Source organism: Coptis chinensis, chromosome 8, assembly GCF_015680905.1.
Source record: "Coptis chinensis isolate HL-2020 chromosome 8, ASM1568090v1, whole genome shotgun sequence".
NCBI lineage: Eukaryota > Viridiplantae > Streptophyta > Magnoliopsida > Ranunculales > Ranunculaceae > Coptis > Coptis chinensis.
In genome coordinates, this window is record NC_141463.1 from 65,089,929 (window position 1) to 65,162,017 (window position 72,089).

A 72,089-nucleotide genomic window follows, 5' to 3' on the forward strand; every position below is an offset into this window, starting at 1 on the left:
AATGTCTACTTATCCTTTCAATACATACCCCCTGATGATTCCACATAAGAAGGAACTCAGGAATGTGGGTGAAGAAGCCACCACAAATAAATGAAAAAGATGAAAGAAAAGATACCCAAGTCACAAAACTACATCTACCTTAAACACCTCCAAGACGCAACGAGGTATACATACGACTTTGCAATAACAATGCCATCAAAGCAATATAGCTAGCCACATTTTTATCAGGAAACATCTTAACCATTCTCAAACAACAACCAAAATCCCCACACTAATACTTTATTCACAAATAAGTGGCTACATAAAAACCATTTCACTCCCCAGTTTAAGACCAAACCAAGTTTGATAACCTCATAACCCAATAGAATTTGGTCTAAACCTACCCATAAAAACAATTTTAAACTCCATTAATACTTTGTTAAAATGCCCATTTTGAGACACTAACTTGGTTTGGTCTCAAAAGAAATATTGTCTTAAACCTACCCATAAAAACAATATTGTCTTAATTAACACTAACAAACACTAACTTGGTTTACTCTCAAAAGAAACTATTTGGTCTCAAAAGAAATATTGTCTTAATTAACACTAACAGAATTTGGTCTAAACCTACCCATAAAAACAATTTTAAACTCCATTAATACTTTGTTAAAATGCCCATTTTGAGATAAGCCCAAAATAGTTTGGTTAATTAAGACAATATTTCTTTCAGGCCTCTTATCAAACATTTTATTAGCATCCTTTTGAAAATTATGGTTCTGGGTCAAATTCAACATACACTGTAACAACCCTTTGTTTAAACACACAAAGCAAATTGGAAAACTTACTAGAAAATATGGCGAAATGGTTGGAAAACACACACATGTCTTTCGTCTTTAAATGAATTGTAGTTGAACTTAACTACAAAAAAAAACACAAAAATCCAATATTTAACTAAACCCAAATCAAAGACCATGAATATTGAGTAGTTGAGAATGCTCCCAGGCACCCATGTCAGCCCCCATTTTTTCTCTGAGACTGACACATCAGATTTTGCAATAATTTGGCAGAAAAAAAGAAATTCTACGCCCTCTTTTCCCAATTATTTTTCCCAGTTTCAATTGTTCATAACCAAACAAACAAAGAGATAAAAAAAAAAAACAAAACCCCAGTTTCAATTCGTTCGTAACCAAACAAACAAAAAAAATAAAAAAACAAAATCCCGGAAAGATAACAGATATACCTTAACTCTTCGGATTATTTCAGAGTTGAGAATTAAATCTAAATCTCCAGTAAAAAAATCAATCAAGCGAAATCTCTCTGAGCAAAACCTCCCGAGTTCGCTTCCATTCTCAACAAAACCCTTCCTTAAAACTCCAAATCACTTCTTTCATCATAAGTAGTATCTATCTGTCATCGTTGTTGGTCTCCGGGGCAATTTAATGGATCTAGATCTATGGATTTCAAAGGTTAAAGAGGGCTAGCATCTAATGGAAGACGAGCTCCAGCTTCTCTGCAATAAATAACTCCAAAACGCCCCCACACTAACCAAACTTATCGTTTCACCAAATAACACAAAAATGACAACTAAATCCCTCCTCCTTCCCATCCTTCTTCTTTCCTTGATTTTCTTCCAAGTCTCCACCGGTTCCTTTGGTGTTAGTCGTATGGGAAGGGCGGGTGGTTGGACTCCTATCAAAGACATAAAACACCCGGAAGTTCAAGACATTGGAAAGTTTGTTGTAACCGAGCATAACAAAGAGGAGCAAACTGAGTTGCGATTCGTGCAAGTGGTTCGCGGGGAAAGCCAAGTTGTTGCGGGTTTTAATTATCGACTTATATTAGCGGCTGTGGATGGAAGTGTTACTAATAATTACCAAGCTAATCTCCAATTTATTATCGCATATCTCAGGTTACTATCAATTTGGTTCTTATATCATTATGGTGTTTTCTTCTTTTTAAAGTTATTCAGCTTCTCTATCCATTTTTTGTTATTATTCAGGTCTTGAGCTAAGGACAAAAATTAAGACACCAATTTTTGGAATAGCACTGTTAAATCTTGCAGAATATGCATCAAAAGCTAGGAAAGATGAATTTGAAGTTAGCGTGCCTCTAACTTGTGAGTGGTGACGCTGAACCTCATCCTTCTATATGCGTATGTGACTCCTAATATATTTATTGTTTTTTTTTTCATGATTGCGTTTCTCGAGTTTTCTGTTATGACATTGTGCTTTATTTTTTGGCAGTTATTTTTCAGGTTATTGGAACTAAGAACCGCACAAGAAAATTCTGAGACAGTGTAGAGAGCAGTATCACTAATTCCATTATCTCCCAGGTCAGTAGCGCTCTCATCAGAGAAAGATAAAGTTTTGGCTCTTAAAGCAGGTCTGAGAAAAGTGAACATTCTCAAAAATTATGTATCTACTTGAAGAGTAAAGAAGGCACGTGAGGAAGAGGACAGTACGGGTAGGTGCTCTACTAGGAGTGATGATGCAGACCTCACGTATCCGTTTGACACAGATTCCCTTGATGATAACGAGGAAGGGGAGTTGGAGGACAACAAGGATGAGTCTAATCTTCGGAAGTCATTTAGTTATGGCACTTTGGCCCATGCAAATTTTGCTGGTGGATCATATTACTCTGATATGAGAATTAATGGAAACTCTAAGGAATTGATTTACTATAGCCATCACAAATTAGATGTTGGTAGTTTGCCTATTGAGTATTCAACAACATCAGTCCCTAAGCAGTCACTTTTGCAGAATTCAAAGAGAAGCTTTCTTTTGTAGAGGAAGAGGAAACTAAGCTTTAGATCTCCTGAAGCGAAAGGTGAACCACTGTTAAAGAAAGCATATGGAGAAGAAGGTGGGGATGACATAGATTACGATTGCTGGAAGCTCAACTCTTCTGATGAGTCTTTAGCCCTTGGGTAACCATCTACTTACTTTAGTTATATGAATTTTTTTAATATACTATTAAATGTAAAACTTACTTGAAAGTGAGGATAACAAATTTCATAAAAATCGGAACTAATAGATATGAAACCAATGTTTTTCAAGTGATTTTGCAATTCTTGGCAATGGGGACTGTTAGCTTTGGCTCTCACTGATATCGTTCGCCCTGGTGATTGCATAAACATTGCTTGCTGTATTATCCAACAATAGCAAATCAGGTAAAGTATAGTTATTAATAAGGCACATTATGATTCTATTTTCTACTTGGCTTTGTAATGTATGGGATATAATCTAGATTTATAATAGGTAGGAGGCGATGGAACTTTCCTACATTTGGTGTAGACTACGCGAGCAGACATTGGGAGAGATCTCCTCCTAACCAGAAATATCAAATCTCTAAATCTTGCTCTCTGATGGTGCTTCAGTTTCATGACCAAAACCAGGTATATTTTGACCCCTCACAGTTTTTTTACACTTGACCAAGGATGCTTAGGCCAATAGGAAAATTAGTTATGTGAGTATTTGTGATGAGTCTTTAAGTTAGTAGGGGACTAATGGTTTTACGTCGCAATACGCTGCTCTCCTTCGTTGCTATGTTGACCTCATTTGGTTGAAAATGGGTTGTAGTTTTATCTTTCGTCTTAGCATAAAAATGAAACCACTAGGTATTAGCAGGTGCATGTATTGATTTTACATTATATTGTCCATGTCTATGACCAAGTCATGAAAGTTTTCAAATGTACGTTATTATTAGTTGTTGTAAGGAACATCTGGGTTTGACCTTCCTATATTTTCAAGTTCTTTTGTTAACCCATAGGAATAACTTATTCTGGACCATGCTGAACTTCTCAAACTAGAATTTTTTGGAAGAAAACAAGTAGAGCAACACTTGGGGTGGCTATTAGCTAGGCACCACTTGGGCTATATTTTTAGCGTACACCTTATAGTGTCAAGTTGCTATAACTAAATTTTGGTGAATGAAAAGTTTGTGAATCACATTGATTAATCTACTTTGTGAGGTTTACAAGTAAAAACAAAGGATGTGCCAATTGTTAGTCTATTACTATTATTTTACAAAGTCGAACATGGTTAAACAAGCACTTATAATTCAAGTAATAGGCTCTAATTTGGTGTAGGTATTTCCGCTTTTAAAGTAAGTGGTAATAGAGTCGTGGGTGGTCTGACTTTTTTTCGTTTGTTCAAGCAACTCTATCAGTTTATGTATGTGTACGCATGTGGGTATTGGAGAAGAACATTTTATATGACCATTAATACTGAGCAGTTGAGAATGCTCCTAAGAAGCCATGTCACCACCCTGTTTTACTCTAATGTGGACACGTCAAATTTAACAAAAGTTCGAAAGAAAAAAAGAAATTTCACTCCTCTTTCAATTGTTCACCAATAATAATAACCCAAATTGTTTTTTTAAAAAAATCAATCAAGCAAAATCTCTCTGAGCAAAACCTCCTGAGTTCGCTTCCATTCTCAGCAAAACCCTTCCTTAAACCTACCAACCCAAAAAAAATAATAAAAAAAAAATAACAAAAGACTCTTCGTCAAAATCCCACCCAATCAATTCTATTTTTTTTTTTTTTAAACCTTCTCAATTTTTCTTTATCATCAAAACACAAATAAATTATTACGAACAAAGGCGAGAAATTGGAAGGAGCAGAGATTGATGAATTGATTACCTCTGTTCAACCAAAAAAATTGGAAGAAACTCGAAGGTTTTCAACTCTCTATATATCGAGGATATGTACTCTAAGTTGCAGCTGTACTTTCCCACTTTAAAGTTTGTGGTTACTGCAATTATATTTGGTGTGATGGCCATCGTTCATTTTGGTGGGAAGTAAATATCTTACACTGTTTCATACATGAATAGATGTCTTGATTGTCATATATATACCTTGCTTTTCAAATTGCTTAGGCCAGGAAGTTTCATTACGTTAATTGTCATGCTCATACCCTTTGAAATGGTGGAATAGTCAAAGCCATAGTTAAGCCCATAATTGGTCTTTAGGGTGTGCATGAATGGAAGTTAGCTTAGATTGCCATTCGATTACTCATTTTCTCTTTTTGATTTATTATGACGCTATTGGATTTTGCATATCCTGCCACACTCCTACAACTACTAACTCAGGTTCTTACTGAACACATTTGACTTGGTCTTGCTTGAATATTTTTAGCGTAGACACAATTAACACTTAGGTATGTCTATCAAAAAAATTGGTTTGGATGGTAACAAGATTAAGGAAAGAACAAGGGAGAAGACAATATTAATTGGTAATGTGACTCAAAAGATGCTCCTGTTCAATTAAAGATACTTAATTAAAGTTTAGTATAGTTATACTAACCTGAATCATAAAATGCTTTAGAGGTATATGGGAACTATGCAAATGCTTTACTCCATTAACATTCGACTCTATGAAATTGTACTTAGAGATAAAATTTGTGATGCTACTTATAAAGGGGGAATGCATATATAATCCCATTCTTATAGTTTGATATTTGTAGTGGATTGGAAGTTGAATTGTTAGGTTCAAAATGTCTTTTAAATAAATAAATTCAATCAAGCCACCCATGCTCTTCAAGGGAAGGACAGTCAACCGTGACACTTTCTTTAGGCCACTGCTCATTTTCGTATTGAGTAAACTTGGGACATATCATTACATGCTAGCCAAACGTAAATAAAAAGGTAATATTAGAGTCTTCAACCTTCAACACAAGCTGAGAAGAGCACCAAAAATCATTGAATGTTTCTGGACTCTTCCTCCACCTGGAATATTAAAGGTAAATATTGATGGGTGCTCGAGAGGGAATCCTGGGAGATCAGGTTGGGGAATGGTTATGCGAAACTATAAGGGTGAATTCTTAGGTGCAGCGGCAGGAGGTCTGGGGGTCAATACTAACTACATGGCTGAAACAGTCGCTATTGTGGAAGTTGTACACAAGGCGCTGGACCTGGGATGGAAATATATATGGGTGGAAAGTGACTCGAAATCTGTAGTCCAAGCATTTCAGGAGAATAAGGTACATTGGAGAGTCCGAGAAAGGTGGCAAATTATGATGGAGCAGGCAGCATGGATCAATGTCACAGCCACTTGGAGAGAGACTAACCTTGGAGCCGATAGCTGCTCTAAACATGGGGCTAACTTGGCTCAAGGTGAAAGAAAATGGTGGGATAGTAGACCACTCTTCATGAAGAATCTAGAGAATCACTACACCACTTATTTTCGTTTTGTCCACTAGATCATTGATGTTTTAGGAAAGGTACACATATGATGTAACCTTCATTAAGCAGTTCTTAATATGTAACTTCCACTTTTGTAACCCTTATTCTTTATTAATCAACTACCTTTAGCAAAATAAAAATAAAAAGGTAATAGCTAATTTTTAATTTCAAGGAGTTACGTGGTTTGTGATTCAAATGGTTATAGAAATGGATGATAGTAAAGTCTTCAAAGAGTCAGCTTATAGAAAGAGTTTGAAAATATTATTACACGCTATAGTTAGTGTTATTTTCTTTGTAAGAGTTTGACCACCATTTAGTTGTATTTCAAGGTACTCATTGATCTTTGTAAACCTCAATTGTGTTCATATTTAACTTTTTGTATCTTGATTTAGATTCGTCCAATTTCAAGGGAATGGTTGCAGTGGAAACTTAGTTACCACATTGTAGGTGTACCAAGGTCATATGATCATTTATGTGTATCACTGTGTTAGTAGGATTAGAAAATAATTGGGGTCGTAATTGTCAAAATCCTTCGAACAATAAAATATAAATCACTATTTAACGGATAGAACTCAAAGGTTTAGCGTTGAAACTTACATCTCCCGTAGTTAAAGAGCAAGTATCAATTTCTTCTCTCTCCCATAGAAAACAAAGTTTAGTCACACATATTTTTTGCAATTCATCTCAATCCATCACTGGAAAAATCTTTTGTTGCAAGAATTTTTGAAGAAAGTGAAAAGGTCCATGTATAAAATGTCAAATGCTTTATTACAAATATAATTCGTGCTCTAGCCTTTTTTTTGCTGGAAAACAAACAGTTCATTGTGTGAAGGTGTTCAAAAGGGCCTAGAATCACCGGCATACTGCACTGGCAGGTATGCTCCCACCGTTGAGAAAACAATGCTTCATTGCATGTTGTTTGAGTTAAATATTAATTTGTGTAGTTATTTGATATTTTATTAAGTACATATTCTATGCAAATCACATGTATTATTATAGGGTATATGATTAATTCGTTGTAGAAACACCTAATTTTCATAATTTTAGTGTAACCCCCAATGCATACCAAAAGTCTACAAAGCTTTTGATACATGGCTAAGGAATACTTGGTTAAGTTAAGGATTTTGGATACTCGGAACTTTTATAGACTTTGAGTTCTATTTAATTGTTATTGGGGTTGAATTCTTCACACCAACTTTAATTTCTTTAACTTAAATGTTTAAGTACTTTGCTCTTCGTTTGAAAGTTACCTTTCTAAATATTTTCCTGTGATAATTTTCCTTCACCATTTTCATCTACTATTTCGATCATTTACATTTATTTTGGTTCAAATTTGAAATTGCATACATGTAGATGGCTGTGATTTTGATCCTATGACCTTAAGTTTATAGGTGTACGTACCTCCACATTTGTACCCTGGTTAACGACTTCATTAGGGACTTAGTCTTTACATTAAGTCTAAGTGACCGATCCTTGGTTACCTGGATGGCTCACAGTTCCAGTTAGCCACTTGGACGGCTCACAGTCCACTTAGCCACCTGGACGACCCACAGTTCCAGTTAGTCACTTGGACGACTCACAGTCCACTTAGCCACCTGGATGGCTCACAGTTTCAGTTAGCCACTTGGATGGCTCACAGTTATAGTTAGCCACTTAGACGGCTCACATATTAAGTTAGACATCTGGACGACCCACAGGTCCAGTCAGTCACCTGAGCCGGTCACACGTTCAGTTAACCAGTCCTATCTAGTGAGAGTACTTGTGCTCTCAGAACTCTTATTTTCTATTTCTATAAATAGGACTCTTCACTTAACAAAGAACTACGTTTTGGAGACTTGATTCTGGAAACATATTCTGGATACGTAGGCGACCATAAAAGGCACCATCTCATTCTTTATACAACATCTTCCCTTGCAGATTCAATAGTGTGTATGGGTGAATTCTTACCCAAACATAATTGGCGCCGTATGCGGTTCTTATTAATGTTCCCTCTTCCACGTATCTTTCCCAATCTTTGTCAATGGATACTATAACAAGATCTCTAGCGAACAAGCAGGCAAGAGCACAACCATCAGAGGGAAACAATCAACAAAATGCTGAAGTTCGTGTCGATCAAGTTACATCAAACCAACAGGCTCCACCTTTGTTGCTCCCAGTACCAAGACAACACAAATCTAAATTTCCAAGGTCACAGGCTCCAGTATCTGCTCCTCCTAATGATACAAATTTGCCAGATGCAGATCCAGATGCAGATGCAAATATGGTTGCAGATCCAAATGATATGGACACAGGTGATGAATAAATGACTTTGGAGGCTCTGCGTACCAAACTTAGAAGGGAAAAGGAGCATAACGCGATTTGCAGAAGCAAATAAATAAAGGGAAGCAAGTACAGATAGACAACAATGATTCTGCTTCATTTATTCCATCAAGAATCCCAAGATCTGGAGAAAACCGTAGGGTATTCCATCGCTTGCAAAGCAATAGCGAAAGATTCCAAACCACTGATGTTGTCCTTGAGAATCGACCAAGTCAATCCAGGCCAAGAAATATTTCAACAAATTTATTAAGGCGATTGAGGACTCCTGATGTTAATGGACATAATAGCAGGTGTGATGGACAACATCATAGGTCACATACCAGTCGTCGTATCTCCCCAAGAGAGTCTGATTCACACCCAACAAGCTACCACCCATACTACCGAGGTAATACAAACCTCGTAAGCCAGGATAGGAGCACAATACGGCGGTCAGATCAGATGATACCGAGTGACTTTATATATATAATGAAGAACTTTTGTGGGACACTTTTTCTGCCAAGGTCTATCAGAATACGTTTCTTTGTTTCGATGGTCTTGTGTCCTCAGGTCTGCTCAAAATAGCTTAATGCATGTTCTTTATTACCTAATAATGCAAGCGACACCGTACAATGGAAAAGAACATGCATGGTTCTCACCAAAAGATATCTCATGGGAAGTGCTTCAGCGGTCACACAAGAATGTGCTTTTGTTTTAACCATCACAACTCCATTATGCAAAAGAACGTCATCACATTAAGAATTTCAGAATTGCACCAGTTTGAGGTACTTGAACCTATCTATGTTAATCTAACATTACTTTATAGTATTTAAGCTGAACAATCAATATTGCAAAACCTTATCTGATGGTTTTTCATGATTTCTTCTCCATGTTTGAAAAAAGGTAAAAGCTAACAAATGTTTGACAAGTAGGTAAAATATAGAATAACAACATTTGTTGAATTTGTTGGACCGATGGTCTTTTCAACAGTATCATGCTATTTTATCTTTGGTTAGCATTGAAGATAGAGGGCTACCACCCGGTTCCCTATTCTTTTACTTTTTCTGAAACTTTTTTTTCTTCAGCCCATTGTCTCATATTCTGCTACAGGTTTTCTTTTAGTATGATTTACTGATTACTGAATAGCTTGCTTAATTTGGCTGTTGAAACTTAACCTTTTAGCCAATGTTGCATATTGTTTGATGGTCATCTGATTTTGAGCTTAATGCTTTAAACCTTGGTGAATCTGTGGACTTAGTAAATGTATCTATCGTTGAATCCTTTGGAATAGGCTCTGGCCAGAATGTCATGTTGCTAGAACCAGCAATATTTGAACAATAATTGATGGGATCAATGCAACTCCCAATCTTTAGGTCTAGAGCATTCACCAGAAGGTCCTACTAGGTCCCATACTTCTTCATCGGCAACCTGACAACTTATTGCAACATGAACAATAATAACCCAAAACTAGAAATAAAACCCCTTAAAAAAAATTAGAAAAACATAAACCCTTCAAACAAAGTATATATATATATATATATATATATATATATATATATATATATATATATATATATATATATATATATATATATATATATATATATATATAAGCAATGAATCATTAGCTATCAATATACATATATTATTTATTCAAGTAAACTTTTTGGCTTTTGAGTCATTAGCTATCTATGTAGCAAGTCCGGCCATAGGTAGGGCCAAATGGCTAGTTTTATAAATAAATCACTAGGAAATAATCAAATTATTTACCTTAATGGCTTCAAGGCGTTCAAGCTGATGAAGTATTACAAAACAACCTATGAAATCACCAAAACAAAAGATTAATGAGTATATATGAAATCAAAACTTGGTTTTGAAAACACTAAAAAGAAGTGATTTTGTATTTGTGAGAGTGTACCTTCTTAGAGTGGGAATGAGAGAGGCGTGAGTGAGAGAGGGATAACATTTAAGTGGGAAGTTAAATTAGTTTGGGTGCTTGATATTTTGAAGAGATATGCCAATGGTTAACAACTCTCGTAATCGATTGTTTTTTTTTCCGCTTATTAGAAATGGTGCTGGTACTCGGTGGAAGAAAGTAGTTGTTTTGCTTTTAAGATACGTGCGTTAATTTCAGTTTTTCATAACTGATATAATGACCAAACTGACCTTGTGATATTTTGATAGTTACAAATGTACATTCGTTAGACACTGGTCCTTGAAACAGTCAGTTTTAAGATGCGAGATTCACAAATAGTTCTCCACACATATACACCTTCTTTAGAAAAACACCATTTGTGACCGTTTTGAAAACGGATGTTACCAAAAACTTTTTAAAACAATTACAAAAACCCTTTTCTGCTATTTGTACCGTTTTGAACATAACAGTCACAAATAACATTTTAAAACAGCCACAAAAACCATTTTTTGTACTAGTGTATTTTTTCAATTTCCCTATTAGAGACTTCTACTTGGCCACTAATTTGTGGATGATAAGGAGTTGCCACCTTATGGGTAACTCCATACTTCTTAACTAAATAATCAACAACTCTATTGCAAAAATGCATTCCGCCATCACTGATGATGGCTTTAGGGATGCCAAAATGACAGAAAATGTATTTATTAACAAAAAATGCAACTATCTTATGGTCATTGCTACGACAAGCCATGGCCTCTATCTATTTGGAAACGTAGTCCACGACAACAAGAATATAAATAAAACCATGGAAAACAGGAAAAGGACCCATGAAATAAATGCCCCATACATAAAAAAAAATTCTACTACCATAATGGGATTTAAAGACAGCATATTACGTTTAGTGATACGCCCAAGTTGTTGGCAACGAACACACGTCTTGCAGTGAACTTGGGCATCTTTAAAAAGGGTAGGCCAATAATAACCACATTGAATAATTTTAGTTGCCGTTTTCATACCACTAAAATGGCCACCACACTCTTTGTCATGGCAGAAGGATAAAACCTCATTATATTCCCACAGGGGAATACAACGATGAATAATCTGATCCGGACAATACTTAAAAAGGTAGGGCTCATCCCAGTAGTATAGCTTAACTCTGGCCAAAAAAGTTTTACGTTCATTTTTTTACCAAACATCAGGAATAATATCATAAGCTAAATAATTCACAATGTCGGCATACCAAGGTGCAGAAAAAATAGAATAAAGATGTTCATCAGGAAAATAATCAGGTATGAGCTTAGAATCACTATCACTGTTATTTGTTAGTCTAGATAAGTGATCGGCAACTACATTTTTGACCCCTCGTTTATCTTTAATTTCTAGGGTAAACTCTTGCAGGAGAATAATCCATCAGATCAATCTCTGTTTAGCATCCTTCTTAGCGAGAAGGTACCTAAGAGCTGCATGGTCAGTGTAGACTAAGGTCTTTGAACCAACCAAATAAGGACGGAACTTATCTAAAGCATAAACCACAACTAAAAATTTCTTTTCCATAGTAGTATAATTTCTTTGAGCATCATTTAAAGTTTTACTAGCATAATAAATAACGGTGGACTTATCATCTAGTTTTTGGCCTAACACAGCACCAATAGCATAATCGCTAGCGTCACACATAAGCTCGAAAGGTTTAGACCAATCGAGAGTTGTATAATCGGTGCAGATGTTAAAGCGGCTTTTAAAGTTTCAAAAGACTATTTGCAGTCATAATTGAAATCAAATATGGCATCTTTTCAAAAGTAGATTAGTTAAAGGCCTAGCTAATTTTGAAAAATCCTTGATAAAACGCCTATAGAAACCTACATGGCCTAAAATGGCTCTAATATCATGGATAGTCCATGATATAGGTAAAGACGCTATTTTATCTAATTTGGCCTTATCTACTTCTATGTCGTCGCTAGATACAATATGACCTAGCATTATTCCTCTTTTTACCATAAAATGATATTTTTCCCAATTTAAAACCAGATTCTTTTCCTCACACCATGTCAACACTTTAGAATGGTTAGACAAGCATTCACTGAAAGAGTTTCCATAGAGAGAAAAATCATCCATGAAAACTTTCATGAAACACTCCACCATGTCACTAAAGATATGAAGGATACACCGCTGGAAGGTACCAGGAGCATTACAAAGGCTGAAAGGCATTCGTTTATAGGCATACGTTCCAAAGGGACATGTGAAGGTATTCTTTTCTTGGTCATCAATATCAATAATAATCTGAAAATAGCCAGAGTAGCCATCCAGAAAACAATAAAACACATGACCAGCTAGACGTTCGAGCATCTGATCTATAAAAGGTAAGGGAAAGTGATCCTTTCGTGTCATGGCATTTAAGCGTTTGTAGTCAATACAGATCCTCCATTTCATAGGAACTCGTGTGGAAACATATTCACCCGTCAGCATTACTCACAATGGTAACCCCTGATTTTTTAGGAACTATGTGAATTGGGCTTACCCATTCGCTATCGAAGATGGGATACATGATACCTGTATCGAGTAACTGTAAGACTTCTTTCCTGACCACCTCTTTCATGGCAGGGTTCAAGCGACACTAAGGTTTGCATGAAGTCTTCACATTATCCTCCAAATGTATGTGATGTGTACATACACTAGGGTCAATCCCTTTAATGTCGTCTAGGGACCAACCAATCTTGGAACGATGTTCCCTAATCACCCTAATCAAACATGTTTCTTCATCAGCAGATAACTGAGAAGATATGATCGGATGACTGCCATCCGGATCAAGCTGGATATATTTCAACTCAGTAGGAAGAGGTTTAAGCACAGGGGTGGGAGGAATGGGTAAAAAGGATTCCAAAGGGTCCTCGTCTTGAGTAGTGAAGACTTGTTTAGGTAAGAGGTATTCAAACTCAGAAGATGGAGCTATAGAAGAATCTAAGATAGGAGTAGACTCGAAAAGGGCGTTGACTTCCTCTATGTAGGAGTCGTCGTCGAAGTCGGAACTTCCAAATTAAAGGAATTGATGCATCTGATTATCTGGAAACGTGTTGTTGAAATAATCTTGAGCTAAGCTCTCGATCATGCTAACTTCTCCATTGATAGTCGTATTGGGTAACTATTGCATCATTTTGAAAATATTTATCTCAACAGAAATATGGTCAAAGAACATGGACACCGAACCATCACAGCAGTTTATGAGCGCATTAGCAGTTGCCAAGAAGGGACACCCTAAGATAATAGGAACAGAGTCGTTAGCGACTTCTTTGTCGAGGATAACGAAGTCGGCTGGATAATAAAAATCTTGAACTTTAACAAGCACGTTTTCAGCAACACCTTTAGGATACTTAATAGACCGGTCAGCTAATTGCAACGTCATTTTAGTTGGTTTCATCTCTTGTAGACCTATTTGTTTATATAGATAATAAGGGAGTAAGTTAACACTCGCCCCCAGGTTTAATAGCGCAGTCGTCGTGTGGGTATCCCTTAAGGTGCATTGTACAGTAGGACAACCAAGGTCCTTGTACTTAACGATTCCATTATGTTCAGATGGAGTGGGAAACTGTTCAGTTAAAAAGGCATATTTTGGAATGTTTGTTTTTCACCTAGTAGTGCACAACTCTTTTAGAAACTTAGCATGTTGTGGTAATTTTTTAATAGCTTCAAGAAAAGGTAGGTTTATCGTTAGATTTTTTAAAATTTCCCTAATCTTATCAAAATTTATATTCTTGCTTAACATGCTAGTCTCTGGGGGAAACGGTGGTTTCTCTCTATATTTAGCATATGGATCAATCTGAGTGTATGTACCACCATATTAGTGCCCTTACTAATGGATTCCATTAAGGTCTTTACATTAAGTCTAAAAGACCGATCCTTGGTTACCTGGACGGCTCACAGCTCTAGTTAGCCACTTGGATGGCTCACAGCTCCAATTAGCCACTTGGACAGCTCACAGTCTACTTAGCTACCTAGACGGCTCACAGTTCCAGTTAGCCACTTGGACGGCTCACAGTTCTAGTTAGCCATTTAGACGGCTCACATGTTAAGTTAGACATCTAGACAGCCCACAGGTCCAGTCAACCACCTGAGCCGATCACATGTTCAGTTAACCAGTCCTATCTAGTGAGAGTTCTTGTGCTCTCAGAACTCTTATTTTCTATTTCTATAAATAGGACTCTTCACTTAACAAAGAACTATGTTTTGGAGACTTGATTCTGGAAACATATTCTGGATACGTAGGCAACCATTAAAGGCATATTCTCATTCTTTATACAACATCTTCCCTTACATATTCAATAGTGTGTCTGGGTGAATTCTTACCAAAACATAATTGGCGTCGTCTGTGGTTCTTATTAACGTTCCCTCTTCCACGTATCTCTCTCTATCTTTGTCAATGTCAATATAACAAGATCTCTAGCGAACAAGCAGGTCAGAGCAAAACCATCCGAAGGAAACAATCAACAAAATGTTGAAGTTCGTGTCGATCAACTTGCATCAAATTAACTAGCTCCGCCTTTGCTACTTCAAGTACCATGACAACCCAGATCAAAATTTCCAAGGTCCCAGGCTCTAGTATCTTCTCCTCATAATGGTACAAATTAGCCAGATGCAGATGCAGGTGTAGATCCAGTTGCAGATCCAGAAAATATGGAGACAAGTGATGAAGACCTGATCCTGGAGGCGCTGCATCACAAGCTCAGAAGGGAAAATGAGCATAACGCGGACTTGCAGAAGCAAATAAACGAAGAGAAGCAAGTACAAATAGACAACAACAATACTGCTTCATCCACTCCATCAAGAATCCCAAGATCTGGAGAAAACCACAGTGTATTCCACCATTTGCAAGACAATAACGAAAAATTTTGAACCATTGATGTTGTCCCTGAGATTCGACCAATCAATCCAAGCCAAGAAATACTTCAACAAATCTATTAAGGCAATTGACGTTTCCTGGGGAACAAACAAAAAGTTGTTGTTCTCTACACCACAGTTATGCCGACGGTACAGTATCTATCCACAATCGGTAATCTGGTCGTGATACACAAGTTCCATAAATTTGTGCAAAGCCACCAAGTTATAGATGTTATGTCAATTGAACGAAATATGGATGCGTGTTTTACTTTCTTTGGGGTCCGGTAAAGCGGATGAGAGTTTCATCTTTGGGCCTAATCTATTTGAGGAAGTAAGCAATCTGAAGGATTGATCCAGTACTCCCATCTTCCTAGTATGGTATGGTGCTTATGATCTTGCACTAAATTCATTAATCTAAAGAAAAGATCCCAGATACGCACATGGATTGATACTGAAACAATCTTGGGTGTTTTCCAATCACTAGACTTCAGATCTAATTCTAGATGCATGTTTCAAAGCATCATTTTTTGCTAGATTTATTCTATATATTTTTTTTTGTTGGTCTTCTAACATTTTGCAGAGATTAACTCTTTTAAGGATCTCATTCTCACAGTCCCGCAAGCTCAAAAGAATCTCATGTAAGTAACAACTAGAAACAAAAAAGAGCAATGGAATGCCTCTATATTATTGGGCTAGCTTATAAGCGCATATATCGATTGTGCTTTTCTACTTCGTGAAAGAGAAACCAGGGAATGTCCTAGGCCTAATAAGGTGATCTAAGCCACAAGACTCACTTATGTTGTCAAAGCACTGGAGTCTGACCAAAAACACCTACGACCTATGCCCTATGTGTTGATAGAGGGCTCCAGGCTCACGACTTGCCCACTCCTCCAAGTTCAGCTACAGGGAAACCAATCGGAATTTGCTTGGCTGCCACAGACACTATGGTAAGTGCAGTATTGTTTGGTGATGGTGAAGATGGCCGTTCAATCTTTTTCATCGGCAAAACTCTAACGGGGGCAGAAACTAGATATTCAAGAATTGAGATAATTGCTCTCACTTTGGTTCACTCTGCAAGACGCCTTAAGTTGTACTTTCAAGGACGATTGGTCAAGGTATACACTGAGTACCCTCTTCGCAAAGTGCTCCGGAATTCACAAGAATCAAATAGACTGGCAGAATGGGACAATTATTTGAGTGCATATAGCATTACTTTCAAACCGCGTACTTCAAAAAAAGGTCATGTTTTTGCATCTTTAATGTCTGACTTTCCAATCAATGATATGGTCACAAAAATCAATCATGACGAAGACTTATCCACTGAAAAGGCAACAGTTGGGGCTGGCAAGGTCCCATAACATTTATTACCCTGTCATCAGACGTATGGATAGTCTACACAGATGGATCATACAACAAGTTTGGATCCGGGTTCGGGTGTCTTTTTATTTCTCCTGATGATTCAGCAATTAAGCACTCAGTTCGTTTCGGTTTCAAATTATCTAACAATGTAGCGGAATATGAAGCAGTCAGTTAAGCCATGCATACTGCTTTAGGATTAAAAGTTCAAAAGCTTCAAATTTTTACATACTCTCTATTAGTGGGAAGCCAATTTGGAGGCTCTTTTGAAGCATGGGATGATAAGATTGCATCATATCTAGACTTGATCTATAGGTTTGCTCATCAATTTGATGTCATTTCAATCATTCAGAGACCTCGAAATGACATTCAACACGCTGACACCTTGGCATACCTCTCTGCATCTATCACTATTGATGGCCCAAGACAAGTCATCGTCGATTTCCAACAAGATCCAAGTATTGATTTCTCAGTCGAGCAACTCATGGACATTTACATCAACACGTGCTGCTTTTTCATTGCTTCTTCAAAGTCATCACCTTTAATCGTTCATGTTGTGACCACAAGAAAAAGAAAATATGACAATGATGAATTGTTGCTTAACTAGCTAAATTATGATTCCTCTCAAGATATAGAAATGTTTAACCAAGGGAATGAAACAGAGTTAACTTTAGGAGTTGTTCAAGGTGACCAAGATCTCAACGATTCAAGAAAGGGGCCCCGCGCTTTTGATTGCATATGCTGGCAGCACCAACCAAGAGCTGGCGAACTCCATACATTGCCTTCCTGAACAACGACATATTTCCTTCAGACCCCAAACTCGCTAAGACTGTCAAGCGTGACGCCTGGAAATTCTTAACGATAACATCGTCCAATGGTGATCCACAGTTGTATAAAAAGAGAAATATTTTATCCCCCATGCTTAGATGCCTCACCAAAGTAGAAGGCTTACTCGTGTTGAAAGAAATTCATGCAGGCATTTGTGGCAATCACGTCGGTAGTCAAAATGTTAGTGAATCATAACAAACCTACACTGACCAACAAATTAAAGACGCAGTCCAAATGTTATTTTTGAAAGAAATTGAAGAAATATCGAGAAATTAGAATAAAGTTCAAGTTTTATATACAACTCAAGACTGGGGGCAAGCACTTGTTGAGTACTTACGATTTGGAATTAACACCAATTAACAATAGCTGTGTCATTTATGCTTATAGCTGATAACATAACGAGTCTTGCTACTAGTAAGTATATCATTCTGAAGACAACTACAAAAACCTACAATGACTCAGTACTACGTACAGTTATTTCTATGATACCAGCAGAAAAAGTGCATTGACTTCAATAGCCTTCTAACTCATATCATAATTGGGGGCAATGGACACATGTTAAAAGCTAAATTTGTTCAAACACTAGAGTATTTTTGGAAGTTGCATTGGCGTTCATATAATGATTTTCAGGAACTAACTCTTTATAAACGAAAAATAGTTAATCAAAGTTGTAGAGTTTGCATCTGCGATACCAAAATCTGTGCAATCAAAGTCCTGGTTTGGGTTTGTGATACCAACTCTAGGCAATCAAAGTCGCAGAGTTTGCGTTTGCGATACCAAACTCTGTGTAATTAAAGTCCTAGTTTGGGTTTGGGATACCAACTCTAGGCAATCAAAGTTACAGAGTTTGCATTTGCGATACCAAACTCTATGCAATCAAAGTCCTGGTTTGCATTTGCGATACCAAACTCTTATTTCAGTAACTTTCTTCTTTACCAAATCGAATAAATTTCATCTGGCAAAGAGGGGGCGATGAATGTACCACCATATTAGTACCCTTACTAATGGATTCCATTGGGGTCTTTACATTAAGTCAAAAAGATTGATCCTTGGTTACCTGGACGGCTCACAGTTCCAGTTAGCCACCTAGACGGCTCACAATCCACTTAGCCACTTGGATGGCTCACAGTTCCAGTTAGCCACTTGGATGGTTCATAGTTCTAGTTAGCCACTTAGACGGCTCACATGTTAAGTTAGACATCTGGACGGCCCACAGGTCCAGTCAATCACCTGAGCCGATCACATGTTTAGTTAACTAGTCCTATCTAGTGAGAGTCCTTGTGATCTCAGAACTCTTATTTTCTATTTCTATAAATAGGACTCTTCACTTAACAAAGAACTACGTTTTGGAGACTTGATTCTTGAAACATATTCTGGATACATAGGCAACCATCAAAGGCATAGTCTCATTCTTTATACAACATCTTCCCTTGCAGATTCAATAGTGTGTCTGGGTGAATTCTTACCCAAACAAGGAGTTCTAACCTTGGCCATTTTTTTCGTGGGTTGTGGTTTAACTGGTACCTCTACAGGTGTAGGATCTTCATTTTCTATTTCGGTATCTAGCAAATTTTCATTTTCAATGACCACCGGTGATGTAACAACGGGCATAGTTACGGCGTTATCAACTACTTTGCCAGAACGGAGAGTGGTGATGGCATTTAACTCACCTACGTTTAAATTTTCATTACTAGTATTACCGGTTACTTCAAAGGCTGTGTTTGGTGTTTTAGGATTTTGTATAGCTTGACCTAGAAACACACATTTAGGTTGGGTTTTATCTTGAGTTAACTGTTGTAAGGATTGTAAAATCTGTTGCTAAGCTTGCATGTAGGCATCGAAATGATCCGGTTGTGAAGGTGTAGTGGCCAAAGGTGGTGTAACAGGAACTATCTCACGTTGATTACTAATGGGTGGGTTGTGATAGTTATTATTAACTGAGACGATACCTCTATTATAATTATTATAATTATTGTAATTATTATAATTACCTTGTCCTTGTACTTGTCTTTGTGGAGTTGGGTTGTAGTTGTTTGCTGGCCTAACATTTTGATTATTAAACTCCAGAGGTGTAATTTGTTGATTATTTCGCCAACCGAAGTTGGGGTTTTGTCTCCAAGGTGCGTTAGGTTGGCTATTTATGGAGCAAACATTATCCGGCTGTGATGGTGGTTGTGATAGTTTTTCATAGACAAGAGGACAATATGATTCGAGATGTTTAGGACTCAAACAAAAATTACTTGGAATAGAGTTAACGTTCATGACAAGAGTAGGTTTATGTTGAATAGAAATGGCTTCTACCTTTTTTGTGAGAGATTCGATTAGAGTTCTAAGCTCGAGATCAGTTTTAACCTCAAACATACTGGCAGCCTTGGCTGTGGAAGAAAAATTAGCAGAGCAGGGGATGTCGTTACCCCCCAGTTATTATTACGCTTAGATTGATCTTCTAAAAACCTATAAGCCTCTAAGGTTCCTTTACTAAAGAAACTACCCCCGGTCATTATATCAAGGACCTCTTTATGATGATGTAAAAGCCCTTTGAAAAAGGCATGAACAAGTGTGTCTTTCGCAAGGTTATGATGTGGACACTCAATAAGAAGATCAGTGAAACGATTCCAGGCCTCTGAAAAGGATTCATGAGGGTTCTGGCGGAAGAAATGAATCTTTAGAAGCATTTCATCTGTCTTCAGTGGTGAGTAAAACTGTTCCATGAACAATTAAACAAGTTTGGCCCATGAGTCCACAAAATTAGGCATTTGGGCAGTTAACCAAGATGCTGCCTTATCGGCTAGGGTGAAAAGAAACACCCTCAGTTTAATTTGTTCCGAACCTACAGTAGGATGATGAAATGTGGTAAGAACTTGTTCTATCCTACACATATGCAGATAAGGCTTCTCGTGGTCTAACCCATGAAAACCGATAACAAATTAAATATATTCGAGGGAATTCAAAAATCCCCCACTGGGTCTGCAAGAACGATGCATGACTTAGGGCTATCGTTTAGGGCTTTGTAAAAATCAGAGAGAGGAGTCTCTGTTTCTTCAGCCATTGATGCAGGTGTAGTGTGTGGTATTCTAGATAGGCGTATGCATTGAAGTTTATGATAGAGCACGTTAGATGGTTTTCTCTTACCCGACCTTAATCTCATGCAAGGTTAAGTCCAATATGAAAGAAATACTAATAGCAGTCAAACAACAACCTGATATACTAGAATTAAAACTCCTCTGACAGAAGAGATGAGGAGTGAAAGAAGGAGTACCTGAATGCCTCCTTGTTATGCGTGTGAATAGCATCTTTGATACGCAATCTCAGTGTATTGAAGAAGTTCAGAACACTAAATAAAAAAAAATAACTTGAACAAAAAGAGAGCCTGTAACTAACCTGTGAATCAGGTTTTCTTCAGAAGGGGCGTGGACGGGCGCTCAAATATAGAGTAAATAAGGGCGCGGGCACGCTCAAAGTACTGTTTCAAAAAAAATTACAATTGACTTCCAAGAGCAAAAATCCCGTTTTTTCTGAAAAAAAATAAACACAGTGAGAACACAAATAATCAGGTGGGTGTGTGAAGTGGGATATTGGTAGACATGAGAAACTAAGGGAATTTAATTCTACAACAACTAAGATGGCAGTGGCGCCATTTGATAAAATGTAAAATATAGAGTGTTATATATCCTAATCTTAACTATTTATGCTAGGAATAAGAAACGCTATTTTATCTACGTTTAATCAAAGTTTCTACTCTCAATTATCATGCAATAACGTGAGCAAAGATTTGTTCCACTCCTAGTTGCTTAGACGTAATTATTTCTCTAACTTAAACAATTCTACAATATCAATGAGAGCAATGGCTTAATTATACTAATATGGAGAAAATAACTAATTAAGATATTCAAAATTATACTATGGCAATTTATTGAGAAGATGTGAATGAGAAGAAGAAATTAGGGGGATTTGATTCCACCTTGATTAATTATTAATATGCTAATATAGTTTTTTTTTTTTTTTTTTGGCAACCCTAATATTTATGTTTTCACATAAAGGTTAGGTTTGTTTATCCCTAATTATTCATGACATCTCTACCAACTAATAATTAGCATGTGAGGCAATTGAAATCCATTCTCATGGTGAATTAACTACCATCTAAAGTGGAATATCTTACTACAACTATTCTATACTAACACATCAAGTCTTCATCAAAGCTTTAATCAAGCCCCTCTAATGGAGGTTTAACTAAAATTCATTTGACTATCATAATTAAAAGAATAAGAATAAGACATCATAGAAACAATAACAATAACTTGGCTTTTATTAATGGTGGCTAGGCTAGAAAACAATAATTAGGGTTTGACTAAAGAGAAAAAAAAAACTAATTTATTATCTAATGAGAGAAAATCTAAGAGTCTAAGTCTAATTAAACTAATGAGGGTTATATCTAAGAGTTTTGTCTTAGTCCTCTTTATATAGGAAAGTGCTAGGTTTACGATTTCGTGCATGGGCTTTGGAGCTATGTTTTGGGCCACTAAATCAAGCCCAAAACCTAATTACTTAAGTCCAAAAAGGGTTTCTCTACTATAAATTACTGCAATAGCCTTTTTGTCCACATTTACTCCTCTGATTGGATCAACGTCTAGACCATTAGAAAGCTCTTTTTGAGTCGGTCGTTTTGACATATAGTAGGCCCAATTCCGAAGTTTGAGTCCAAATATACGACCTGCAGAAGTTATGTTGACTTTTCTGCTCTATTTCTGCCCGTGTTGACTTTGACTTTTCAACTTCGATTGGGCTTTAAAAAGGCTTTTTCCCTTTGAAACTTGGGCTATAACCATAGAACTTCTTAGCAACCAACCTTTGCTCCTTTCTTTTGCAAAAGTGACATATTTCTTCACATATTTAACTCCAAGACCTGAAATACATAAAAGTACGTAAACAGTACTAACTCTTATTTATTAGAAACATAATTGGTCTAAATATAATATTATTAAAGGGTTAAAACTACAGTTTTTGGCTCTTATCAATCGGGTTTCAATTTTCCCGAAAAATAGGTGAAGGCAAGAATTATATAGAAGAACATTCTGACCGTGGTGAAATTCCTTACGCATGATGGTTTGGTCATGGATCCATTTCATTTTATCTTTGTATTTCTTAGACAAATCGTAAGCATCATGGCGAAGCTCCTCCAACTCATTTAACTGAAGTTTACGTTGCTCTCCTACATTATCAAGATCAAAGCTGAGGCGTTTGATAGCCTAATAAGCATTATGTTCCAACTCAACAGGAAGGTGTGTGGCAAGGTTTTCTGAAGACAAGACAATAAAGAGACATGCCAATGGGAGTCTTGAAAGCAGTGCCGTAAGCCCACAAAGCATTTGAGAGATGCAAAGACCAGTCTTTCCTATTTGGATTGACTGTCTTTTCTAAAATTTGCTTGATTTGGCGGTTAAAGACTTCCACTTGGCCACTTGTGTGCGGGTGGTACGCGAGAGCAACTTTGTGGTTTATGCCATACTTTTTGAACAAAGATTCCATGAAATGGTTGCAGAAGTGTGTGCCATTATTAGAAATGATTGCACTAGGGGTACCAAATCATGCAAAGATGTACTCCTTAAGAAATGCTTTTGTCATCCATTTAGAAACATAGTCGACACCAACTAAGATATACTGAAAACCATGAGAGTTTGGGAAAGGTCCCATGAAGTCAATGCCCCAAACATCAAAGATCTCAACAACAAGGATAGGGTTGAGAGGCATCTCTTGGCTTTGAGACATGCGCCCAAGCTGTTGGCATTTAGCACAAGCTTGACAATGTAAATGGGCATCTCGGAAGAGGGTTGCCCAATAGAATCCGCACTGCAAGACTTTAGCTGCGGTTTTCTTAGAACTAAAATGGCCACCACAAGCTTGATCATGGTAGAAAGATAGAATACTATGATGTTCCTCCTCTGGGACACACCGTCGTAAGAGCTAATCAGGATAGTACTTGTAGAGATAAGGGTCATCCCACGAATAGTATGTAGTTGACATTAGCCATGAACTTAGAACGATCAGTTTTGTTCCAATGGCTAGGGATCTTGTCGGTGACTAGGAAGTTGACGATGTCAGCATACCAAGGGGTATGAGAGATAGCAAGGAGAAGGTCGTCCAAAAAAGATTCATGAATAGGCAAAGAATCAGACTCAAAAGAATTAGAGGAAAGGCGAGAGAGATGATCAGCGATAACATTTTGGGTACATTTCTTGTCTCTAAGTCAAACTCTTGCAACAATAGAATCCAACGAATTAACCGTGGTTTGGTGTCCTTCTTGGTAAGAAGGTATCTTAGTGCTGCATGGTCTGTGTATACAATAGTGGGAGATCCAAGAAGGTACGACCGAAATTTGTGGAGAGCATAAATGATGGCCAACAACTCTTTCTCAGTAGTAATGTAATTGCGTTAGGCATCATTGAGGGTCTTGCTCACATAGTAAATGACATGAGGTTTCTTATCTTTTGGCCCAAAACAACCCCAATGGTATAATCATAAGCATCACATATAAGCTCAAAGGGTTTTGTCCAATCTGGTGGTTGGATAATCGGGGCAGATGTCAAGGCAGATTTCAATTGTTCAAAAGAAGAGACACAAGTGTCATAAAAGACAAATAGGACATCCTTAACCAATAGATTAGTCAATGGCCAAGCAGTTTTTGAAAAATCTTGAATAAAACGTCGATAGAAACCAGCATGGCCAAGAAAGGCACGAATATCCCTTACAGTTTTAGAGACCGAAAGACTGGAAATGATATTGATCTTGGCTTTATCAACCTCAATGCCTTTATATGAGACAACATGGCCTAAGACAATGCCCTTACAAACCATAAAGTGACACTTCACCCAATTAAGAACAAGATTTTTCTCCTGACAACGCTTAAGGACTTGAGTCAAATGAGATAGACAATGATTAAAGGAATCACCATGGATAGTGAAGTCATCCATAAATACTTCCATGAAGCGTTCAACCATATCGCTAAAGATACTCAACATACACTGTTTAAAGGTCGCAAGTGCATTGCAAAGACCAAAAGGCATACATCTGTAGGCAAAAGTGCCAAACGGGCAGGTGAACATAGTTTTCTCTTGGTTTTCTGGTGAGATAGAAATTTGGAAATAGCCATAATAGCCATCCAAAAAGCAATAAAAAGCACGACCAGTAAGACATTCAAACATTTGGTTAATGAAAGGGAGAGGAAAATGGTCCTTGCGGGTTGCAACATTGAGTTGACGATAATCGATGCAAATCCGCCATCCAATGGGTACACGTGTACAAATCAATTCATTTTTGTTGTTTTGGACAACTGTGATGCCCAACTTCTTAGGTACCACATGGATAGGACTAACCCACTTGCTATCAGAGATAGGGTAGATGATGCCAACATCTAACAACTGAAGAATTTCATAACGTACAACTTCTTTCATGGTAGGGTTAAGGCGGCGCTGAGGCTCGCGAGAACTTTTGGCATCATTTTCGAGGTGGATGCGGTGAGAACAAATGGAAGGGAGTATGCCTTGGATGTCACCAATGGTCCAACCTAGAGCAGTACGATGTTCACGAAGAACTTCAACAAGTTGTACCTCTTACTCCTAAGTTAAAGAAGAAGAAATCATAATTGGTTAACTTTGGTCTGGACCTAAGTATACATATTTCAGCTAAGCTGGCAAAGGTTTTAATCCAGACTAGGTTGTATGATCGGTGGAGTAGTGGACTCAGGAGTAGTCACACTATTGACAGAAAAAATAGATGGTGATTGGGGAGATTCAAATTGGCCAATCTCAACAATAGGAACTGAATCCAATAAAGTATTGACCTCCATAATGGATGCGTTAGTATCGAACTCATGATCAAGGTGAGTCAGAGTTTGTTGCAAGGCATCCTCAGGATAATGGTAAGCAATCATATCAGAAACCAGAGAGTCAATAAGACAAGCTTACTCCACATGTTCAATGTCTGGAGGTTGCTGCATGAGCTTAAATACATTGACCTCAACAATAAGGTTTCCGAAAGAAAGATTCATTGATCCGTTTCGATAGTTAATAATAAGTGCATTGGTAGTGGGCTAGTGGCAAGGAACGGTCGATGACCCAATATAATTGGTACAAAATCATCAACAGAAGCTTGCGTATCCACGACTACAAAGTCAACAGGATAGTAAAAGTTAGAAACCTTCACGAGCACATCCTCGACAACACGTTTAGGGACCTCGACAGAGCGATCCGCTTATTGGAGGGTCACTCGAGTAGGTTTCAGGTTTTGCAAGCCTAATTTCAAGTGCAAAGAATATGGGAATAAATTAACACGTGCACCCAAATCTAGTAATGCATTAGAGGTGTACTTGTCGCCTAACATGCAAGAAATAGTGCACCCAAATCTAGTAATGCATTAGAGGTGTACTTGTCGCCTAACATGCAAGAAATAGTAGGACGACCTGGATCCTTGTATTTGATAAGACCATTATGTTGGACCAAAGACAAAGAGTGCTCAGTCACGAAAGCATCACGATGGACGTTAGTCCTCCACTTGGCTGTGCACAAGTCTTTAAAAAATTTAGCGTAAGATGGTATCTACTTAATGGCAGTGAGAAATGGAAGATTGATGTGAAGATTCTTAAATACTTCTCTAATCTCGTCAAACTGTGTTTCCCTCTTTGCTTAAATCAGTCTATCCGGGAAAGGTGCTTTTGGCACATGAGTTTAGATAGGAATAGGAGAAGAATTTTTCTTCTTACTTATGTTCTTGCCTTTGGAAAGCTCCTCCGCAACTGTATCCATCATTTGGACAAGAGGAGGGGTGGTCAAAACAACATCAGGTGTTGACTCTAGAGGCTCAATTTGATTGTCCACTTGTTTCCAAGAGCATAAAGTGGTGACTGACTTCAGTTCACCATGAGAATTGGATGGGCCAGATGATGATCCAATCTCAAAAGCAGCCTCTTTGTTGCTACCTTTTGGGTTTGCAACAGGTTGGCTAGGAAATTGGCCTCTCTCTCTCTCTCTCGTTCAGACTCAATTTGAGTCATCCTTTGTTCAAGGCATTGAATAGCTTGTGTTTGCTGTTGTGAGGACTGTTCCTGTTGAGTCATGAATTTGCATAAGAGGTCCTCAAGGCCAGGTTTTACTTGTTAAGGTGCACCATACTATGGTTGCGGCACAAGTTCTCTAGAGGAGCTTGGGTGATATGAGTTATCAAAAGTTGTACTCTGAACTAGAACAAGTTGTTGTGAGTGTTACGGAGGTGTGAAATGGGCTTGGGCTTGACCATATTGTGGATGCGGTCTTTCTGGCCCTTGAAAACCTGGAGGATTACCTACTTGTCGTGGAACCTGGGGCTGATCTTGCCGCCATGAGAAGTTAGGACGTTTCCTCCACTCTGGTGTATAGTAATTTGGCAAATTGTTTGTGTTATTCTTTTGGAAATTGAAAGCACAAACTAGTTCCATTGGAACTTCAAGCTCACTGGGCATAAAAGGGCATATGTAAGTAGTATGATTTGTGCTTGAACAGATAGAACATGTTTCTTGAATTGAAATAGCTTGCTGATTTTTCATTGAGATAGCCAAAGCTTCTATAGTTCTAGTCAATCCTTGAAGCAAGTTTTTAAGTTCTGGGTCAATCTTTACTTTATACATCCCACCAGTTTTGGGTGTAGAAGTAGATGCAGTAAGATCAGTTCTACTCAGTTCGGTAGGAGTGTCCTAATGTTGGGAGTTATTGGCGAGCTCTCTTAAGAACTCATAGGCCGGAGTACCAGTTAAGTATGTGAACTTACCCTTGTGCATTGACTAGATCATCTATTGTGTGTGAAAAGATGCACCTCTAAAGAAACAACGAACTAGTTCGCCCTTGTCAAAGTGATGATGAGGGCATCTAAGCAAAAGGTCTTGATATCGTTCCCATGCCTCATGAAACTTTTCATGTTCACGTTGCGTAAACTTTCGGATCTCATCTTGAATTGCAATAGTTTTATTTATTGGGTAAAACTTTTTCATGAATAACAAATAAAGCTCGTCCCAAGTAAAAATGCTCCCTGGTGTCCGAGAATGAAGCCACATTGCAGCCTTACCATGCAATGAGAAAGGAAACAATTAAAGTCTAACACCATCATCACTAACGTTTTTAGGCTTGAAAGTTGTACAGATCGATAAGAAACGTTTGACATGAAAGTATGAGTTCTCACGATCAAGTGCATGGAAAGCAGGAAGCATGGCAATAGTTTGGGGCTTGATCTCAAAGTGACGCATTCCAACTGGAAGCGGAGGAAGAGCTATGCATGATGGTAGACCAGTGGTGAGAGGGGCAAAATGGTCATGAAGTGAACATTCTGCCACCACATCTGGTTGTGGATCTTGAAGAGGAATAAACATAATTGACCTAAATAAAGTACTCTTAAGGGATTTAAACCACAGTTTTGGGTGCTTATCAGTTACATTCAAAATTCAAAGACAAACTAACATTACATAAAATATCAAAGATTTACGTCCATAATTCAAACAAAATTAGTATCCCAAAGTGATTCACCAGACCACCAATAAAACACAACACATAATTTCATGATCTTCTTTCTTTGGTATATTTTCTTAGTTTCCACCACATAAATATGAGATGTTTTATGTATCCTCTTCCTTTCCTTCAAATTTTACACCGAATTAGGCTTAACCTTTCCCACTCCATTGTCCTCTTCCTCCCCATTCAACTCAGTCTCTCCAATGTCCTTCAACAAAAACCATAAAGAATTTGCCCAAAAAGAGTTTTTTTTCATCTTGGCAATATGAACATCTCTAATTCTTCCTTTAAACTCTTGCAAAAGTGCTAGCATAGGCAACACAACATAACGGAACACCTTGGTAGAGCTAATAGGTTTTACCTCCTGCTGCAATAAGGGGGAAAATAAATAAGTCTATTAAATTGACATTTCAAAATTTACTTTCACATATATGAAAATACAAATTTACACAGCAAATTCAGCTATGCAAGTAAACTTTTACACATGAAAATAGAAATTTACATAGTTATTATTGTAAGCAAAACAGTATTGATGAAAGCGAACATACATAAGCAAATTTCTACATACATATATAAATTTACATTCACATAGAAATATGAATTTACATTCAAATCTGCACAGGCTATGTAAATATGATACAAATTCAAATCTTCATATCAATTACAGAGTGTCAAACTAATAAACTCAATTTCAGACAACTTAGAATATGCTTAAATATGAATTTATATATGAAGCTATATATGTAATTTACAAATTCACACATATATATATATATATATATATATATATATATATATATATATATATATATATATATATATATATATATGTGTGTGTGTGTGTGTGTGTGTGTGTGTGTGTGTGTGTGTGTGTGTGTAATTGTACTTTTATATATGAAAATGCAAATTTATATAATAAATTAAGCATTTGCATATATAAAAATAGAAATTCTCATAAAAAATTCGTATTTACAAACAAATTTTAAAAAAATATGATTCTCACCTTAGATTTCATCTTTTTATCGGTTGTTGCTTTCTTCCCTTTTGTTTGTGATTGAACCATTCACTTCATTCTCACTAGAGCATCTTCTTTTGAAACTTTTGATTTCTTTGTTTTGTTGGTTGTTTTTCTCATCTTTTTGGGTTGTTTTGCCATCTTATCTTCTATGTGAATTTAGTTTTGCAGGATATCTAGGGTTTGCAAGAAGAGAGGAGGCTGCAAGAAGAAAGAGAGAAGAGAGAAATTTGAGATCTAGGTTTCACGGGTCCATTATGTGTGGGGGTATTTTAGTCAGTTCGGGTGTTTTAGAAAAAGATGGGATTTTTATGGGTTAGTCCGTAGTGAGGGGGGTTTTATGTAGGTTGTTTATGAACCAGGGAGATTAAACCCAGAACCTGTTCTCAAATCTCACTCTTTTCTTCCCATCGTTAGCTTAGTTTTGGGTCAAAACTCTAATTTCTTTTATATAGTAATCCAAAATTTCGGTGTAAGACAAAATTCCGAATCATCTCGGTAAAACCGAAACTTTACCTGTGCAAGGGGCATGGTGGCGTGCTCCCCTTCACCAAGGCATATTATAGGGCGTGCGCCCCTTTTGAAGGATCAACTTCCAGTACTATGTTCGCCCTTCCTGGAGAAACTCTGTTAGTGAAGACTAGGGGGTGTAAGCCCATTCACCAAGGAGTATTAGGGGGCGTGTGCCCCTATACCTATACTCAGTTAGTACCCATTTTCTAACAACATTAGATGTTTTTATGTTGTTAACTCTGTGTGAGTGCGTGTATCTGAGTGGGTTGTTCCTGAGTTTTTCATGATTGTAAGGCGTAGAGCCTAGGGATGTATGTAACCCTTTGAATTTAAATCAACAGATAGGGGTCTGCCTCAACCTCATAACCTTTTCAAAAAAAAAAAAAAAAAAAAAAAAATTGTGTACATCACAACAATGACTAGCCCTAATAAGTTATTCGAAGAAATTGGTATTCAGCCCCCGGTTTAATTTGTTCGTGAATTCTTTTGTTGGCAAGCTCATATTGTCATATTGCAAAACAAGAGAGCTAGAAAGAAGTGGGGTTAGTTTCCCATCATGGAGAGTCAAATCGAGCTTCCACAAAGCTCGACTCATTTTTTAACAACGTGTTCAAACTTGAGCAAGCAAAAATGTGCTAAGCCCCTGCCGAATTCAAGTAGCTCCAATTGAAGATCTAGCCTTATAAGAGTGCTTTGGGAGTGTTTTACACTTTACTTTTTCCATAGATTTTAACTTTGTTGGAAGTAAGTTAATTAATTTAACTTTTAAACTAGCAAGCATTGGGCATTTGGTCTAGTGGTATGATTCTTGCTTAGGGTGCAAGAGGTCCCGAGTTCAATTCTCGGAATGCCCCATAGTTTTTCAATTTTTTTTGTACCCGGCCTAGTTTTCTTTTTCTTTGTTGTTTTTTTATCTGTTTGTAGTTTTCAATTTTTTTTGTACCCGGCCTAGTTTTCTTTTTCTTTGTTGTTTTTTTATCTGTTTGTAGTTTTTGTACCTTGGTTTTCAGTTAGCAATGCATGCTTCGATGCTTACTCAGACTTGAAATCAAATGAATAATCTAAATTCGCTTCATATTATATATCCATTCTCCACTTGCAATGCAAATGTAATATTGATCATTAGGGTATGTTTATTACACAGTGGCTATATGCACTCCAAAATGTATAGTAAACTCTATTTCCAAATGTTCTGGTTATTTTTTTTTTTAAATAAAATAAAATAAATGTTCACGCGGAAAAGGCTTTCTACTATTTTTTTGAAAAATTAGTCATGGTTTAAAAGGCTATACACGGTTACGCGGTAGTAGATCTAGAATAACATATGCATCTATCCATTCCACCAGTGCATCACAAGACGTTGGGCATGAAATCATCGGGGTGGGGTTGCATTATACCAATTGGACCATGAAACCATCGCCGTCGTATTATATGCTGCTGAACCAGAAAATCAAGGAGACAACAAGAATGCTTGCAAGCAAGTAGGAGTTTGATATCTTTGTTGGGCACCTGCAACACAAACTTTTGTTATGTGTCATAAATTAAATAAATGCAGAATTACTGATTACTCAAGGACAGCGAGAAATGCTTTTTTGCTGTTAATTAGTCCATCAACATTACTAAGTATTTAATAACAGTTAAAATAGTGCCATGGTAAAATTATATGAAGAAATTCTGCTAACATGTTTAATGTCTCACCCTGAAGGTGCCGGAGGTGGTACAGGGGCTGGAACCTCATAAATACCTGTTTAATTAGTAAGTAGAGGATTACTAATGGAATTAAAACTATATCTAGAACACCTATCACCAAACTATATCTAGAACACCTATCACCTATGCTAATTGAGAAGCGACTAAATTTTAAAGGTAGTGAACAAGTAAAGGAATTGAATGGGAAATGCTACTGACCACACAGGAGAAGGTTGTCAGGAGGGGGACGCTCTTTGGCAGGGTTGGGATCAGGGTCATGTACTCTTATGTACAGTTCTTCGCCAAAATACCAGTTCTCGAGGCGTTGCGATCTCAGGTTCCACATTCCTGGGTTATCAAGAAATGCATATACTGCAGTCCACATTCCTGGGTATACCTGATCACAAACTCATCCATTAAATTAATTTGAAATGAAACAACTTTTCAGAGAGTTAATAGTTTATGTAATGCGGCCTGGTGTTCCAGTTGAGCTTCAGTATGTTCTCGTTCGGTTTATCTTTTAAACGATCTCTGAAATCTGTACACACTCAACATGAGCCTGTTGGGCTGTGGAACCGTCGAGCGTATGAAGCTCCGGTATCTCACCAGCAAGCTTTAGAGTTCTGAAACTTTTCGGAATTTCAACGATTTGTCGATATTTCGGCCCCAAACCTTTTCTCCCCTTTTTTTCTATGTACACCTATTTAAAGGAAATAGATTAGGGTTTTGAGACAACTTTTGAGAGATTCATTTCTTGGGTATTGTGGGAGCTCTATTGAGTTAGGGTTTGAGTGAGGCCTCTTGTTCTTGAATCTTGATATCTCTTGTAAACTCTCCAATCTTTGCTATAAAGGAAACTTGGCTCTTGTGTGAATGTAGGTAACATTTACCGAACCACCTAAATCTTTGTGTCTCTTTGCATATTTACTTCCTTATTTATTGTTTGCTTGCTATGAGTGATGATAAATTAGTGGCTTTGCTTGTTTGAGTTTGTTGTGATATAACTACCTAAGTCTTGGGTGGGTGATTTCCTTGGTGTGAGTTCCAAGTTGAAATCATTTGGGATAGAAAGTAACTAGATTGAGGTGTGACTTTCTAGTGAAATCTCCCAAAGTGGTGGTATCGAGCTACAAGACCAGAATGAGCTACAGGGTGTGTGAGGAAAAGACTCCACCTTTAGCATTGGAGGCTAGGTGTTTGAGGAAATTCCTCTGAGAGGTTCTCCACCGTTGGTTTTGATTCAGTAAAGTTATGACGACCGACAAAGAAAGCTACAGGATAGAGAAGTTTGATGGAACAAACTTTGGCTATTGGAAGATGCAAATTGAGGACGTTCTCTATCAAAAGGATTTGATGGAAACGTTGATAAGAGAAGCCCGAGGAGATTCCGCAAGACAAATGGGATTTGCGGGATAGAAAGGCCTTGGCCACAATCCGATTGAGTCTTTCAAGTCGGTAGCCTTCAATATTAAGATCGAGAAGGCGGCTAGTCTCTCATGGAGGCACTTACTACGATGTATGAACAACCCTCGACGCTGAACAAAGTCTATTTGATCACCAAGCTATTTAGTATGAGAATGTCGGAGGGGACATCCTTCAAGGATCACTTAAATGAATTCAACCAAACTAAGGACCAATTGGAGTCGGTTGAGATTACATTTAGTGATGAGGTGCTAGCTTTGGCGATACTTGGACAAATGCCTCCAAGTTGGAAGGCTACAGTTGCGGCTATTAGTGGCTCTAGGGGAATGACCAAGTTGAAGTTTGAGCACATTGTTAGTATGGTACTAACCGAGGAAATTCGGAGACAGGATTGTCCTTCATCTTCGGGGTCGGCATTGAGCACTGAAAGTAGGGGGAGAAATTCAAACAGGAATCGTGGTAAGAAGAAGTGGAGGGGGAGATCGAAATCTCAAGCCCCCCAATTGCAAAGCGTTGAACACAAACCTCGAGACATAAGTGAAGTGGTGTGCTATAATTGTGGTAGGCCTGGCCACTATAGCCCCAATTGTCCGGCACCAAGAAACAACAACAACATTAATAAGAACAAGAAAAAGAATCAAGAAGCTAATGTTGTTGAGATGGTAGATGACGCTTTGATATGTTCGATGGAGCACAAGAAGGAGTCTTGGGTACTTGATTCCGGCGCATCTTTCCATGCTACCTCACATCGAGAGTTCCTTGAGAACTACACCGAAGGTGACCTTGGAACGGTCTTTCTCGGTGATGACCAACCTTGTGACATTGTCGGCAAGGGTGACGTGCATGTCAAGATGAATGGCTCGTCATGGTTATTGAGGGACGTCAGACACGTTCCGGATTTGAGGAAGAATTTGATTTCTGTGGGGCAATTGGCAAGTGAAGGATTTGTTACAGTCTTCACCGGTGATACTTGGAAGGTCTCGAAGGGTTCATTGATTGTTGCAAATGGTAAGAAAGATGGTACTCTCTACATGACTGCACATGGTTGTGAGTCGATTGTCGTGGCACATGGCAAAGAGGATCCGAATGTTTGGCACCGCAGACTTGGTCACATAGTGAGAAAGGAATGAAAATCCTTCACTCTTCTGGTAAACTCCCAAAGTTACAGTCGACTGAAATTGACTTCTGTGAGAACTGTGTATTTGGAAAGCAGAAGCGGGTGAGTTTTCAGAGAATGGGTCAGACTCCGAAAGCAAGAAGGCTTGAGTTGATTCATACAGATGTCTGGGGGCCAGCTAATGTCTCTTCACTTGGCGAAAAGTCATATTTTGTGACTTTCATTGATGACCATATTAGGAAGGTGTGGGTCTATTTCTTGAGACACAAGTCAGAAGTATTTGAAGTATTCAAGACTTGGAAGGCCATAGTTGAGAATGAGACAAGCTTGAAAGTAAAGAAGCTGAGATCCGACAACGGTGGAGAATATGAGGATTCAGGTTTTAAAAATCTTGTCTTGTGATGGCATCAAGATGGAAAAAGACTTTGCGGGGACACCTCGCCAGAATGGGGTTGCAGAGCGGATGAATAGAACACCGACAGAGAGAGCTAGGTGTATCATTTCTAGCGAGCTTACCCAAGCGGTTTTTGGGCGTAAAGTGTTAGCACGCCAGCCAGGACTTACGATCGATAGAGGACCATCGGTACCTTTGGATTTTAAGATTCCGGAGGAAGTGTGGAGCGGGAAGGATGTGAACCTTTCCCATTTGAAGGTGTTTGGTTGTGTGTCCTATGTCCACATTAGTGACCAAGTTAGAAGCAAGCTTGATGCTAAGTCACTAAAGTGCACCTTCATCGGCTATGGCGGTGATGATTTTGGGTATCGCTTTTGGGATGATCAAAATCGGAAAATCATTTGTAGTAGAGATGTTGTGTTTAATGAGAAGGTGATGTACAAGGGACGAGATAAAAGCACAAACCAAGGAATCGGGTACGAGAGAAGGCGCACGCAGTATGTTGAGTTGGAAGACTTGTATGTAAGTCGTGGTATAGTGGGAGCCCCACGGTCGAGAGGATGATGGTAGTAGTGACTCGAGAGAATAATGAGGATACTACACCACCGAAGTCCATCTCCACCTCGTGCCCCAAGGAAGACATCCAGGCCACATGTACCGAGTACGAGATATCCACCCTCTACCTATGTGAATTACTTGCTACTTACTGATGGTGGCGAGCCTCAATGCTATGATGAAGCATTAGAGGTGAGTGATGCAAGCAAGTGGGAGCTTGCTATGCAAGATGAGATGAAGTCCCTCATCTCTAGTGGCACGTGGGAGTTAGCCAAACTACCCATGGGCAAGAAGGCTCTGCAGAACAAATGGGTGTTTAGAGTCAAAGAGGAACATGATGGTTCCCAGAGATACAAAGCGAGGCTAGTAGTCAAGGGTTTTCAGCAGAAAGTAGGCGTTGACTTCACAGAGATATTCTCCCCAGTGGTGAAACTGAATACTATTCGGTCAGTGTTGAGTATTGTTGCAGCAAAAGATTTGTATCTTGAGCAGTTGGATGTTAAAACTGCCTTCCTCCATGGTGACCTAGTTGAGGAAATTTACATGCAGCAACCGGAGGGTTTCATCAAGAAGGGTAAAGAGAAAATGGTATGCAGGCTCAGAAAGAGCTTGTATGGTTTGAAACAAGCCCCTAGGCAGTGGTACATGAAGTTTGATAACTTCATGCAAGGAAATGGCTACTATAAGTGCAACGTTGACCATTGTTGCTACTTCAAGAGGTTCGACTCGGCCACGTCATCCATTGCTATATGTTGATGATATATGTTAGTAGCAAGTTACGATATGTCGAAAATTGGGAGATTGAAAGAGAAGTTAGCAAGTGAGTTCTCTATGAAGGACTTGGGTGCAAAACAAAACAGATTCTAGGGATGAGGATCGAGAAAAGATAGGCAAAAAGGTATTCGAGTTGTCTCGGTGAAGTATATTGAGAAGGTATTGAAGAGGTTCAACATGGGTAGTCTTGAAACCGGTTTGCACACCTTTGGCGATCCACTTCAAGTTGTCCAAGGAACACTCTCCCAAGATCGTTGGGGAAAGAAACTTCATGGCTAAGGTACCATACGCCTCTGCCATTGGAAGTCTTATGTATGCCATGGTTTGCACGCGTCCGGATATAGCCCAAGCAGTGGGAGCTGTCAGTAGATTTATGTCTAATCCTGGCAAGCAACATTGGGAAGCCGTGAAGTGGATATTGAGATATCTGAGAGGTACTACAAAGAAATGCCTATGTTATGGAAGGGGTGTTGTGAACCTGCAAGGGTATGTGGATGCCGATTTTGCAGGAGAAGTAGATCGCAGAAGAAGCACTACTGGTTATGTCTTTATAGTAGGTGCTACTGCGGTGAGTTGGATTTCTCGTTTCAGAAGATTGTTGCTTTGTCTACCACGTATGCGGTATGTGGCCGCTTCTGAGGGCAAGCAAAGAGATGATCCGTTCTGGGGATTGATGGAAGAGCTTGGGATGAAGCAAGAGAGAAATGTGTTACACAGTGACAGTCAGAGTGCTATACATCTTGCTAAGAATTCCGCCTTTCATTCTAGGACCAAGCACATTGGTCTCCGGTATCATTTTATCCGATCTCTGTTAGAGGATGAGGTTTTGGCACTTGAGAAGATCTAAGGGAGTGAAATCCGGGCGGATATGTTGACCAAGACCGTGCCCTCTCGAGAAGTTGAAGTTGTGTTCAACCCTGGGTCTTCTTGCTTGAAGACCATGATGGATGAGCCGAAAGTGTTTCTTTAGTAAATTAGAATTGGATGGAGTTGTTACAATTGAGATGTGATGTGCATGTAGAATCTCGAAGGTTCCAAGTGGGAGATTGTTGGGAACCGGAACCGTCGGCATGAAGCTCCCAGATCTCACCGACAAGCTTTAGGATTCAAACTTTTCGAATTTCGACGATTTGTTGATATTTCGGCCCCAAACCTTTTCTCCCCTTTTTTTCTATGTACACCTATATAAAGGAAATAGATTAGGGTTTTGAGAGAACTTTTGAGAGATTCATTTCTTGGGTATTGTGGGAGCTCTATTGAGCTAGGGTTTGACTGAGGCCTCTTGTTCTTGATTCTTGATATCTCTTGTAAACTCTCCAATCTTTGCTATAAAGGAAACTTGGTTCTTGTGTGGATGTAGGTAACATTTACCGAACCACCTAAATCTTTGTGTCTCTTTGCATATTTACTTCCTTATTTATTGTTTGTTTGCTATGAGTGATGATAAATTAGTGGCTTTGCTTGTTTGAGTTTGTTGTGATAACTACCAAAGTCTTGGGTGGGTGATTTCCTTGGTGTGAGCTCCAAGTTGAAATCATTTAGGATAGAAAGTAACTAGATTGAGGTGTGACTTTCTAGTGAAATCTCCCAACAGAGCCCGCTCTATCGAGAGCAACTCAACTAATTTACCAGCCTTATAGGTAACCGGCTGTGACCACGGGATGAGTATTGGTTTCTGAAGAGAGAGATTAACCTGAATAGTAGACCGCACAACGGGGTCGTTAAGATTGTAGCTCCATTTTGAATCATTATTCCAATCACCATATCCAAACCTAAACACCAGACACCAGGACACTTGTTAGATTGCAGCACTGTTCAGGAAAATCATGATATTGGTGAAATATTTACCCGACCACATAGAACCCAAACCCATCAAGATGCCAAGAGTCCATAACATCTAGATCATTTTTAAATACCAATTGAATCCATCCTTTGTGAAAGCCAGTTACAACAGAGGTTCCATTTACTGCAGCATTGTCAGTAGAATCAACAGGGAAGGCATCTAGTTGATACACTCCCGATCCATTAGAAAAGTGATCAGCAAGTTTCAATGGCGTAATGGGCGTGAGATAGGACACATTGTTAACCGTGTAACGAAGAGCTCCCTCTATCTCAGCCATTGAACCATGGAGAATGAATGTCTGTGATATAGTCACATTTGTGACATTGAATGTGCCCTGTGGATTAGGCCTTGCTGCTCCCGTTGTCATGTTCCATCTACATAAAAAGCAATGGAATTTCACCAGTATTATTCCTAGGCAGTAGGGAGTATTAACTAAACACGGTATTATATGCAACATAGACCACAAACGCATTAATTGTGCACCAAATTACTCTATTGTGAGAAGCAACCACATTTGGATGTTCAAACTTCAGATCAGGTGACTGAAACTGAATGTCACAAACTACATAAATGGAGGATGTATGCTTCACTTGCACACAACCGGTGGCATTCTACTAAATTCACAGAACGACTCACTAGGGTCCTATAATGTACGCTTCTTATACTAATATATAAAATCCTGAGCGACCACTGAAATTGAACGATGCAAACTACAGGAATGCTTATAGAAAAGAGTGTAAAAAGCTATGATCAAGTAAGGTACATAAAATGTCTCACCTGATTGATCTAGCTTGATTTACTGAAAACTCTCGATCCATTGGATTGGGTCCAACTGGCAATGGCCCAGAAGCAGGGGTTGTAGAATTGGCATAATGTAGCACTCCTACGCCAATGATACTACTATTTGATTGTGTTGGATTTGCTACCATAAAGTAGTCCATAGTGTCGAGTTGATTGGCTGTGACAAGAACGGAATAAGACTGGCCAATATGTACATCTAAGGAGTTCAAAGTGATCTGATTAGTGTAAGATCCCTCAGATTCAACCAACACCATCTGATGGTCCTGAATTCTGAAATTGAAACTCATCGAGGTACCCACATTCGATATTCTCAATCGGTACGTTTTTCCTATGTGACAAAATCAAATCCATCAAAATGAGCAAATTGATCAAGTAATTTGGGGAGTCTAACAGGCAATTGATATCGAACTGATGGTGAAAATTATATCTGACCTTGTGTAACGTTAAATGACTCGTGCCGATCATTAAATTTGTCCAAGTCTTCAGCTCGTTTTCCGTTCATAAGGAGGGCAGTAGGGTAGAGCTCATCATAATCAGACTTGGCGGGTAAACGTCCTCTCAAATCCTGGTAAAATAGTATAAACAAAAGTTCGAGTTAAATTTTACCAAGTTCACATTAAAATCAAATTCATACGTGAAAGTGTACGTTAACAATAATTTTTTGCAGTAAAAATGAGTCACACTAATGAGGGAATTCTGGGTAACCATTTTTCAGTAGAATTGCTCATGCCTTGGTTTAGTTGGGTGGGTGGGTCGTAACAATAAAGTCTGAGCCCAACAAATTAGACAAAATTGAGCCCAAATCCGCTTACTGGTTATTTCACAGTTTGTTCTTTGGTTTTCGTTGAATCAGATGCATGCTTAACACTCTTAGAAGTTAGAATAACAAGAAGATTAAAAGAAGAAAGAGTAAAAGTGTAAGAAATTACTTTGTAGTCATAGGAATACCAATCACCAATGAGAAGATCGAATTCGGCTTCTGGCTTGTTGAAGGGTACTAGGATGACGTTTCGGTTGTTGACTCTTAAAGGCCCAAAACCTCCAGCGGCCTTCTGGAAATTCAGCGTGGGGAAGTAGAAGAAGCTACCTATCTGGTCCTTGGTTTGGAACACATAGGTCCAGTTCTTACCGGGCTGGATTGGACAGTTTGTCCCTGACACTCCATCTTGCCATGAATTTAGCCTTTGTTGTATGCCATTCCTGCATCACATCCCAATTATTAACTCTAATTAGGCAAGTCATTGCCTTTTGAAACTGTGCAACCATGCTATCCTATTTACACGGAGAAAATTCAAAAAATAACGTGATCTAAAATTCTAAATTAAATTACACCAGAAAAAAAAGTTGCATACCATGTCATTAGTAATGGTTCATCTAGACCATTGAAAACGTTCACGTGGATGTTATCATTGGTTGTTGCGTTGATAAGAGGACCTGGGAACATACCATTGATGGTAATAACCTGTATACATAGCAATCATCTTTTAAGTTAGAATTATATAAGTTACAGAACATAGTCGTAATGGATTATTTTCCAGCTTAGGATGTGTATAATTTTACGTGTACCATTTATTCATATCTTGCGTTGTTTTAGAATTTGAAATCTTACTGATTGATTGACAGAAACAGGGTTGATGCTTGTGCTGATGGATACATGCCACTCATGGAAGATATCAATTCCAGTTGCGCCCCAAGCGAGAAGCGCAAGGGTCATCGCCAATCCGATAATAGTCCATTGCTCAATGTAAGCCATGGGAGTAGCGTGCATGAGGAGAAAGAGATGTAACCAAGGTGTTCAAATAGTTTCTGTTAGGTAGCAGGCCTTGTTTAAGGTCTTGTGATCGACTAATGAGCTGGACTTGATAAAAGGTGAAGTCCCCGAAGAAACCAACTCTGAGAAGACTAAAAGACAAGAAGAAGAATATGCTAGGAACCTGTTTCATTGAAAAAATAAAGTTCGGTTGTCTAGTTTTAGCACTGGAGCCTAGGGAAAAATTTAGAAGCAGCCCTTTTTTTTTAGTTTAACTTAGAATTAAGCAGATAGCTTTTAGTTCAATCATATTCAGACTCAATTACATATAAGTTTTGAATTATAGAAACACTGTGAATTTGTGTTTTACATATAAAACATTGGATTAGTTAGTGTTACTCCCACTAGATGAGCCAATTAGGATTTCTTCCCACTAGATGGGCAATTAGGGTCTCTCCTCTCTAAATACACACAAAACAAACACGATCAATCCAATTGATTTATTTTTGTGTGTACAAGGGAAGACCCTAATTTCTCCATCTAGTAGGGAGGAAAATCCTAATTAACTCATCTAGTGGGTAATACTAGTTAACCCTAAAACATTCATAAATTATATCATAATACAACTAAACTCAGTAAGAATTAGAAACCAAACTTGGGGCGTTATTGTAAAGATTAACTTGCAATAATAAAAAGAAAAATGGACAGATTTGCCTGAAAAACTACAACGATCTATGGCCTGGAGCAGTGGAGCTAGTCTTGGACTCTTGGGTCATCGAATCAATTTAAATTTTGACGGGTACGTGCAATGCATAACCGACCAGATGCAAACTAGCATCAGGATACTGACTAACTGTTAAATGAAATTAACACAACACTCGAGTGCCCTGGCTTTGATCCAAACGTGTCCAACAACTCGACAGTCTTTCCACCCCCATTTCTATTGTTGACGTATGTAAGTACCTGCGTTATCTCTCCCACATAATTACAAAACTTATAATTACACAAGGATAGGAATATAGTACAATATTGGGAAAGGGTAAAGATATTAAAGCATGGGGGAAAACTGTTTAGAACTTAATTCCGAAATAATAAACCCAAAACGCCACCGTCATTTCAAAAATACTATTTAGGACAATAGTTGACTTTGGAATTGAATGACTCAAATAGCCCCACAATTCTCCGAAAATACGATTGTATCCCTATTCATATACCACAAACTATCTCAAAACAAAACCCCACACCCGAATTTGAGATTGCGACTGAAATACCGAAAAAACTTTTTCCAAATTTAAAAACCCACAATTGAACTCAAAGATGTTAATTTCTCAATCTAAAAGTGATCAAATTGAACTTTCTAACAATGTGGAATCAAAAGTAATTTTTGGTCATTTTTTTTGGTGAAGAAGAAGAACAAGAAGAAATTAATGAAGAAGAAATTGAAGATAATGAGAAAGTTTGTTGGATAGATTCATGCATGTTTACTGTGCTGGAAGGTAAAACTTATTGTGTTGAACATTTCACACAATTTGTAGAAAATTCAGAAGGCGAAGAAGATGACGAAGGTGCCAGAAGTGAAGATGACAAAGAAAATGACGATAAAGAGAATGAATTTGATGAAGTGGATGAAGGTTTTGAGGATGATGATGATGGAGAAATTGAGAGTGAAGAAACACTCGCGGCAACAAATTTGGATCTCAATTTTTCATTTTATTTTAATATGCATCAAAATTAAATTGTTTCATGTGTTTTTGTGACAATTTTGGGTATACACGCACTGTTGTGCATACCTAAATTCGTGAACACCCAAATTAGGTATACACCAACAACCGTGCACACCAAATCTGCATGTGTTATATGCTTATTCTTAACATTTATTTTGCCTATTCATAACAAAATTTATTTGCCTGTTCATATGAGTATTTTGCTAGAGTTGAAAGAAAATCACGGTATACACAGTTATCAGTGCATACTATATATTTGTATTGCTATTTTGCTAGGTTGAAAAAATCATGGTATGCATAGTTATGAATGCATACATCAGATTTATAATGTTGTTTCGCTCAGTTGAAAAAATCACAGTATGCACAGTTATTAGTGCATACTATAGATTTGTATTGCTATTTTGCTAAGTTGAAAAAATTATGGTATGCACAGTTATGAGTGCATACATCAGATTTATAATGTTGTTTCGCTCAGTTGAAAAAATCACAGTATGCACAGTTATCAATACATACTATAGATTTGTATTGCTATTTGGTGTAGTGGAAAAAATCATGGTATACACAGTTATGAGTGCATACATCAGATTTTTAAATGCTTCTTCAATACTTCTGTAGGAACTCAAAAGGAAAAACACAATGGAGAAGTCAAAGAACAAAAAGAAGAAGATGGAATCTAGTGGCAACAATAGGAAGAAGACAAAACCAGTTGGCAACAAAAGAAATAAGAGAACGAAAAAAAAAGGAAGAAATTTCGATGCTCAAGAAGAAAAAGCCTAAGGCAAAGCGGCCACAATGCAGAAGCAGTTTCAAATGGATGTATAAACTAATTAAAGAAAATAGGCCACTGATGTATGCTTTTTTGTTGGGTAATGAATTTAAGTTGAAAACAAGTACTTTTTTAATGAATGTTACAATCTTTAGTTTACATTATATATTTTTCTTTTAATGAATTTAATTTATGCAATTGAATATAATATAAGTATTGATTGTGCATTAACCAAGTCTACGTGTTGTGGCTTTGTACAAAACAAACAATAAAAAAATCTCTGGTGCATACCATGTTAGTGTAGGATACATTGTTATTTCTGAATTAATTGGTAATGTTTCAACCACACTACTTGCCTCTCCTCATGGATTTGCTTCAATACAACTTGAGATGGTTATGTGTATGTATTGTGGTCACTGACAATTAGTTTTTATTGATGAACTACCACCACCAAAAGGCAAAAACTGTCAGTGCACACCCAAAAGAGGGTATGCACCAAAGTTCGTGCATACTCCTTTCAAGTGTACGTGCACTAAAAACTGTACATACCCTCTCACATACAAAAATAATGTGGACTGACAGGAGATGAAATTCCAGGATAGATACGTAAAAAAAAATGGAACCAACAAACTAAAATAAGCTTTTATTGAATTCTGACAGAATATCCAATAGAGAATCATGTATGTTTACATACTTGAATGTATGTGCAACTTCCTCTATGTTTACTAACATTGGAAAAAAAAATTGCAACATCAGAATGCCTCACTCCTTTCCCCCTCATTCTACTACCCCTCATTCCTTTGGTCTGCATTCCTTTCCCCAGTGTAAGTCTTGCGATTGTGGTGGTCTGTCGAATGACATTTTCGGCACTTATGATGCTTATTGCGCATCGCACTTGTATTCTCAATTCTCTTTGAACATGGTCCGTCAGGACCCCTCTTGGCATTTGGTGGCAACACTCGAAGGAAGTCGGGGATCTTTTTTGGCATTTCATGGTTATCTATAGCACTAATACCGTGAGAGTAGCAATTATAAAATGACAAGGTGTGGAAAGCAATATCAATATAGCCCTAAACAGATTCCCTACTGCACAAGATGGATGCAATTGCATGAATACAAGGGAAACTGTCTATCTTCCAATTATTACAAGTGCAGTCTCTAGATATCAAGTCAACATGATACTACTACTCTTTAAAATCACTTGGAACACATAATCGTCAGACCTTATCACATCCAAAGACCGTGCTTTCTCAATCCTCTCGGCTAACTTCAGTTCCATTTGAGGACAAAGATTGGTAGTCCAACCCTTAGAATCCTTCCTCCGCTCAGTCGCCATACTCATCATTTTCTTTCTAATTTGATATAACATGGATATGATGAGGAGAAAACGCTCGTCTTTTACCTAACTATTGAAACACTCTGCCAGTAAAGAGCACATCTCCCCATATCTTGAACTGCGAAAACATGAATTTGCCCAGTTCTCCAAAATAACTCTAGCTAAAAATCTATCCACTTGATCACCACCAATTGTCTGAAGCTCAACCATTTTCTCTTGAAACTTGTCGTGTGTGGGAGCACATGCACAATCAGAGAATAACTTGACTAAGTGTATACTAATTGAATCAGTCTTTGACAAAGCAGCTCTCAAGTTGTTCTTCCAGTGCCAAAGATAGAAGCTATGATATGAACCTGGGAAAACTAGCGGAATGTTAACAAGCATCCCATGGTGCCGATCGCTTAAAAATGCATACCTCCTCTTGTATCCAAAAACACCTTTAAACTTATCAAGAAACCAGTACCAGTTAGCCTCATCTTCACCATCAACTACACCCATGGATAGAGGATATAAACCTAAATAAATAAAAGAACATAGTATATATCAGCTTTTACAGTAAAAAGCTAAGGTGTGTACAGACATATGTGCATACCTTACCCCATACAGTAAAAAAAGAAGGAAAACAATTGAACTAAAATAGCAAATGCATACATTGATCACCATTCTTCGCAGTTTCCACCATCAAGCAACCTTTGTACTTTGTACTCAGGAATGTTCTGTCTAAATACACCATAGGATGGCAATACTAGAATCCATGAATGCAAGCCTCAAAGCGTATGAATACCCTCTCAAACTTACATGTCTCCTTATTTATTTGTAGTTCAGCACAATTCCCAAGGTGTCTTCTCACCAACTCCTCTATATACCATACCAACTGGTGGTAAGAAATATCTTCCTCACCACACAACTCCTTTAAAGCCAATTGTTTCCCCATATAGGCAACATGATTCTTCACAATCAACCCATATCCTTTTTAAATTAACGAATTATCATCCTCACCGGTATTGAAGGTGTATCACTTATAGAATCCATAAGCAAACTCTTCACAAGATTACTAGTCATTGGAGGATTATTATAGTCTTTATACGCAAATCCGCAAGTATGAATATGGTTTATTTTCCTAATTACAAATGCACTAAAATTATCCGAGGCATATATTAACCATAAACAATTTGTCTCCAATCGCTTCCCACAAATAGCTGTAACTCTACACTCATCATTCTTAGTGAGCTTATACTTATACCCAGTGGCAATAGAAAACTCGAGAACTTTCAAACGAAATTCAGCCGCACCTAATTCAAACCTCTGCCCAACGCACCCCCACTGAAATTATACACCCAAACAATTGTCTTCTACTCGCCATTTCCACAAGCACCAACCACCAATGAGTTTGAGCTACTAGATTCACCTGAAGCATAGCTACTACAAGCAAGAGCAAGAACACTACAACCAAGAGCAGGCACACTATAAGCAACTTTAACCTCCACAGTTAACTTTTTCTTTGCAAAGCAATAACATGCCAAAGAATGTATCTTTGCATCGGTCTCAATCATGTTGTCCTTGCCATTACAGAAAAAAAAAAAAATTAAAGGAATTCGAACCCAAATCATACCACTTGTCACTCAATTCACGTTTAAGATTATCCAAACAAGTGTCCAACCCGATATGGATGTGCAACGAACCGCCTCCCCCAATTAAAAAACGTGTTTCTAAAACTTAATTAAAACAATTTATTGAGAAATTAAAACGAATTTTTAAGACTTGATTAAAATAATTTATTAGGAAATTAAAACGGATTAGCAACGAAAACAAGATTGATCACGATTTGTTAGAAAATTTCTATATGTATAGTTATGATTGTTTAGCAAGTTTTCAAAAGAGCCAATGCATATGCACGAGTCTACTTTCCAGTATAAATTATTTGTTGGATGTATATTCGACTTGATTAATCCTTTTTACTAATGGGTTTGTTATGAATATTCCCTCATAATTTCAAGACATGGTGTGAAATGCAATGTGTTGTTTAATTTGCATCAATAGATGTTCATACTCTGAATATGTTTGGAGAATCTTTGGAGTCAACTTTGAGGATGAAACATTATGACTGATTGTGTCCATTGTTGATTTAGAATGGGAATATAAGAAAATGGTGTATGTACGTATCTCTGTTTGGTTTGGCTTTGTTTTACAGAGATGCTCAAGTCAGAGAAACAAGTAATTTTCTTTTCATAAATAGGACATGCTCAAAGTGACCCACCTATCCAATGACTCACAAGAACTCTAACACCCTTCTACCCAAAAAAATTGAACATAAAGAAAAAGTGACGATGGGGACTGAACATATGTGGACAAGAGAAATTTTTATGGAGAAACATAAATATCATTAACAACAAAATTCCCGACAAGGACTGGGAAAATAGGATGTGAGTTTTCATTATGGCAGAGTGGCAGGACATAGTTGCTCAATCTGCTGCCTGAGTTATTTGATTATGTATGTATGTTATGCCTTCTGCTGATGCCTTTTGCTATAAATTTATAAGAAGCATGCATCCACTAGAAGTACATGCTATCTTATTTTGCTTTCAGAATGTTCCTCTTCATAAGGGTAGATATCTCTTCGATCTAATAGACTAGGAACCCTTGTTAGTAATTTGCCGAATTATTCACGAATCGAATTTTTGAAGGGCAATACGTATAATACTTCCGAATGTTTCATCGCAATTTTTTGCTTTGAAACGAATAATTCGATTTTTGAGGAATTTTTCAAAAATTTAGCTAAAAAAAAATTAAAAAAATAATGAAAATTCAGTTGCACTTTTGTTATTTTTTATGTATTTTATATCCTCACTCTTACTTTAAGTGCCCCACTCTTACATTCTTAGTGATAAATTAATCCAAAAACTTTGCTTTTATACTTTTTGGGCAATATTTAAATTGTCATGTCATGGTGTGTGTATTTTGAAGTTTGAATTGTAATTTTAATCCAATAACAAATAAATAAAGGTACTTATGTAGACTGTTCAATTGGTTTCAATGTTTTCATAACTAAATTGGCTGGATATGCTTGTTATGTTGTAAATAATGACAACTATTATTAATATTTACTAACATAATATCACGAATTTTTAACTTCCGAATTTTTGCAACAAAACGTTTAAAACGCGTATTAATTAAACACCGCATAATTGTCGTATTGCGAATTTTTGACCAAATATTTGACCGTACCATTTTTTTAGTCGTCGAATAATTCTTGAATTATTTTCGTACCGAATTTTTTCCGTATCCCGAATTGCTAACAAGGCTAGGAACCTCCAGTATTAGTGTAAGTACTTAACTATGTCAGTGAGCTGAAGCATAGTATATCCAACTTCAAATTTCAAATTATCACAATATACAAACACAACAAAAGAGCTCCAACACAAATTTCAACTGCTAAGGCAGCTCTTGCACCCTTGGTTGACAAGATCTAGTTAAAAGCCTCGAGCTAGGCTAGAAGAATGTTATCATTCCAAGGAATAGTGGTCCTCACCAAACATGTACTCAACAACATTCCGGTACACAACATGGCGATATACAAGTGGCCTACATCGACTCTCAAAGAATGTGAAAATATAATAAGAAACTTCATTTGGACTGGCAACCCCTTAGAGATAAAGTTCATGACACTAAGCTGAGAAAAGACATGCAAGCCAAAGGAGGAGGGAGGTCTTGGGCTTAGAAAACTCAAAGATATTAATCTTTCTATGCTCCTCAAGATGGCATGGAGCTTACTCAATGACAATAATGATTGGGCATGCTACATGAGAGGAAAGTACACTGCTAGAGATGGTGATTGGACTACAAGGAAACAATCCACCATCTGGTTAGGTATGAGATGGGCATTACGAGAAGCAAGACCTTACACAGGTTGGATCATTGGAACTGCGATTGACATAAACATATGGAGAGACAACTGGACTGGTCAGACAGCTTTCAATGATAGTATTAACATGAGCTTAGCTTTTTGGAGACAGTGTAAATCTAAACTTAAGGAATGCATAGTGGATAATCATTGGGTGTTCACCCAAGAGATTAGAGAGATACTCCAAAGAACTGATGTTGACCCCCAATAATATCCAGCCTCTAAACTCCTCCCAAGCAGATGTAAGAGTTTGGATGCCTGATGGATTTACTGTGTCGACAACTCATGAAGCAGTTTGAAATAAATTAAGAAAGGTCAGTTGGCCACCTTTCCTATGGAAATCAAAACTGCACCTGATAATAGATATTTAAATAGATTGAAAACAGTAGATTGAAAGATGGAAAAATAGTGATTATCAAGATATAAAGTACTCTCTAAACATGCTGATATAGGAGAGTAATCGTGTTCGATCCACTCTTGTTTGCACATACTTGAATGCGAATCTAGACTAAATAAACTAATTCACTAATGAGAGTAATATTTTAATCATATAAAAATAGTAAACTAATATGCTAAAACAGTGATTTAATTACTATGAGAAGGATATAGAGAGGGGTAATCCACCACACAATTTGATTGACTATCAAGTTAGTTGTCGAATTACTTCTTTTGATCTCTAGCAAACACCAAGTTATCTCTACTCATGGGTTTACTAACATGAGAGATTAGCACCCCCACAAATCTATTTGATGGGGCTTCTAATCTCTAGTTCACCGTTGAGAGATTTATCCCTAAACTCTCCTAATGATAAACTTGAAACTCTTAAACTAACAACAACTACGTTAACTACCAATCATCCTCACGTGGCTTCATAAACCCCCTCTAATGGAGGTTTTAGCCTTGTGTCATTGGATTCAAACTAACTAAACAATGAATTAAAGACATAAGAATAATGAAGAGAATTGAATAATAAACTAAGCTTTTTATTGCAAGGTTTAATAGAGGCTAACTACAAAACTAATTAGTTAAACCTAAGCTACTAAGCTATTCTCTATGAGCTATGTTGTATATGAGAGGCTAGCCCTAATCCTCTTTATATAGGAGAGGATTAGGTTACATATTTGTGCATGGACCTGGAAGGGGGGCTTTGGGCCTCTAATGTGAGCCCAAAGTCCATTAGGTTAAGTCTAAAAGGGCTAATTCTGCTAGAAAATATTTTAGTGCCTTTTTCATCCACTTTTACAGTTCTAATTGGGGCAAGGCCGGATCCATTGGAAAGCTGGTTATGAGCCGGTCGTTTTAACATAAAGTAGGCCCAATTATGAGTTCCGAGTCTAAAGATACACCTTTAAAGTTCTGATAGTTTTTTGTCCTTTTTCTTCCCAAATTAGCTTTGACTTTCCAGCTTTGACTAGACTTGAAAATGTTTTTTCTTCTTGATTCTTGGGCTTTAAACATAGAACTCTCTCAACAATCATCTTGACTCGTTTTCCATGCAAAAATGGTGTCTTTAGTCACCTAATCAACTTCAAGTCATGAAATACGCAAAAACATGTAAACAGTACTAACTCTCATTTATTGTAAACATAATTGGCCTAAACGTAATACTATTAAGGGTTTAAAACTACAGTTTTATGTACTTATCACACCACCCCCAAACAGTATTTTACTTGTCTTCAAGCAAAGATGAGAAATAAAAACAAATAAGTGGCAAAAAATGTGGTCTTAATAACTAATATCGTTTCGCAGAGTGCGATTATATTGAATTGACCATATGCAATAAGTCCTTAAACCACTAGGAATTCCCTAGTGGATGAATTATAGCCACGTGAGAGTTTTCCAGAGAAGATACTCACAAACTTCATTTATACAACAACGACTAAGAGATAAAAGTACTATTTCCTAATTAATCTCATATATCTATACATCTCACTAACAAAATAATAAGAACAATTCTTTCAAAACCTAAGCTAATATATGCACAATAGTCAAATCATCTAAAGATAAACATACATGCAATGAACTATGTTATGAAATGCAATAGCAGGTCTGTTTATAAAACTTTGGAATAGCATCCTTAAGTAGGTCCTCACAAATGTGTCAAGAAAAAAATACTCTGATTTTTCCACTCAAGTTTTGCTCACTCCAGTGTGTAGTAGACACACGTTTCCTCACAATCTCAATGACGTCCAAGGGAGCCGAGGTCGATCAATCACATCTACCACTTACTATCACACCAAATTAATCCTGATTGAACTAAAGGTCTTTATTAGGTGATATGGGCTTAGGTGATGGTTTAAGAAGAAAAGAAATGGATATGCAAATAAACAAGTCTGAGATAATAGGGTCTTCATGATATGTAACTAGAGAAAACATTGTTCTTACTTTACTTCTACACTTAAATTAGTTTCCATCCTTAGCCTTTTTGTTTTAGCTTTTGACTCCTTTGATTATGTTTTTTGGAGTTCTAACTTTTTACTTTATTTATATTTTTCTTTTTCTTTTTCTTTTCTTTGGATAGAAACTTTCTTTTCTTATTTTTCTTTTATGAAGCAACTAACTAATTTTGGTTTTCCACAGGTTTTTCTCTTTTTTTTCTTTACTTCATCATATTTCTCATACTCATTCAAGATGGGTAGGCTTATTTTTATTTTTATTGGTTTTAAAGATGGGTAAAGGATTTGTGGTTGCAAAAAGGCTAATGAAAGGCTTAGTGGGCCGACTAGCGGATAATTACTTATAGGTACGAATTTTTAGTTACATCGATCCAAAGAGGTCCTAAATTCTCGCTTAGTAGGATATGGTATGGTGATCAAACAAGTGGATATGTGATTTCTCTACTCGGATTGTATTTCTCCTTTGTGTCATCACTCATATGGGGCTTTTAGGCTAGATTCTTACAAGATATATAAAATTAAGTAGTCTAATCTAGGTCTCAGAAAAATACTGCCAAGTATACTCAAAGATGTTCATGCAATATGTAAATAGAAAGATGCAATGACTATTGCCTACATATTAACCTAAGTTTCTAAGAACTATGCTTAATTCTATTGCTACTTGAGATTTTTAGACTAATATCATCACAGAAAGAGAAATAATATAATTATCCTAAGTGCATAGTATAAATTATTTTTATGATTTTTCTAATTTTAATATGACAAATAATACTTAATATACAACTTAATATGTGCTTAAATATTTACAACGTGTTTCTATGCCACCACCAAACAGAATCATGCTTTGTCCCCAAAGTATGGAATGAAAAAAAAGGATAGAGAGTAACATAGAAATGTGCTTGTAAATGGGAGCACCTGTAAAAGAAAGTTAAGCAATACAAATATAAATAAATAAAATGCAGACGTAACTCCTATATGAGTTCCATCCACTTTGGAGATAACAGGAATGAAATATTGCTTGGGACATAAGCGGACTCTAACAAATAATTACAAATTTTACCATATATAGTTTCGCAGATTAAGCATCCTCCTCCCCTGAGAAATGAGGCTCCTTCAAGTCTTGACAATCTATGACTATTTTACATGCCTTCCTTCTATCGTCATCTACCCTGGCTAACATATTTAATACTACTTTGTCGGACGGGGTATATGGGACTACTAGGTGAGATGGAATGTGCCAGCCAGGCCAAACCATAGTACGTAGAGAACGGACTATAGCATTGGTCATGCGCATAGTGTCAACCTTAACCCAATTAGTGAAATGTTGACAAAATTCCGGGAAAAAGAAAGTCATTATACGAGAGACTGACTGACATAAGAAGGAACTTATGCCTTATAGTCTGTGCTCTAGCAAGACTAGCCACTATGGTTATGGATAAATCATAAAACCAACGCCCCTCAACTAAAGCAAAGAAAGTGTTGCATGCGGTAGAATCCGCAGATGTGAAGTGGCAATCTCCTAGGACATTTAACTTAAGGAAAAGCATTGCAAGACCCATATTAAGGGCCATGCTTCCTAGGGATATGTTTAGTTGGCCTTGGTCTTCTACTTGGAAAATACCCGCACCATAGGTCTCATGGAAGTGCACCCAGTCATAATGGTTTGCATTATCATCAATATAATTAACATGGGTGTCTTGGGAAGGGATAAGAACTCCTAATGAAAAAGAAGTTAAATACTTAGTTAATTCAAAAGGTTCATCATCTAACATATATCACTTTAAGGGCTTGTTCTCCATTAGGGTGTGCAAAGAAATTAGCATGCTCATAAAAATAAGTAGTAAGTGTAGGAGAATAAGTTTGATCAGGTATTACTAGTAGGGTGAACCATTCGTGCTCCATCATCATCTCGTTAAAGTGGAACCCACAATTGTCATTAAGGAATAGATTCTCAAAAGACTGTTCCGATATAATTTTTGGAGTATTCATAGCAACCAAGTAAAGAAAAGAACTACTGGAAGTGATAAAAGAAGAACATGTAAATCCAATCCTGAGAGCTTGAAGTGAAGGGGCGGACGCGCTCGCAATTTGCCTTACCAAGGCGCGGGTCACACTTAAGTAAAAACTGATAATAAATATATAAGGGCAAGTCGCGCTCTATTTGTTTTTGGAGAGGGGGCGGGCGCGCTCTTAGTTGCAACACTCGGTTTAGGTTTTTGTGCAATGAAGCTACATGCAGAGGCATGTATTTATAGAGTTCGATTGCTAAGTCTAAGGCCGGATGGTTGTTAAATAAAAAGATGTGCAAAAATCTTTTTTAGGAATAGTTTCTAACACATGAATTATATTTATGATTTGGAATTTTTATATAGGATTAGATTCTGAAATTCCTCGAAATATTGATATTCCACGAAATATAAGGTTCTTAATTACATTATGGATCCCAATTGAATCAAACAAGGCTCATGGGCTGTATATAGTGGGATTTCTATATAAGATTAGCTTATGAAATTCCGCAAAATATTAGAATTCCACGAAATTCAGGTTCCTAATTACATTCTGGATCCCAAGTATATAAATTAAGGCCCAAGGAGTCTTATATTTTGGCCCAAGACTTCTAAAAATGTGATTAAAGCATGCAATTTCATACGTGAACATACATTATGCTAAATTTAGATATACCACCCACAAACATTTGAGGGGGTAACCATCCGTATTTTCTAATATGTATTTATTTATTTAAAAATTTGTTGGATTAGATTTGGGATATGTGGGCCTGATTTCTGGGCCCGAGTCTGTGTTGGGCTTAGGTTTCAAACCTAGGAATATATATTCATATTTTTCCAGAGAATAGGGTTTTTGGGATAAAAATAAAATAAAATGGAGGCGGAGATAAGAAAGCTCGCTTGCTAGAGAGTTGGAGCGCGACGATTTGGACTATGAGGGATTCGTGGAGCTTTTAATTAAAGTGAGTAGTTTAGTTTTCATTTCACGCCTATATACAGAGATAACTTTATTGTAGTACAATGTTTCGTTCATTTTCTGCTCATTCTCTTAAGTTATTATTCTTCTCGTTAGTGTTTAAAACTGGTTAGATTGTAGGACTGTCGAAACTCTTTAGTGGTTGTTCATGGAGGCGCAAGCCCCAAACACCGTCCCCTCCTTTATACTTTTGAACTGTGATACTGTGGTGGTGTGGATTTTTCTTTTGAGCTGTTATTTTTGTATTATGTGTTGGTTGTTGGTTGATTTCTGTTTGGTGATCGTGGTGGGGTGATGGAGTGCTGGAGAGTGGGGCGGTGAAGCTTTGAGGGAGGCGTTAATGGTGTCACCTGTCATAATGTTGTTTGAACTCTTGTAGTTTTGATTTTTGGAATTTGTCGGTTTGATGGGTTGTTGGTTGATGTCGGAGGAGTTAGGGATGGATACTTGGTTGTTGTTTGGAGAGTGGGGGTTGTTGGGAGCTTTGAACAGGCGTCAATGGTGATCGGGGTTGAGTTTTCGAAGCTTGAGGGAATCGAGTTTTTAATGTATAGAAATATGGGGTTTTTGTAGAGGGTGAAAACCGAACGGTTTGTTGGTGGTGGCAAAGCCGGTGGTGGGATGCGCTGGTGAGGAAGGGGATGTGTTGTTGAGGAAGAAGAAGTGAGGGAGATGACCTGTTACCTCTGTTGGGCCTTGGGCCGAAAAGTTTAAGTTTTGTTTGGGCCAGTTCAATTAGTTGTTTTGGGCTGGAACTTAGTTTTGTTTTTGTTGGGGCCAATTCTAATTTTGTGGGCTGGGTCATTATTGTTATATGGATCCGGCTAACATTATTTGAATATTTGGTTGAGTCATGGGCTTGGCTAGTTGGGTCCGAGCCATGACCTTAACCATGACCTTAGCCATGAGCCATGCACTTTTACCTTAGCCATGACATGAACTATGACCTTAGCCATGAACCATGGCTATGACCATGAACCTGTTGAACATGGAAATGACGTGTTGACCATTGACCATTGACCATTGATGGTGGAATGTTGACTTTTTCCAGATTTTCACATATTTACTATTATGGACAAATGTAATAATAAAATATTGTCGAAAATTGTATAACCTTGTTTGTCATTATCTAATTAAGATTTGACGTGAGTAGTGTGTAAAGCATATAAATTTTGGCACGTAACAAGAAGGGAATTCTTATAAGACTTAGATATATACATTTTTATGAAAATTAAACTACATATGGACTTAGATTCATGGACTTTAGTATTGAGCTTTTGATGGTTGATCAGTTTGACTTGACTTGTGATTTGGACTCGAATAATTATGCATGATATTTGGACTTGAGTTGTTCTTTCTTTTTAAAGTCGTTTCATTTTGACATTGGTAGAATGGACATATATTTTGATTATTTATTTACTATTTATATTGTGCACAAATCTCTATTAGTAAAATGCACCATAATTAATCTGGCCTTTTAAATTAGACCAGCCTTTTTTCTACCACCTAATACCCCTAATTAAATAAAAAAAAAATATGATTCAATGTCTTAAAAAAGGACTATTTCGTCATTTAATTTTTTATTTCTATTTATACCCTTCAATTACAACACACAGACAAAAGAGTTTTATGTAAATTCAGGGCAAAAACCCAAATCCACTTATATTGACATGTACGCGGTGTTACCTTGCCATTAATACCCACTTAAATACCATTAATACCCACTTAACTACCATTAATACTGAGTTCTTTCAACTTCCCCTCCTTTCTTCATGAACTCTTTCCAGTGCTGGTTTTTGCTTTATGCTTCCAATTTGTGTTGGCTAATTCTTTGGCAAGGGGAAATGTTGGCTAATTTGTGTTTTCTTGAAATTTTCTTTCAAACACGCCACAGATGAAGTTGGCAGTAGTATTACATCAGAAGCTGCAAGAATATTAAGTGAGAATAATTTTTGTAACTTCATGGCAAATTATGTTTTCCATTCAGGGAATTACGAACACCGTTGGGGCGCACCGAATTGTTGGTGTTGCACTCACAGGGTTATCTCCTTGATTCGACCCATTCATGGAGTGTAAGTTGTCTAATCTGTTAAGAGTAAACTTTGTTGATTATATCCACCTTAACATCGTTAAAGTTTTAAGAGTTAGTCGTTTAATTATTTTGCTTTCCATCTTTGCAAAATTGTCATTATTTGCTCCATCTATCTTCTTCTACTTGATCGAACCATTATATGGATTGTGTTTGCAAGTTGTAAACCTCAAAGCTTTTCAAAGATTGATTAACTCAATTGCCATAGTTTAGACTCCCATAGATACGCTTAGTGGCCTAAGAATTTTGACAATCAAGTGTAGTGAGGCCATTTAGTTTGCGTAGTTTGAACTTTGAAACACCCTTCAGTTGTAGTTTTTCTGTTGTATATCCAATTGTACGTTATGTAAATTGTATTGTATTACATATATAATCATGTCACTCACATAGTCGCATTAATATCAAGAATTACCTCCATGTTTTATTATTGTATACCTCCATGTATACAGTTCTTATGATCGTCTGAAGACATTGAATTCCTACTCATATCAATGAGTTCTGACCCCATATATTCATTCTTGAGATTTTGACTTGGAGTTGTACCTGCGTGTGACAGGATAGAGTATTTGATAAACACTGGGTTGCCTAAGAAAGAGGTGGCTTGCATGGTGTGTAGATTTTCTCCTTTACTGGGCTACAACATCAATAAAGTTTTGAAACCAAAGCTGGAATTCCTTGTAAATACAATGAAAAAGCCTGTGAAGGACGTTCTGGACTACCCCAGGTATTTCGGCTATTCCTCAAAGTAGTTTTAGAGCAAAGTACGACGCTTAGCAGATGACAAGATATTACCAATCAAGATAGTGAAGAAGGGGATGTTCTTAAGGTTGGTTTTGATTCTAATTTTCCGTTCCTTAGCATATGCATACATTCCTCAATTAAGGCTGAGTTTGCTGTTTAAATAACACTAATTGAAGGTTCAAGAGTTGAACAAGTTAACAGAATGGATTGAAACAATAAAATCCATGTTGGCTTCTATGGGAGATGGAGAAATAAGCATCTCTACCTATGATACTGCTTGGGTTGCTTATTGGGCTTCATAGGGGTGTTGTCAAAGCTCTTGCTTCCGAGTTAATCACTTTTCGATGTTCAATTTCAGTTGTAAATTACCGAGTTCAGAAGATCATTCACGGATGCAACTAGAGGTAAACTAAAACATTCAACATCTGATTGAGTTGGTATGCAGATTAAATTTTACCGTCAACTTATCCGTTTGGTTTGAGTTTGTATTAAACTAAATATTGTTCGTTTTCTAGAAAATTGCCAGTTTCATGTTTTCAGACGTTTAGTTGGCGCTGTTAGTAACTGTTTATTTAGTGAGGTGTGCCAGTGATAGTTCAACCAGACACTCTACCGTCGCGTTTTACTTGGACTATAAAAGCCTTCTCTTAGTTATAAACCTATACCTCTACAGCATCACCAAGAACGAGTGATAAGTTTTTTATTTTTCAGTAAAACTTTTCGTAATACGTTTTATCATCTTTCCACAAGTTCTTGGTCTCAAGATTTAAATGCTCAACTTGGCTCGAAATTCCATTGAGTGGAGTCGATTTTGTTAGCTGATAATGATTAGGTTTGTTTCTCTACTATTAGGCTTTGACAATATATGTCCAGCATGAACTCTAAAAGTTATCATGCTTACCAATGTTGTGTAACAACCTTGATGTCCTTTTAAAACTTTTGTGTTGGAGCTTTGAAGGAAACTCTTTAATTTAAAGATCCAAAAACAATCCAACTTTTCAAATTGCACATTATTGAATGAGCTGTTAGTGGTCCAATACCAAAAACTTCATATCTTTGACCTTCAAAGATGCTATGAAGAGTGTTATACCTTTGCTGTGATTTTCTTATTTAGATGAATGGTACTTATTAAAAAATAAAGCAACAATGACGACTTATGAGCTTACTTCACTATCCTGGCGATTATAGTGGCCGGACTTCATGATATGGATGAATTTCTCCAAATCGCAACTTATTCTAGCAGTGAGTACAATATTTTTTTTTTTTAAATGCTTATATAGTAGTTGTGGAAGATGGAATCGGTTATTATGTAATTGAGTAAAGTGACAGTCATGAAAAAAATGTTATGTTGCCTCAAGACTTTGATCATACCGATTAAGTAGACAAATATTTCCATTACTTAACCTTTTGAATGATGAAAACCTTCATTGATTTTAATATGTTACGGCCCGAAAAAATGCCTAGCTATTTTTTTAGTGTTTCTACAATCGCGTTATTTTTGCTACCTTTGTTGGTTTACTATGTTACCGTCTATATTTAGATTTGCTACGCGATTTCGATTTACTTGGAAAAATAACGAGTCATGGTTTTTTTAGTATCCAATACTTTGTCCTAAGGCCGAACTAGACCAAGTAGTCGGTCAAGGCAATAAGGTTGAAGAAAGTGACATAAGGAAGTTACCATTTCTGCACGCTTGTGGTGAAGGAAACATTGAGGTTGCATCCTCCTTAACCACTTTTACTACCCACGCCATCGCTTAACAACAAATGTTGATCGACGCCGCTAACTTGAACCGTTTACACCTTGGAAAAAAATGTCGGTGAAGAGGGTGTACCAACCGAGACTAGCGCTCGATTCTAAGCGACCCAATGGATATAATGACAAAGATCAAGCAGCTGGTGTTGAAGAAATCATTGGCTCACGATGGGCTTGCTCGAGGGATCCATGAAGGGCACCATCAATAAACTCTGATGGTACCAGCTAACAAAAGTTTGCGTACACATGTGAATCTGTGATTCCTTAACTTAGTGGAATTTTTTTTGTGCACCAGATCATTTCTCCGCTCAACCACTTTCCGAACCGCATCAAAATCCGCACGCTGTCCATTCCAACTTCCAGAGCAAAATCCTCTCGCAAGTCGAATTTTCAGGTCTTATCTCAATAACCCCCTATTAATTAACTAATTGTACTATTACTCTTTTATTATTGTTTTTTAATGTGTTTTATTATATGGGTCAGGTCACCGGTTGAGTTGAGTTGTGTTGTGGAAACATTGTTACCATTTCACACTACTATTGCTAATGCTTCTGCATTGTTGACTTCTATGCTTTCTGTTTCTCGACCTGGTCTTGGTTGGCTTCCAGAAGCTACCTAAATGTAATGCTTTTCATAATCATTACTGTATCACAATTTAATTATGTGTAAATCATGTTAGTCGTACATAACATAATTAAATATACACCCCAAGTGCTCCACTTGCCCCCATTAGGAAATATACAAGGACTTCTAGCTACTCACCTGGTGTAGTGTAGCTGGAACCAATGTTGTTAAAGGCGGAAGCGAGGTAGGTAGAAATATTTAGTGAAAAATAGTTGTAGGTCGTTGTCAAAGGCATTGCCAAGGTGACCCAAGGCGTTAGTTGAGAAGCCTAGCTAACACGTTGCACCCTTTGCTGATAACATAGGCTGGAACTAAGATTGTGATGTTATACTTGATCTTTCTCATAAGTAATGAGGATGTCAGTGTTAGCTATGCTTATACAGTAACTGAATATTTATTGTATAGCACTATAGCATTAAATATTGCATATGAAAAGAAGTGAAGAACACTTACCTCTTGACCATGAGGAATGATCACTCACAAATAATTTTCTTAGTTAAATACATGGTAGTGTTGTGGATCCTTCTTCTATTCTCTCTATTTTGCAAGAATACAAAGACCTTACATCGTCAGAAGTCATCCTTGCAATGGAAAGGGATACAAACAGTACTACTATAACACTATTCCTTTTTTTTTTGTGCAAGTGTTGGGCATAATAGAATCATAAGCCATTAATCCTCACAAGGCCCAACTGTGAAACTTCCCCGCAATTGATACCCTGTCTCCAAGTGTATATTAATGTGTAAGCATATACTGTTTCTCAGATATAGTTCCTGTTTGAAATCCTGTCAGGGTTGGATTAGCATTAGTTTTCCGTCTCCAGCCGGTGATTGAAGGAGAGCAAATGAGTTTTACTCATGGGTTTATAAGCACTGACTTGGTTTAAAACTGTTTTGATTCCAGACCTCAGGTAATTGATGAAGACTCTGTTGTTTGTTATCTTTATTTTAGTTTTACCAAAGTGATTATGACCTTGGGAACCATTCACCGTTTGTCATTTTCTTTTATATGTTGAGTTAAACTCATCGGAACCGCAAGTTTTAAGATTTTTCAGTACATGCATCACTTTAAACTTAAGTTTGTTTGTTTGTTTGTTTGTTTTTTTCTTGTTTTTTTGTTTTTTTTTTTCCTCTCTCTCTGAGTTTCGGGAATTCTTCTGTTTATTTGACAATGATGGAGATGGTGAGTACGTTCTTCCTGTGTCCTGTGTTTAAACTTCAAACTGTGCAGTTATTTGTTTCATTGCTCTATGTGAACTGTCCGGTTTGTATTAATTAATTATATGATGGATACATACACACAAATAAATCTTCCCTTGAACATTGTATGCAGTATAATCTTAATACATTAAAGTGATCCCTACTGTCCTATAACATAAGAGCAGAACATGAAGTGTGTTAATTAAGCAAGTATGTCTGAATTCAACTATATTTGTCTCTTCTTTTTGTGGTATTTCTGAATTATTTCCAATGAATTGATCTGCTCTTTAGGTTACATTACTATTGAGGAGCTAGCAACAGTCATTGGATCAAAACCTAGCGCAGAGGAACTCCAAATGATGATTAGCGAAGTTTTAATATGACAAGCTTTAGAATTCGTTGATGTCAATCATGACCGACAAAGATGGTCAAAGTGAGCCACACAAGAATGCCAAACCCGATGCACAAGCCACCTTCATAGGGTTCGGTAAGGTTTCATAGTCATTGTCAGTCGTCACTACTCTTTCTTCCTCTGAAATCACCCTCATCAATGGAGACCTCTTAGGCGACATATATAGCAATTCCACTGTTGGTGACATCCCTCTCACAGTAGGCGATTTTCCAGGTGATCTAGCATAGACGGATCCTCTTTTGGTTAGTTGCTTCTTTGCCTTGGTTTTTCTTTGCTGGGGATGCCAATGTCAGCAAAACAGGCATGGATTGGTGTTCATCTTATTAGCTGGATGATAAACGTAAAATGAATAGTCTACCTACGAAATGAACGATGAATTCAAAACGTAAGTAAACTAAACTTATTACTGATGCTATCTTGTTTATCAAAGAATTATTCTACTCTCAACCAATTGAGATATAGGGGAGTAGATAGAGTTCGTTCCACTCCTAGTTCCCTAGCATGGATGTTTTCTAATCTAACTAGTCGTTTTTAAGTCTATGAGAGTTTTACGAAGGGAATTATACTACGATGCAACTACCCACAAGATGCAACTAGTCGATTATCTAAATAACTATGGGAATGCTACGTTGATTCTATGATAAGGGAGTTAGAGGGGGGATTGATTCCACCTTAACTCAACTTAATCCACTAACGACGAATCGTCAGTAATCCGAATTGAATCGCTTCGCGGAGAACAATTGGTTATTCCTAATCCCTAATTATACATGGCATTTCTACCAATTCATAACTAGCATGTGAACAATTAAACCCATTCTCATGGTGAACTAATCATTTCTAGAGTGGAATGGAAAATACTGACGACTTCTACGATAATCGGAATCAAGCTTTCATCAAGGCTTCACTACCCCCTCTAATGGAGGTTTAGCCTTGAATCATTCCGCAATCATTTCCATTTAGATTAAAACTAAACATAATATAAAGCATTGAAATTTATTTAATTAAACAATAATAAAATCTAATTTAATGACTAAATTGAACTAAGGACATGAATTGAAATTAGATCTAGAATTGTAATTGACAAAATCGAAATGGATAAAGAATACTACTTTATTGATCTAATCAAATGAAGAACAAGATTCAAAGGTTTAATCTAATAAGGGATTTGAAACTAATTAAAGAAAAACAATTAAATCTAGATCTAGAAGCTATTTTAATGGCTACTTTCTATTCTAAGCTATGAACCCTAATTCTCTACTAATTAATCTACCATTAACAAAGACTTAAGCTTTTGTTCTTATACATTCAGATCCAAAATTCGTGCATGGGCTTGGAGCCAGGGTTTGGGCCAGAGAATCAGGCCCAAAACCCAATTCTTTTAGTCCAAAAAGGCCTCTTCAGCTGCAGTTGACTTCCACAGACTTTTCGTCCACTTCTGCTCCTCTGATTGGGTCAAGGCTTGGACCATTACAAAGCTCTTTCCGAGGCGGTCGTTTTGACATAAGGTATGCCCAATTCCGAGGTCTGAGTCCAACGATACGGCTTTTCGGAAGTTCTCACGACTTTTGCTCCTCAGTATCTCGCTAAAGTGGTACATTTCTGCACATAATGGACTTTGAAGCCCTCGAAATGCATAAAAACGCGTAATCGGTGTTAACTCTTACTTATTATTCACATAATTGGTCTAACAAGATGATTATTAAGGGGTTAAAACTACAGTTTTGGGCTCTTATCAAACCACCCCCTAAAACAAATTTTTGCTTGTCCTCAAGCAAATATGAGAAATTAGAATAAGTGACCAAAAATGGAGTTCTAACTACTCTCGTTTATTTGAGTCGCGATTGCATTGACCATATGCAACAAGGCCTTAAACCACTAGGAATTCCCTAGTGGACGAAGTTATAGCCTCGTGAGAGTTTTTCAAATGAAGGTACTCACAAACTTCATCTATACTACAACGACTAAGAAAATAAAACTATTGTTTCCTTATTCATGCTCAACTATCTATACATCTCTCTAGCAATTATATAAGAATAACCAAATAAAACCCTAAGTTAATATATGCATAATAATCAATCATCTACAATAAACATATATACAATGAGTAGTACTATCAAATGTTTAGCGTTTTGTTTTCGAGAACTTCGGAATAAGCGTCCTTAAGTAGGTTCTCACAATAATAGTCAAGAAACAACACTCTGATTTTTGCACTCAAGTTTCGCTACTCCAATTAATGCGATGGGCACACTTTACCTTACAATCTCAATGAATGACAACAAGGAAGCCGGGTCAATAAAACACATCCGCCACTTACTATCACACTAACCTATTCCTAATTGAGCTAGAGGTCTTTATTAGGTGTTACAGGATTAGGAGATGGTTTAAGAAGGAAGGAAATGGATATTCAAAAGGACAAGTCCGAGATAATAGAGTCTTAAGATTATGTAACTTAGAGAAAACCTTGTTATTTTCTTTTGCTTCTACACTTTGTTTCCATCCCAGCCATATTTTTTTTTTTTTTTTTTTTTTCTTTTCCTTGGCTTTTGACTCCTTTTTATTCTATTTTTTTGGAGTTTTATTTTATTTCTATTTTTCTTTTCTTTGGATGGAAACTTCTTTTCTTTATTTTCTGAAAGCAAGTAACAATTTTTGTTTACATACGTTTTTCTCTTCTTCTTTCTTCACTCATTCTATTCTCGGACTTATTCTAAATTGGGTAGGTTGATTTATTCTCTTTTTTTTTTTTTTTTTTTTTGTTTTTGTACAGGGTAAAGGAATTGTGGTGTATGGAAGGCTAAAGAAACGTGCTCGAGAGTGGCGACTAGCGGAAAATAATTCATAGGTTTGAATTTCTGGCTATATCGATCCAAAGAGCGCCTAAATTCTCACTTAGGATATGGTTTAGTGATCAAGCAAGTGGACGTGTGATTTCTCTATCCGGATTTTACTTCTCCCTTGTGTCATTTCTCAAATGTTTAAACTCATATAAGGCTTTTTAGGCTATATTCTCACAGGATTTGTAGAATAAGTACTCTAGCCTAGATTTCAGAAACTTACTGCTAACAATCATAGATACTCATGTAATATATTTATAGATAGATGCAAAGATTATTACCTACGTATTAACCTAAGTTTCTAACAATTATTCTCGATGCAAACAACTATGTGAGACTTCTAGATTGTTAAGAGCATGGAGAAAGAAAACAATACCAATATTCCTAAGTGTATAGCATAAACTTATTTATTTATATTTTTAAATTTTGAAATTTTAACTAGAAAACAAATGCATATTATATATATCTATATCCTAACAGATGTCTTAATTACACGCGATTCTATGCCCCCCAAACAAGAAGAATGATTTGTCCTCAAAGCATTGTAAATAAAGAGGGTAGGAAAAATACCATTGAAGCGTGGAAATTCAGAAAACATCTGCAAACCAATGTTAGAACGTGCTAAATATAGGAAATAAAACCGACGCAACTCTATAAGAGTTCCACCCATTATGGGGTTAACATAATTAAATTGCTTGGGACATAAGCAGACACTAACGAAACTAAAACTTACCTCCACTCCCGTTTGTTATTCGTCATCTTCGTCATCCTCTACTTCTATAAAGAAGTGAGGTTCCTTCGCGTCCTGCCATGCTATGATAATTTGCCAGGCTTCACGCCATTTATCATCTATGGTTGCTAACCTATTAAGTGCCACTTGGTCTGATGGGGTGTAGGGTGCAACCTGGTGAGGTTGTATCCGCCACCCATGCCAAGTCATTGCACGGAAAGATCGGATAATACTATTGGTGGGTCGCACCGTGTCTACCTTAATCCAATCCGTGAAACGTGTACAAAAAACAGGAAAGAAACATAGCATAATACGTGAAATTAGAACAGGCATAAGAAGGTACTTATGCCTCATTGTATAGGCTCGTGCTAAACTAGACATCAAAGTTCTGGGAAGGTCATAGAACCGGCGTCCATTGGCTAAAGCAATGAAAACGCTGCAAGTGGCGTCATTCACAGAAGAAAAACGTCATTCCCCTAAAATGTTTAGCATTATCCAAAACATAACAGTTCCTATGTTCATGGACAGGCTACCAAGGGCAACGTTATAGTCCCCTTGGTCCTCAATACGGAAAATGCCTGCCCCATAAGCCTCGTGCAAAGACTCATAGGTGTAGACATGCATATTATCGACCCAATAGCACCATGGGTCTTGTATCTCAGCGGGCATAGCAAGTCCAAGAACAAATGCTAGCAAGAACCTGGTAATCTCCATTGGTTCATCGTCAATGTTGATGGAGAACACTTGTTCTCCGTCCGGTCTCTCAAAGAAAATGCAGTTATTATAAAAATAAGATGCAAGTCTTTGGAGAATAAAGTTCACCGGGTCTTACCATAAGAGGTTCCCACCAACATATGTGATCACCTCGCATGAAACCAAGCAATCACCGTAAGTAATGCTTTGGAACAAATCTTCGAAAGACTGTTCGGTATCAATATTGGAGATGTCATCTCAAAATTACGCTTTGGAATAGCTGCGAATGATCCGGATACTACTGCCAAACCGGAAAATTCTGGTCCGAGAAGTCGAGCAGCTGGCGCTTCCTAACCTAGGTAGCGGCTCTTTGTATTTTGATTTCCAGAACTTAGCTGGTCGCTACTTTGACTTGAAGCGGGCGCTCGACCAAATTTTTCTCGACAATTTTTTAGGCCGAAGGCCAATTATTATTAGAAGCGGCGCCCCGAAGTTGCGAAATTGCGAAAATGAAGTCGAAACGTGGGAATCGCGGGTTTGAAGGGTGAGTGATGGAGTTTAGGTGTAGTGTGAGTTGTGAGGATAGATTGTATCAAGTTTAAATAGGCTTAAAGTTGCTAGAATGGATCGGAAAGTTGCCAAAACTAATTTCGGCAGTTTCCGGAAATCCTAAAATTTCCAAACTCGAAAACGGAAACAACTCATATCCTGGATTCTAATTCAAACCCAGTATCTCTTATTTGGATATTATGACTGAATGTACCTATTTAATCTAGATTTCATCCTACAATGATTCTCAATCATAGATATGCCTATACGGCCATATTTTCACCTTACTCCGCAGTAAATTCTAACACTAGGGTTTTTTATAAAAAATAAAGCGTGAAATGATCAAACCACCCCCAAACAAGTTTGGAAGGTGGGATTAATATGAAACAAGCACACAAACTGAAAATAACCCCTTATATTAAAATTTTCATTCGAGTATCACTACAAAATTCACATTACTTGAAATAAAAATTACATTACAATAAAGACAACAAAAGTAAATAAAACAACAACTACTAAAACATAAATAACAGGACTATCACTCCTCATCCTCTCTAAACACCTCGCCATCGGTGGCGGGGGGCCTGAACTTCAGTGGTGGCTCCCGGGCTCCGAAGGTCCAGCCAAGCCGCCCTTCGCCGTCGGCCGACGACGCCATGCCTAGTAGCTGTGTCCTCGGGCGAGTCCGTCGAGGTGGGAAGCGTGCTAGCATATCTACTCTAAACCGACGGGGCTTCCATCTCACCCCTGCCTCCCATCTCTCATCCTCCCTCCTCCGGGTGCGGAGCTCGAAGTTCGCGATGAATAGTCGCCTGTCGAGTCCGGAGGTCTGCAGACAGAGAGTGTTGAGTGAACGCGATGCCCCTATGAAGCATAGCCATGCGCTCAAAGATCGACCAACACCTCTCGAAAGCATCCGTATCAAAGCACGCGTGCGTCCTCCTCATCCTCCTCCGACTCATCCTCATCTACCCTCTCCTCCTCCTCCTCCGTTCCCCTATCCTCCGGCAATTTCCAGACTTGTTGGACACACTCCCTATAGATACGCGGGTTCCCGCGGGGGTAATGTAAATCCTCTCGAAGCCGAGTTGCCTTCATCTTCAACATGATCTTAGTGATAAGCACAGAAGAGGTGCCAACGACCGTCCAACCTCCCGATCATGTTCAAAAAAAACTCCGTGATACAGAAATCGTACTTCCGCTCTGGAGTATCCATAGGACGGGAGGCAGGTCGACCGACCGATATCACCGACCTTGTCCTTGCCTAGGACATTCCGACCAATCCATCGGGTCAGCCGGTTGGTTGGTCCTCGAGAAGCTCCGGGCGCACACAATGGGAGTTTGGATTGTAGCTCCCATTGATGACAAATAACGCCATCAACGGCTCAACCCGTCAAACCGGGATCCTGTAAAAACGGCATCCGATTGATTCTAGGCGAATGCCTAGAATCTCGACCAACAGCCCCGTAGTCAACTCCCTCCTCTTCTTCTTCACCAAAACAAAATCCGACTCCCTCCAACTCCCCGGTGTTGTAGAACCGTCCCACCAAGTCTTCATGGTAGAAGTCTTCGGTCGAAAGTACCGAGACTATTCCAGTCTCTACTAGCCATTTCGTCACCGTAAAACGGCCGAAATGGTCGGCGTGAAAAAATCTGCTCCCAGATAATACTGGCGTTGAGCCATTTAGAGTTTGATTACGGTTTGGGGTTTGTAGAGGGTGTGGTAGTGGTGGTTTTACTTGACCGACTTGAAGAACAGTGGAGGTGGTGGAGTGGTGGCGGCAGCACCAATTGGTTTGATTTTTCGGTGGTTTTTCGAGTTTTAAATTGGTGGAGTTTGTTTTGATTGGTGTTTGCAAACAAAAATGGGGTTTGGATTTGCTTTTTGCTGGGTTTTTAGTTTCTTTTTATTTTTGCTTTTCTAGGTTTGGAGGTTGTTAATGGCGGTGGAAGATGAAGAACGCGATGAACTGTAGCTGAAAAGGTAAGAGCGCGAGCGCGCTCTCCATGGGCGCGGGTGGGCGCGAGTTGGGCCCAAGCCCAAAATCGAAATTTTTTTTTTTTTCGATTTTTTTTTCGCGAATTTCAAATCAAAATTCCCGCTTCGTTACATGTCCGATTTTTGCGAATGAGATATGGAAATGATCAGGAGAGAATTTCCTATCCAATGATCCATAAAACACTCTATTCCGACTTCGGATGACATACGAGATAGTGGAAAACGCCTCGAAGTGCGTGCATGACGTAAGTTATGCGAACGAATGAAATCTAAATGAATAGATCATGTCAATCCGAATCGTAATACAATAAAACGGCCTAAGCAACTCTAATGGGACATAAAACATTTTAGTACAGAAACACAAACACCCCACCCCCAAACAAATTTTTTACAACGAAGCTTAGAAAATTTGTTTTTAGCAGTGGGTCTTTTAAAGTCAGATTCCCGAGACTTCATAGATTACTATGTTTATTTTATTTTTATTTTTTTTATTTTAGTTTTAGAAGGAAAAACAATAAGCAATAAAGACATAATTCACACCATAGAGAAACATGACTCAAAAATCCGAGAAAAACATGCAAGAGTGGAAAACGTGAACTATGTGAACCGTGGACTTAGGATCCGGTACTTACAGCCACACACTCCATAGGGAGGGCCCGGTTACCTTAATGGTGCACTCACCAATATATTGGAATGAAAGGAAATGCACCAACACAGAAATTGAGTCGTTTATAGTCAGATACTCAAGACTTTATCTAAGACATATGTATGAACATGCAGTTGATCATATATCAACAACCGAAATAGTTGTGGATCATTCCATAAATAAATATCACAGCAAACATATCCAAATACAATGAAACACCAAGATTTCCTACGACTCAGCCTAGTGGAATCCAAACGAAGTTGGGTATCCTTATTGTGTAACCTATCATGCACCTTCTTTTTCATTTTTGAATGAGTGGGTGTTCTTGTAAATAAGTGTGGAAAAGTGAATGGTTGTGAAGGATATTGTGGATATGGAATAGTTTTAGAAAGACAGCATGTACACAATGAGGTTGTGGTTTTAGCACCGACCTCATTCATTGTGTGTGTAGGGACTGTCTCAATTCTGAAAATGAAGGTGTCAAATAGTTTGTCCTTCTGAAGTATCTGTTTGCTAGGAGGATTTAAAAAATTATAGAGCACAGAAGAAACAACAGGATCGAGTGCAAACTCGGGGTTCCTTTGAAAGGGTGGAAGGAGGGGAATCGAGGTGGATGTTGTGCTAGTTAGTTCTTGATAGGGTGAATTGTCACCTACTCGAAGAAACTCATCAAATTCCTCATCTAGATTGGTCATATCCACATTACTATGGTAGTCCTCTACATCTTTGAGAAAGTCATCTATCCCGTCCTCATCAATAACATGTGTATCGACTAGTGTAGGAATGAAAATGTTGGAGTCTGACTTTCCAAAGGAAAGAATTTTGGGCATATGACTATCAGGGAACGTGTTGTTGAAATAATCTCGAGCAAAGCTCTCGATCATGCTAACCTCTCCATCCATAGACGAATCGGGTAATCGGCGTCCTTGTTTTAAAAAACATTGACTTTAACAAAGAAGATGGCCAAAAGACATGGACATTGAACCATCACGGCAATTAATGAGCGCATTGGCAGTTGCCAAGAAGGGACGCCCTAAAATGATCGGGACAGAGTCGTTAGCGACTTCTGTATCGAGGACTACAAAATCAGCCGGATAGTAGAAATCCTGAACTTTTACCAACACATTTTCGACTACACCCTTAGGATACTTAATAGACCGATCAGCTAATTGCAACGTCATTTTAGTGGGTTGCATCTTGTCTAGACCTATTTGTCTATACAAATAAAATGGGAGTAAGTTAACACTAGCCCCCAGGTCTAATAACGCGGTCGTCGTATAGGAATCTCCTAAGGTGCATTGTGACAATGGGATCTACCGGTGGTCCTTGTACTTAACAATTCCATTATGTTCAGATAAGGTTGGGAATTGTTCTGTTAAAAAGGCATCTTTTGGTATATTGGTCTTACGCCTAGTAGTACACAATTCCTTAAGAAACTTAGCATGATGTGGTAGCTTTTTAATAGCTTCGAGGAAGGGAAGGTTTATAGTTAGATTCTTAAAAACATCCCTAATCTCCTCATAATTTGTATCCTTAGTTAACATGGCTAATTTTTGTGGAAACGGTGGTTTCGGCTCTATATTTAGCAATGGTATCTCCCGGATGTTGTCCGTAGCTTTTTCGTTTCTTTGGTTGTGTTATAACCGGTACTTCTACGATGGTAGGCTCTTCAGTTTCTATTTCAAGATTCTAGTAATATAGCGGGTGTAGGGAGATCTTGGTGGGGTAACTATAGGCATAGTTACCTTGTTATCAACCACTCTGCCGAACGAGAGTGGTGATTGCATTTATCTCACCTACATTTTCATATTCATTACTAGTATTATCCGCTTACCTCAAAAGGTCGTGTTTGTTGTTTTAGGATTAGGTATTACGTTACTGAAACACACCTTTGGTTTGGGCTTTATCTTGAGCCAACCGTTGGGTTAAATTAGTTACGGATTGTAGAAGCCGCCGGTTGGATTGAGCCATGGTTTGGAAAAGTTTTGGCTCACTTGTATAAAGGTGTCAAGATCGATCCGGCCGTGTGGGTGTAGTGGTCACGGGTGGTGTTACCGAACTATTTCCGTGAATTATTTATTGGTGGATTTTGATAGTTATTATTTACCTAACGATACCTCTATTAGCATTATAATTATTATAATTACCTTGACCTTGTGCTTGACCTTGTCGAGGTTGCACTTGGTTGTTATAATTATTAAAATTACCCCGACCACGCCCTTGTCGTGAGTGGAGCTTGGTTAAAAGCTCTGCGTTTATTAACCTAACATATTGATGATTGTACCCTTTGAGGTGTGACGTTTTGGTTATTTCTCCAACCGAAGTTGGGATTTTGTCTCCAAGGGCGTTAGGTTCACTATTAATGGAACAAGCATGTTCATAGGCTATAGACGATGGGATTCGGGATGCTCGGGACTCCAACGAAACTACATGGATTTGAATTTACATTCATAACGGGATTGGCTTTTGTTGTACGTAAAATGGCATCTACCTTTTTGTGAGGGATTCAATTAGAGTTTTAAGCTCGATCTGATTTAACCTCAAACATACCGGGTAGCCTTAATCGTGGAAGAAGAACTAGCGAGCGGAGTAATCGCCACTACCCCCAATTATTATTACGCTTTAGTTTGGTCCTCTAAAATTTATAAAGCCTCCGAGGCTCCTTTGTTTAAGAAACTACCCCGTTCATTATGTCAAGGACTTCTTTATGGTGATGTTGAAGTCCTTTGAAAAGGCACGAACTAACGTGTCTTTAAGCTAAGTTATGATGTGGACACTCTATAAGCGGATCGGTGAAACGATTCCAAGCCTCTGAAAAATGTTTCATGAGGATTTTGTCGAAAAGAAATGAATCTTAGAAAGCATCTCATCCGTCTTTAGGGGTGGGTAAAAATGTTCCATAAACAACAACAAGTTTAGCCCACGAGTCCACGCAATTAGGGCGCTTTGGGCCAAACCAAGACGCCTTTATCGGGCTAGGTGAAAGGGAATACCCTTAATTTAATTTGTTCAACCAACCGTAGGATGGTGGAATGTTGTTAGGACTTGTTCAATCCTACGATGTCTTTGGTAAGGTTTTTCATGGTCTAAACCATGAAAACGGGTAACAAATTAAAAATATTTGGAGGGATTCTCAAATCCCCACCGGGTTTGCTAGAACGATGCAAGATTTGGGGCTATCGCCAAGGCTTTGTAGAAGTCCGGAGAGAGGAGTCTCTTTTCTTCCCCATTATATCGGGTATGGTGTGTGTGGAATAGTAGCTAGAGGTGTAGTGTGTGGTATACTAGATAGACTTGATTGTTGATGTTGTTGTGTATTTACGCTTCGGTGTTTTGTACGACTGCACCTTAATCTCATGCAAGACTAAGTCGAGCTTAACTACACATGCAACACTCCAAACAATTCTCGATATACTAGTATAAAACCTCTAACGGAGATCGCGAGGTGTGGAAGAAAGGAATACCTGATTAAGGCCCTTGCTTCGCTTATGAATAGCGTCTTGTTTACGCGTGTTCGGTGTATATAAGAGAAATAGAACACTGAAAAACTTGATAACTCGAAGTTCAAATCAAACCGTGGAAATCCCGGAAATTCGAGAAGAAGCGCTGGCGCTTCTATCTTAAGCGGCGCTTTCAAGGCAAAGTCGAAGCTCGAGAAGATAGCTGGTCGCGCTCTCTTTGAAGCGTGGCCTTCGATGTATAAACGAAGTCCAATAAGATAGCGGGTCGCGCGCTTTTGAAGCGCGGCCTTCGATCGTTTTTCCAAAATTTTCCAAAAAACGAAAACCAGGAACCACGGTATGAATCAAACAAGGGTGGGTGGGTGAAATGGGACTTAAAAATTACTAATTCTATTATGAAAACAATGATAAAGTGCAACTAAGATGGCAGCGGCGCCATTTGATAAACGTAAAATGAATAGTCTACCTACGAAATGAACGATGAATTCAAAACGTAAGTAAACTAAACTTATTACTGATGCTATCTTGTTTATCAAAGAATTATTCTACTCTCAACCAATTGAGATATAGGGGAGTAGATAGAGTTCGTTCCACTCCTAGTTCCCTAGCATGGATGTTTTCTAATCTAACTAGTCGTTTTTAAGTCTATGAGAGTTTTACGAAGGGAATTATACTACGATGCAACTACCCACAAGATGCAACTAGTCGATTATCTAAATAACTATGGGAATGCTACGTTGATTCTATGATAAGGAGTTAGAGGGGGATTGATTCCACCTTAACTCAACTTAATCCACTAACGACGAATCGTCGTAATCCGAATTGAACTGCTTCGCAGAACAATTGGTTATTCCTAATCCCTAATTATACATGGCATTTCTACCAATTCATAACTAGCATGTGAACAATTAAACCCATTCTCATGGTGAACTAATCATTTCTAGAGTGGAATGGAAAATACTGACGACTTCTACGATAATCGAATCAAGCTTTCATCAAGGGCTTCACTACCCCTCTAATGGAGGTTTAGCCTTGAATCATTCCGCAATCATTTCCATTTAGATTAAAACTAAACATAATATAAAGCATTGAAATTTATTTAATTAAACAATAATAAAATCTAATTTAATGACTAAATTGAACTAAGGACATGAATTGAAATTAGATCTAGAATTGTAATTGACAAAATCGAAATGGATAAAGAATACTACTTTATTGATCTAATCAAATGAAGAACAAGATTCAAAGGTTTAATCTAATAAGGGATTTGAAACTAATTAAAGAAAAACAATTAAATCTAGATCTAGAAGCTATTTTAATGGCTACTTTCTATTCTAAGCTATGAACCCTAATTCTCTACTAATTAATCTACCATTAACAAAGACTTAAGCTTTTGTTCTTATACATTCAGATCCAAAATTCGTG

General features: G+C 37.7%; 2 protein-coding genes, 1 long non-coding RNA gene, 1 other non-coding gene and 1 pseudogene across 5 annotated transcripts; 3 read left to right on the forward strand and 2 right to left on the reverse strand.

Annotated features, from left to right (window-relative positions):
* The first annotated feature begins 1,556 nt into the window (after positions 1 to 1,556).
* On the forward strand, positions 1,557 to 2,909 carry LOC147482453 (uncharacterized; annotated as a pseudogene).
* Positions 2,910 to 30,264: 27,355 nt separating this feature from the next.
* Positions 30,265 to 30,336, forward strand: TRNAP-AGG (transfer RNA proline (anticodon AGG)). Its single transcript has one exon. It is a non-coding gene; the product is annotated as a tRNA-Pro (tRNA).
* Positions 30,337 to 30,539: 203 nt separating this feature from the next.
* On the reverse strand, positions 30,540 to 39,925 carry LOC147482455 (monocopper oxidase-like protein SKU5). Of its 2 annotated transcripts, XM_086580224.1 has the most exons (10): positions 39,687 to 39,922; positions 39,430 to 39,539; positions 39,007 to 39,277; positions 38,510 to 38,642; positions 38,054 to 38,405; positions 37,282 to 37,650; positions 37,127 to 37,205; positions 31,391 to 31,568; positions 31,181 to 31,226; positions 30,540 to 30,991 (listed from the first exon to the last, which is right to left on the reverse strand). In XM_086580224.1, the coding sequence occupies exons 1-10, from the start codon at positions 39,843 to 39,845 to the stop codon at positions 30,910 to 30,912; spliced, it is 1,779 nt and encodes a 592-aa protein (XP_086436350.1). In that variant the 5' UTR covers positions 39,846 to 39,922; the 3' UTR covers positions 30,540 to 30,909. The 2 variants fall into 2 exon arrangements, with proteins under 2 accessions (XP_086436350.1, XP_086436351.1); XM_086580225.1 differs by lacking the exons at positions 31,181 to 31,226; positions 31,391 to 31,568 and having other exon boundaries at positions 39,687 to 39,925.
* A 3,794-nt stretch (positions 39,926 to 43,719) lies between these two features.
* LOC147482456 (uncharacterized) lies at positions 43,720 to 45,206 on the reverse strand. Its single transcript, XM_086579323.1, has 5 exons — positions 45,033 to 45,206; positions 44,653 to 44,958; positions 44,504 to 44,602; positions 44,305 to 44,398; positions 43,720 to 44,168 (listed from the first exon to the last, which is right to left on the reverse strand). Exons 1-5 carry the CDS (start codon positions 45,204 to 45,206, stop codon positions 43,720 to 43,722), a joined length of 1,122 nt encoding a protein of 373 aa, XP_086435449.1.
* Positions 45,207 to 57,653: 12,447 nt separating this feature from the next.
* LOC147482457 (uncharacterized) lies at positions 57,654 to 58,128 on the forward strand. The gene is made up of 3 exons (XR_015205918.1): positions 57,654 to 57,735; positions 57,813 to 57,911; positions 58,001 to 58,128. It is a non-coding gene; the product is annotated as an uncharacterized LOC147482457 (long non-coding RNA).
* Positions 58,129 to 72,089: the final 13,961 nt, after the last annotated feature.

What these genes read in the sequence shown, in the direction of transcription:
- LOC147482455 (XM_086580224.1), bottom strand. Translation starts at nt 39,845, where the DNA reads ATGCACGCTACTCCCATGGCTTACATTGAGCAATGGACTATTATCGGA. An exon ending in TTGTGCGGTCTACTATTCAG is followed by an intron (nt 31,569 to 37,126) that starts GTTAATCTCTCT and finishes GTTTGTGATCAG; the next exon opens with GTATACCCAGGAATGTGGAC. An exon ending in CCACCTCCGGCACCTTCAGG is followed by an intron (nt 30,992 to 31,180) that starts GTGAGACATTAA and finishes TTTGTGTTGCAG; the next exon opens with GTGCCCAACAAAGATATCAA.
- LOC147482456 (XM_086579323.1), bottom strand. Translation starts at nt 45,206, where the DNA reads ATGATTGAGACCGATGCAAAGATACATTCTTTGGCATGTTATTGCTTT. An exon ending in GTGATACACCTTCAATACCG is followed by an intron (nt 44,603 to 44,652) that starts GTGAGGATGATA and finishes TTGATTGTGAAG; the next exon opens with AATCATGTTGCCTATATGGG. An exon ending in TGCGAAGAATGGTGATCAAT is followed by an intron (nt 44,169 to 44,304) that starts GTATGCATTTGC and finishes TTATTTATTTAG; the next exon opens with GTTTATATCCTCTATCCATG.